The sequence below is a fragment of the Misgurnus anguillicaudatus genome, chromosome 23 (genome assembly GCF_027580225.2).
Source record: "Misgurnus anguillicaudatus chromosome 23, ASM2758022v2, whole genome shotgun sequence".
NCBI classification, from domain to species: Eukaryota; Metazoa; Chordata; class Actinopteri; order Cypriniformes; family Cobitidae; genus Misgurnus; species Misgurnus anguillicaudatus.
In genome coordinates, this window is record NC_073359.2 from 24,400,763 (window position 1) to 24,472,851 (window position 72,089).

The 72,089-nt window shown below is 36.5% G+C and overlaps 2 protein-coding genes across 11 annotated transcripts in view; both read right to left on the bottom strand.

Annotated features, from left to right (window-relative positions):
* Positions 1 to 25,735: 25,735 nt before the first annotated feature.
* On the bottom strand, positions 25,736 to 36,426 carry rnd3a (Rho family GTPase 3a). The gene is made up of 5 exons (XM_055218085.2): positions 36,099 to 36,426; positions 35,844 to 35,931; positions 28,196 to 28,305; positions 27,094 to 27,228; positions 25,736 to 26,169 (listed from the first exon to the last, which is right to left on the bottom strand). The coding sequence occupies exons 1-5, from the start codon at positions 36,246 to 36,248 to the stop codon at positions 25,921 to 25,923; spliced, it is 732 nt and encodes a 243-aa protein (XP_055074060.2). The 5' UTR covers positions 36,249 to 36,426; the 3' UTR covers positions 25,736 to 25,920.
* Positions 36,427 to 60,884: 24,458 nt separating this feature from the next.
* The window catches only part of r3hdm1 (R3H domain containing 1), a 34,468-nt gene continuing 23,263 nt past the window's right edge, over positions 60,885 to 72,089 (bottom strand). For 9 of the 10 annotated variants that reach the window (XM_055216634.2, XM_055216640.2, XM_055216638.2 and 6 more), the window contains 10 exons: positions 71,562 to 71,804; positions 71,364 to 71,481; positions 70,410 to 70,564; positions 70,185 to 70,336; positions 69,987 to 70,090; positions 65,420 to 65,568; positions 65,184 to 65,328; positions 64,984 to 65,102; positions 64,696 to 64,780; positions 60,885 to 62,287 (listed from right to left, as the gene is read on the bottom strand). In XM_055216634.2, the coding sequence (XP_055072609.2) occupies positions 61,932 to 62,287; positions 64,696 to 64,780; positions 64,984 to 65,102; positions 65,184 to 65,328; positions 65,420 to 65,568; positions 69,987 to 70,090; positions 70,185 to 70,336; positions 70,410 to 70,564; positions 71,364 to 71,481; positions 71,562 to 71,804 (1,626 nt within the window). In that variant the 3' untranslated portion in view covers positions 60,885 to 61,931. The remainder of the gene's footprint in view (positions 62,288 to 64,695; positions 64,781 to 64,983; positions 65,103 to 65,183; positions 65,329 to 65,419; positions 65,569 to 69,986; positions 70,091 to 70,184; positions 70,337 to 70,409; positions 70,565 to 71,363; positions 71,482 to 71,561; positions 71,805 to 72,089) is intronic. The other variant, XM_055216643.2, reaches the window with a different exon arrangement.

The following is a 72,089-nucleotide window of genomic DNA, read 5'->3' on the forward strand; positions in this document are numbered from 1 at the left end:
CCCAGTTCATGGTCCTTATGAAGGGTACCAAGTTTCATTTCAATTGATCAAAGAATGACCGAGATAATGACTCAGAACGAATTTTGGGTTGACATCGATAAATGTACGCAATTATTACTTTTGAACAAAGATAAATATCAAAATTCTGTTTGGTCATTTCTATGTGGCTCGGTCCAAAGATAATCTGAGCCAAATTGTGTAACAATTCAACAAACACTGCAAAAGTAGTAGCAAAAAAACGGAATACTATACTTTTCAAAATGGCCGCTACTGCATTTTTGAACTGGTGATGATGCTTGGCCACCAAATTGCAAGCCGTGCAGAACATGGAAAACAGACTGGTTGAGAATAATAGGTGAGAATAAACTCAAAACAAATATTAATAGAAAAACATAACACATGCATCAGATGGGATTCGAACCCTTAACCTCTGAGTTTTGATGCATGCGATTTAATAGACTGAGCTACACAGGCAGTGTAGCTAGCCAAGGTTTTCAGAGCTGCAAGCATTCAAATGGAGGAAGGAAGGTGCAGACATGACATTGCAGAGCAGAAATAACAAAATTACAATTTATATGAGAATCAGATAGTTTAAGTGAGAAGAGTTAAAGTTTAATTCAAGAAAAACATGTTTGTATAGGAATGCACAACATGTTACAATACAGTCATAATAATTTAATATGACGAAGAGACAATGTCACAGGGACAGTCAACTTTGGACAGGTATTTCTCGGGAATGGCAGAGAATATCAAAAATGTGTTTGGTCATTTCTGTGCGGATTGCTCCAAAGTTTATGTGAGCAGAGCCTGGCATAAAAAAGACTTAATTTCCAAAAGTAGTAGCGAAAAAACTACTGCACATATGCTATGAAATAAGATATGAACAGAATGTTGAAAACTGACAAATGAGATATCGTTGCAATCGACATAAACCAGTGAATAAAAATTCACAAAGAAAATAAATATCAGACAAAGTTTTCAGAAGTTATGGGCTGTTTTATATAGTTTATGAACCCTAGGTGGCGCTGTCTTCAGATTTTCCAGGTACCTTCAGGACATCATACCGGATGCTTCCTACCGATTTTTGTGCCGATACATTATATAGAATAATAGTTATCCCAATTTAAAACCAAATTCAAAATAGTGGACAGGCGGTTTGGTCATTTCCGGCATAATATATATCGACAGATTGGTCATGAGCCAAGGAATCCATAGACACTAAGATCATAATTTTCTATCAAACATTTCAAGAGTTATGGGCAAAAATAGCCATTTTTCATATCTCATGACCCATAGGTGGCGCTGTCCTCAAATTTGGCATGGTACCCCAGTTCATGGTCCTTATGAAGGGTACCAAGTTTCATTTCAATTGATCAAAGAATGACCGAGATAATGACTCAGAACGAATTTTGGGTCGACATCGATAAATGTATGCAATTATTACTTTTGAACAAAGATAAAAATCAAAATTCTGTTCGGTCATTTCTCTGCGGCCCGGTCCAAAGATTCTCTGTGCCAAATTGCGTAACAATGCAATGAACGCTGCAAAAGTAGTAGCGAAAAAGCAAAATACTGTACTTTTCAAAATGGCCGCTACTGTAATGGGTGGAGTCTTAATGTAAGGTGGTCATTGTAAAGAGCGTGAGGAGAGGAATCAGATGTAGTAGGTAGAGTTTTTGTTGATCAAATGATTCTACAGTTATAACCATTTGAATATTGAATTTTTGAAGTGTTGGTGGCGCTATAGAGTTAATGCTAGAGACCCCATAGTTGGTCACATGACTATTTAGGACCACCACTACAAGTGTGCCAAATTTGTTTCATTTTCCTATGTACGGTTCATAGGGCTGCCATAGACTCCCATTGGGGAAGAAGAAATATAATAATAATAATAATAATAATAATAATAAGAAAACCATCAAACGCAATAGTGGCCTGCCGCCCTGCGGGCTTGGCCCCTAATAAATCTGCCAAATGGGGTAAGCAAATTTTTCTTGAATTTTTCTTGAATTTGGTGTTTAAGAAAAATTTTCAAGATTTTTTTTGCTTGTTTTATGCACAAAATCATTTAAATGTGATATTTTCTTGATTAAAAGCATCTTAATTTAAGAATTTTTAGATATTTTTACTGAAAACAAGACAAAAAATAATTTATTGCAGTAAAAATACTTTATCTTAGTACCTGAAAGATAAATAATGGTACCACATGTAAATCTATATGTAGCTGGTACATATTAGGACTTTTTTAAAACGGGACTGCCCCAGTGACAGGTTTTTTGGCCATTTCTTTTGACAGTGTGATGCACTGCCAAAAAGTGACTTTCTTAGTATTTTTTTCTTAACAATACAAAAATACTAAGTAAGAAAGTCATTTTTTGCAGTGTGGCATAAGGTTGAAAAAAATCTAAGACAATTTTCACATTTTAGTGATCTATTCCTTTAATATCAAGCCATAGTTTTATGTTTAACAATGCAAAATTTAAATCTATCCAAGCCCCTGGGGTTGCACGTCCCCATGTTTTAAATTCCAAATTGAGTATCTAGGCCAGACATGTTGTTCTGGACCGGCCAGAAAAAGTCTAGACTTCATGGAAAAAGTGGACACAAACACACACACGGATGTTTACAACTTACACACTTGGACACCTCAGTAGTCATTAGAGATGCATGATAAGACACAGGGGTTAGACATTTGGCCGGAGAGGAGCACAGAAGATTCATCAAAACCACAGAAGGGAGAGAGAGAGAGAGAGAGAGAGAGAGAGAGAGAGAGAGCAGGTGGAGTAGAGAAGATCTCAGGCTTAAAACTTGACACTGTTTCTATATCAGGCACATGTGCCCTAGATTATTTGAAATATGTGTGTATGTGTGTGTGTCTCAGGTGTTACAAGGGTCAAAGAATCGCCTCCTTTGATGTGTCAAACTCCAAAGAGGAAAACCGAAGTCGAATGAATGATTCACAACATTTATACATTCGGCAGATGCTTTCATCCGAAGCGGCTTACGGTTCTATACATTTTTTTTTGTCAATATGTGTTGTCAATTTCACAACTTTCTCATTACTAGGAATTCACAGTTTGGTTCGCACACATTAACCTCAAGACGACATAACGTTATATCTCGAGGGCATTGTGGGTCAGTGCATGTATGTACACCTATATAACAAGAGCTTTTAGATGCAAGTGGTTTTTAAACGTTTCTCTGCTTATTGTGAAACGCCGAGCTAAAGCTTCCTGTAGAAACAAAGACAGACATTGTTCGTTTGTGGCTGATGTTTCCAGTCTGTTCTTATGGCCTCTGGACTCTGATTGTGTTTCTTTTAAAAGTGATAAAAGGATTCGAAATAACTTCCTTTGGCAGTCTTCTCTCAAGAAAGAAAGCTTATTTAGTTAACGTATACAGGGAATGTATGCAAGGATATCTTGTTTGCAGTCTACTAAGTGCACCAAACAAATCAAATATCTTAATATATACCCAATCTCAAGGCAAGTCGTGGTATAGTCACAAAATATTTGATTTATTTATTCGTGTTCAAGGACACGATTTTCCGTTTTTTTTCCAAGTCCGTAGCACGACTTTCTTTTATGTGTTATGTTATGTATTGTTTTTTCATTAAAATCGGAAGAAAAACATGTAGAAACCAATACATAAAATTACATTCTAAACCAAACCCTAAATCTAACCCTAATCTTATAAGTGCCAATAATTTAAAAATAGAAAAAAACAATGAGAAAACAAAGTCGTGTTACGGACACGAAAAACTATTTATAGAAATTCGTGCTGAGTGACACAAAAAAGACTGTCATGCTCAATGGCATGAAAAAAGCGGAAAATTGTGTCCATGAAGACAAATAAATAAATCAAATATTTTGTGACTATACCACAACTTGCCTTGAGATTGTGTTGTAATATATATGATACCATTAAACTTGCAGGAGAAAACAACTTTTACAGGTCTGATGAGATATGAAACACTTTTGTGTTTGTGATAAAAATGATTTCACAGTAAGTATTTTACAAAGTGGCAAATTTGTACAAATTTGTGCGGAAATGTTAATCATACAAAATGTACAATTATTAGAAAAAACAATAATGAAGGCCCACCCTTTAACAAAAAATTCACTGGGGCGAAAGAAGATTTTACGAAACGTACAAATGAGTTTGTACGAATTCATACACTGTAAAAAAAGATTTGTTGGTTCAACTTAAAAAGTAAGTTACCTGGTTGCCTTAAAATTTTGAATTTATACAACTTAAAAATACTAATTTTCAAAAAAACAAGTAAAAAGTTGGATCAACTTAAAATTTTTAGGTGTTACCAATCAGTGATGCGCGCGTTGATCCAAAATGAGCGGGTGCCTGCGGTCACTCGCGGTTACGAGTCATCCAAAAATATTTTTAATGATATTCGGGTCGCGGTCAGTCAGGCCTTTTGAAAAAAAGATAGCAAATTAACCTTTGTAATTTATATAGTACTAGTAATGCGGGCCAGGAAGCGGGTCGGGTACAATATTTTTTTTGCGGTCCCAGTTTCGGGCAGATTAGTAGAAAATGTTGGTCGGGTGCGGGTTGTGTTGACCCGCACATCACTGTTACAAATAAAAGTATTTTTTTCAGGTGTTACCAATTAAAGTAATTTTTACGTTTTTTTCACCTCAAGTATTTTTCACTTAAAAATATAAAAAAAGGTAATTTTTTAAGGTGTTACTAATTAAAGTCATTTTTAAAAAATTTCACCTCAAGTATTTTTCACTTAAAAATATAATTCGCCAAAAAAAAAAAAACATAATTTTTTAAGGTGTTACCAAAGTTGATCTAACTTCCCCTATTAGTGTAGATATACTGAAAAAAAATGCAGCACAAAGATAAACAAGTTTTGGCTTAATAAAAGCTGACATTACTTATCAAATAAAGCTGAAAATGTTCATCTTAATTTTTAAGTTTAATTTTAATTTTAAGTTAAAGTAACATAAAAATACATGTTGATTTGACAAAAATGCTGTAATTTTTCCAGTGAATATAATAATGTAACATAACTTTTAAAAACAAATTGAAATTGTTAATTAATTTGTTAAGTTAAAGTAACAAAAATATTGATTTTACAAAAATATGCATATTTTTACAGTGTACTTTTTAAAAAAATTGTTGTGTCAACTACTTTTTTTAAGTCGAATTAACTCAAAATTTTAAGGCAACCAGGTAACTTACTTTTTTGAGTTGACCCAACTCTTTTTCAATTCATAAATTACCACCAATGTAAAATAGATACGAAATACCATAAGATTCCTATGTTTTGCTATCCTATCTATCTTTGTTTACAAAATATGCTCCAGCTAACAGATCAATGCTGTACAGCATATGAGAAAAATTGAGAAAGAGAGAGTCCTCTGTTGAGCCAGCCGCAAAGAATGTCTTCGCATCGGGGCGGGAGCTCTACATCTGCAGAAATGAGGTCAGCAAAGCCTCTCGCTCGTTTCTAATTTTCTCAAAAATTACCCGGCCTGTTCCAAGATTCCCACAACCAACCGTTCCCAAACACATCTGGATCACAGAGTGCCAGATATTCGCTGCTAATCCATCTAGTTTTGCTTGGCTTCGAAGATCGGCCACGATGCTGCCAAATACCATAAAACAAACGGTAGGTTAAACCCAAAATCCCCAAAAACAGACACCGACATGCATAGACACCATGGCTGAGCTCCCAAACCAGCTGTGCAGCCTCTCTACATATATGTTTGGTAGCTGGTATCTAAAACAGCAGTAAACTGGCATGGACCCTCGTAAGTAACGCTCTGCATTGTGTGCAACCTTGTTTGTGACAGTCTGGACAAACCTAAGTCTCAGTTTAAATCTACCTAGAAAATGATCATATTTTACCCAACCGTAGGTTAAAACAACCAATCATGAATTAAACAAAATGGTTGGGTTATGCAACCATGAGCTGAAACAACGCATCTTTATTCTTTCTTTTTTATGTTGTGGAATAGATTGAGATTTTCTCTAATGACAAAAAAAGGAGATGTCAAAGATTCAAACTAAATTCTTGCCAGAAACGCTATCAGATCATTGATTCGTAGAAATCCGGAGCTGCCAGGAGCTGATAAGACCCTGTGACAGCTCAGATTTGAGCCCAGATGGCACTCCGGTTCACCCTCATCCAATAATGTCGAATTTACCGGTTGGACTCCATGCCCGAGACGTTGTCAAAGAGCCCCTGCCATTGTCAGCGCCAGCGGATATCGTGAGCTTGTCACAGAAAAAAAATCTGATTTCTCTTTGTTTATTTCAGGTGCGCTCATTAAAATCCCCCCAAAGGATCCCTCCCACCTCGTTTTCTATCTCTCCACTCCTCGGATTCTCCGTCCCTGTCTCTCGTCCCCAGGGCTTTCATAATCTTTCCTATCTAGGAGACCATTAAAACCATATTTAACCCTTTAACACGCAGCATATTCTGCTGTCTGGAGGGAAATATTCATGGGAAATTTGAAAATGATTAAGTTTTAAACAAATGTGAAGTAAAACAAGATGCTTATTAATGATATGGACCACTTGTTATGTGGAGTGTACAAAACTGGGGTGGTTTTATTATAAAGAAAATTGCGAATATCACAAATTTAGTGATCTGAAGACATCATATGTAACATGTTATATAACATAAAACCTCACACTGCAAAAATGACTTTATTACTTAGAATTTTGGTCTTGTTTTCAGTACAAATATCTAAAAATTCCAGACTGATCTCACGGAACGTCGTGTTATAGTAAAAAAATGTGATTAATTTATTTGTGTTCCTGGCACGAAATTCAGCTTTTTTACATGTCTTGAGCAAAAATGTCTGTTTCGTGTCAGTCGCATGAGTTTCTATAAATAGTTTTTCGTGGCCATGGCATGACTTTCTTTTTCAAGTGATTTTACACTGCAAAAAATGATTTTCAAGAAAGAAATCTTAGTATTTTTGTCTTGTTTTCTGTAAAAATATCAAAAAAATCTTAAATTAAGATGCTTTTTCTTGATGATCAAAACGATCCAAAAAAATAAGTCTAGTTTTTAGACCAAAATATTAAATTTAGGTGATTTTGTGCATAAAACAAGCAAAATAATCTGCCAATGGGGTAAGCAAATTTTTCTTGAATTTTTCTTGAATTTAGAGCTTAAGAAAAATGTTCAAGAAGATCGCTTGGGGTTAAAATCACTTTCTGTTACATTTTAAGACATCCTAACCCAAACCCCAACTCTAACCCCAACTCCAGGTGAGAGTAATTTAAAAATAGGAAAAAATGAGAAAACAATACATAAAATGACACGAAAAAGAAAGTCGTGCCACGGCCAAGAAAAACTATTTATAAAAATTTGTGCGACTGACAAGAAAAAGACATTCGTGCTAAAAGCTCATAAAAAAGCTGAATTTTGTGCCATGGACACGAATAAATTAATACAAATGTTCGTGACTATAACACGGCTTTCTGTGAGATCATGTTAAAAAATTCTTAAATCAAGATGTATTTTCTTTATAAGCAAAATGACCTAAAAATAAGTCTAGTTTTGGACAAAAAATATGCAATTTAAGTGAATTTGTTGCAAAAAAAAAAAATCTGCAAATGAGGTAAGAATTTTTTTCTTGAATTTTTCTTGAATTAAAGGTGTAGCGAAGGATTTTCTCAAATTTTAGAAAAGAACACCTTCTCCACTTTTTTAAAAAATGCAATTGGGCAACACTCCTGATTGACAACTAGGAGGACCAATAGTCTTGATGATCCACCCGGAAAAAGAAAATCCTCTGCAATACTTTTAAGTATTTAAGAAAAAGTTCAAGATTATTTTCTTACCCCATTGTGAGAATTTTTTAGCTTGTTTTAAGCACAAATTCACGTAAATTTAATGTTTTTGTCTAAAAACTAGACTTACTAGAGGCCATTTTGCTTATCACAAAAATACATCTTGATTTAAGAATTTTTGATATTTGTCCTGAAAACAAGACAAAAATTAGCAGTGAGTAATGAAAAAAAATCAATTATTAATTTTAAACATTTTCTAAAGGTTAACCCTTTGTGACCCTGTGTGTGTAAAATCAATTTTGGAGCATCAGTATTTGATTTTACATTGATTTCAATGACCTTACTTAGTCAATATTAACCAACTGATCTAACGAGTCTTTTTACTATTAATATGTGAAACACTGGTAAAACTTTTATAAAATAAATATTATATATTATTTTCATTACTACTTTTATTTTATTTTTTACTAAATATACACTAAATTTATGTGCTACAAAAGTTTTCATAGAATTAAATAATGAAATAAAAACTATTTATGTAGTATAAAAAAGTTATGTTTTTTCCTACAATTTTAAGTTATTTAGCATATATTAAACTATTTGTGGTCAATTTGACCCCAAACATTAAAAGTGTGAACATTTTAACATAAAAGGAGGGTTAAATATATATTTTCACACAATCTTCTTTACATTATATACGATAATTTTATATTTAAAAAAAGACTTTAGCTGGATTTTCACAGACAGGATCACATTTACTTAGTCACTATTAATCTGTAAAACTGATCTAATGAGTGTTTTTTACTATTTATAATATGTAGAAAAACTGTAAAAAAATTTCTCAAATAAAATAAGTGTTATACATTATTATCATTACTACTTTTATTTATTTTTTTACTACATATACACTACATTTATGTGCTATAAAACATACGTTTACATAGAAATTAATCTATTAAATAAACAATTTATTATATATATATAATATATATATATATATATATATATATATATATATATATATATATATATATATATATATATATATATATATATATATATATATATAAAGAAAAAGTTATGTTTTTATCCTACAATTTTTCTTTAAATTTGAAGTTATTTAGCATATATTAAACTATATGTGGTCAATTTGACCCCAAACATTAAAAGTGTTGCTAAAATTTGAACATAACAGGAGGGTTAAAGATATCAAGGTTATATTTTCACACAATCTTCTTTACATTATATACGATGATTTTATATAAAAAAAGACTTTGGGTTTTCACAGACAGGGTCACATTTACTGACTTCTTTTAGAGAAAGCCAACTTGACTTGCCCGCTTTTGTATTCTATTTCATTAAATGTGCCTCTTTCTGTGTATAGCGCAGTCAAACCGTACCAAACCATGATGGCAGCTATTCATAAACTTGACTAAAAGGGGTTTTCTTTAGAGAACAGTAGCTGACCCTGCCTGTGTCTGGGTGAGAGCCAAATGTCCTTTTCCTTTGTCTTTTAATGCAGTTTGGTTAATGTGTCCTGGGTTAATGAAATCTTTGCTTATACTCCATTAGTGTTCTTGAATCCCTATAGACTCTGACCATTCCGATAATTCGCTGAATCTACGATCACAAAGATACATCGTTTCGTTTAAAAAGTACACACATCTGTGGATATTTCCTGTGTTACATTACATTTATTATTCTCTACCAGTTGAGCTTCACTTGTAGCCTTGTGAGCTTTATAAAACAATGAACAATATAATATATTCCTGACTGTCTATTTTGCTTCCTGCACCAAATATCCAAACACAAGTTTGCCCCCCCTTCTCTCTCTCAAACAGTGTCTTCTTCTCAACCCTGGTTAACACACAAGATAATTACACCATTCGGCTCTTAATGAATGGATTAAATGTGAAATCACTCTTCGGGTACGTTCAGGGTCTTTCTCCGTGCCTCATGGGGTCACATGAGCACACCCAAACAGCCCTTCACGCTGACAGCGCTTTCTAAAGAGCCCATTATTGGACTGGACCCATTCATTAGAGGGGGAGAGACCGGCTCGTCTACAGCAGGAAGACAGGTGGGCCGACACAGAGGCGAAATGAAGCTGAATATGGTGAATATTGTTGGAGACAGCTGGCTGATGGACTGATAATGACCTGAGTGTGACTGTATTTTTTCTCTCTTATTCTCTCTCTTTCTCTCTCTCTCGGTCGTGGGCGATCACCTCTTGCTTGTTTTATTGAATGAAGGAAAATACTTTGTTTCTTAGATAACCTTGAGATTTATAACCATCTCTCTCTCTCTCTCTCTCTGCCAAGTACGTAGTTCCCATTATGATAACAGATCTTCCTTAATTTAGTTATTCATGAAAACAGACTAAATTAATTTTGCAATTACGTCAATAAATAGCAAGACACACTTAACACAGTAAGCTCGATCACCCAAAAGCTTAATGTTGCATGCATTTGCCAAGTTAGCATGACCTTAAGGGTGGATACTACAAACACACATTTGCATTCATGCAATTGGCAGACACTTGTATTCAAAGTGACATACAGTGCATTCATTGTATTTTATGGATGTGTTGTCCTTGTGGATCGAACCGATGACCTTTGCACTGCTAATGCAATGCTCTAGCAATATATCTTAATAAAGATAATCCATATACGTCTATGAAGTCAATAACAATGACTGCTGGTCTATATCCAAAAACTTACATTAACTGACCCCAGTACTGTCTCTAATGTATACCCACCGAGGGGCAACCTTCCGATCTCTCTAATGAAGCCAACACGGAAGTGACTTAAACTGCAATTCATCGACTGGCCGCTTGAGGCTGGCTTCAAAAGGGAGTCAATTCCCATAGACTGCCATGTTAAAAATGGCCAACTTTACAGTAGAAAATAATATGTTTACAGCCTGGTACAAAACGTGTTTTTGGCCTATATAGCTAATTTTGCCCTTCATGACAACTGTGAGGGGGGTGAATTTTTTTGTAACTCACCCGTTTAGATTATATTAAGCCTTTAACTTCTGCATAATTAAGGGCGTGGCCGCTTGAGTGTCGGTTGAACAGCCACTGCTGTCACTAGACTCGCGCTAGGCGGGCGTGGTTTCACCTCAGCTTCACCCATGTCCCGCCTCTTTACCCATTTTCGGTTTTCCGCGAGTAATTCGCGGGGACGCGCGGCCAAGATGGCGACGGCAGGCAACGCCTACTTTAAGCTTCAAAAGCGATCTTCACAAACCAATGGGTGACGTCACGGACACTACGTCCATATTTTTTCACGGTCTATGATACCCACACACAATGCAAGGCAAAAATGGATGAATGGATGAAAATGTCACTTGACCCTATCAGCAAGATCACAAACATTTATGCATTTGGCAGACGCTTTTATTCAAAGCTATACATTTAAATGTATGTGGGCTCCCTGGGGATCGAACCCATGGCATTTGCTAAATGCTAAATGTTTTCTCTTTCAAAAACACACACACATACTTAAAAGTCCATGAATTACACAGTTTCCCTGACCTTTAAGTTGGTGATGACTTGCACATGCACGCATTCATACAAACACACACACACAAATTTTCCCTTTAGTATTCAAAACTACAAAATCGAATGAATAGCTTCCCATTAAAAAATGACAAAACAAACAAACAAACACTGAAATGAAAATGATGTGGTTTAAGAGGGGAAACGCACTAGTAGGACAGGTGTGTTTCAACCTCCTACATTTAAATACACACACAGAGGCCAAAGAGCACAGATGGCAAAGAAAAGGTGTGTGCACGTGTGTGTGTGGCCAGAGCAAAAGGCAAAGAAAGCAACATATGTTCAGCTGACTTGACACAGTGCTGCCCAGTGTGACAGCATTTTCCATTGTGTGTGTTTGTTTGTTTTGTGTTTACTAATGATAAAACTATTCCTGTCTCTGTCCTCAGTAATCTAAAGTGTGTGTGTGTGTGCGTACCAGCATATAAATGTATATAGGTGTACTGATGTATAGACAGTTTCAGCAGTAACAACATAAACAAGCGGCTGTCATGATTCGCATGTAACTTCCGGCAAACTCTGCTAAGAATAAATAACAACAAAGTTCTTTAAACGTTATATTTATATATAACAAGCAAAAATTCGACGAGGCATTTGTTCAAGAGATCAGTTTAGCAACTAGTCAGACCGTTACAAGGCGAAACCGGAAGTAAAGTTCGGATCCAGACGTGTATCGCGTCAGTGCACGTGCGTTCGATGAAACCGTCTATACAGGGGTAATATTAAAATAAGTTTTTTATTGTAATGTTTTTTATTGTTTTTAATTTTATTGCAATGTTTAGTTTTTAGGGGTTTTTACTGTTTATTGTTATTCTTACTTTCATTTTACCTTTTTAATTGCGATTTTTATTTTTTACTTTAATTTTGACACTTATTGTAATTTCGACTTTTTATTGTAATTCTTACTTTAATTTTATTGTAATATTTAGGTTTTCTTTACTTTTTATTATTATTCTTACTTTAATTTTACATTTGTACTTTTTAATGCATTTTTTACTTTTTACTGTAATTTTGACTTTTTATTGTCATTTTGACATTTTAGTGTAATTCTTACTTTAATTTTTACTTTAATTGAAATATTTAGGTTTTCTTTACTTTTTATTGTAATTATTACTTAAATTTCTACTTTTCATTGTAATATTTAGGTTTTCTTTACTTTATATTGTAATTCTTACTTTAATTTTTACTTTAATTGTAATATTTAGGTTTTCTTTACTTTTTATTGTAATTATTACTTAAATTTCTACTTTTCATTGAAATATTTAGGTTTTCTTTACTTTTTTATTGTTATTCTTACTGTAATTTTTACATTTTACGCACTTTTTAATGCGTAGGGTGACCATGCGTACCATCGGGTCATAGAGGATTATTATTATTATTACAGCAAAAGCAACCATTACATTTTAAGGTAAGAATGAAACTACGATTGTATGTCTTATGTTTTTAACTGAATGGCGTATGCGGTCAACAACAACAACAAAACGACTTCTGGAAAACCTACCGAAATCCTGGTTAGGACGTGTCCGGGAAGAATGGCACGTATGGTCACCCTATTAATGTGTTTAATACTTTTTACTGTAATTTTGAATTTTATTGTCATTTTGACTTTTTTATTGTAATATTAAGGTTTTCTTTACTTTTTTGTAATTCTTACTTTAATTTTGACTTTTTATTGTAATATTTAGGTTTTCTTTACTTTTTATTGTTAGTCATACTGTAATTTTTAAATCTTTACTTTTTAATAGCAATTTATACTTTTACTATAATTTTGACTTTTTATTTAATTTTTCATTTTTAGTGTAATTCTTACTTTCATTTTGAATTTTTACTTTTAATTGTTTGGTTTTTTTACTTTTTATTGCATTTTTTACTTTTTACTGTAATTTTGACTCTTTATTGTAATTCTTACTTTAATTTTAAATGTTTACTTTTATTAAAATTTTTACTTTTTACTTAAATTTTTACATATTATTAAAAAAATATTTATTGCTTGTTGCACATACAATAAAAATCTTGAATCTTGAAAGCAATAAATCATATTTTATGGCAAATTAATTTCAAAGATGATTTCAAACATACAACTTAATCCTAAACTATTAAAGTGCACCTATTTCATTGCTTTAAAACAAAGTTATTTTGTGTATTTGGTATAATACAATGTGTTTACATGGTTTATTGTTCAAAACACACATTATTTTCCACATTCCGTAGTTTTGTAGCTCCAGATTTCTTCCTCAATGATTTTGTTCAAAACTCATCGACTTGAAAAGCTCTGTGTTCCTGATTGGCCAGCTAATCTGTACGTTGTGATTGGCGTGAATACCTCTCACGTCAGCTGGAAATGTGAAGCTCCTTACCATGTTTGAAAGATTCGCTCACAATGCAATGCTAACAGGAGTTAACTTACAGGCTGTGAGTCTAAAGCGGGAGGAATTATGATAATGTCGGTCTTGTCTACATCACCAATCCCAGGAAGTAAACTGTTGCCTACAATCCCATCCGTGTGTTTGTTGTAGTCCAAGAAAAGAGATTTATGTTGGAGATGATAACTCGCTTCATAGTTTACTTTGGGGTTTGGACCTTTTGCATATCATTAACATGTACTTATACACACTTACACACCAAAGGAAATGTAAAATTGTGAATTGGATAATTGGTGCTCTTTAACTGTTATTACTACTATTATAAACAGCAATTTTTACCACATATATTTAGGACATATATTTGATTTCATTTAGGACAACTCAAACAACTAGTTTAGTCTTGGACTAGATTTAACCCTATCCAGGAAACCGCCCCATTGAGAAAATAAATAAAATCTTTTTCACCACAACAATTTATCAATTGTATCCCTGCCAAATTAGTGAAAAGTGAAAGTGAAAAATTAACTATAAAGTCCAAAACATGAATAGACAATGGTTGTTTTTGAACTACCCCAAAGTGTAAATCCACACTGTTTAATTTCACTTCACCCAATGACGTTCAAATCCTTAAGATGAAAGTTAATATCAAAGAGAGCTTTGTGTTTCAGTCCTTTCAATGGGAAAGTAATTCAGCTAATTCGTCGCCGCACACAGGCGAATAAAAGAAAAATCTGATGAATAAAGTATGACTGATATGAGCTTTGAGACAGACCACTCGGCTTTGATGTTATTATAATTCTCTGTACTGATACATCTGCGCATGTCTAATAAACACCGACCATTGACAAATGTCAACTGCTGTTCGCCGTCTATCTTTGAGCATCTTTTGTGCGAACGTTTACTTGTAGGTAGCTTTGGCTTTGTGTTTCGAGGTTTTGCTTGATCACACAACTACACACACACACAAATACACGCATACACAGTAGCTATTGTGTGTTTCCTCTCTGTCTGTACTCGGCAGCTGTGCATGACTGAGTTTCTCAGCCTCAGAATGTACAGAACAAAGCTTTGCACATGACATCCATTCATCTTACATCTTTGTGTTTGTGTGTGCATAGCCACAGCATAGGAAGTGGTATATCCAACACCCCAAACTGAACATTTTTATTTGGGAAAATCATTTTATGCTTTGCAATCACACACAAACTACTGTATCTTGTTTTTTTGCGGATGAAAAAAATATGTTTGGCAATAGCTATACTTGAAAATTCAATAATAGTCACCTAAAAAAATGCATATATTTAGCAAACATCTTAACATTTTAAGAGATGTTAATTTTGACTTTTTATTGTAATATTTAGGGTTTCTTTACTTTTTATTGTTATTCTTACTGTAATTGTTACATTTTTAATTGCATTTTTTACCTTTCACTGTAATTTTTACTTTTTATTGTCATTTTGACAGTTTATTGTAATTCTTACTTTAATTTTAACTTTGTATTGTAATATTAAGGTTTTCTTTACTTTTTTATTGTATTTCTTACTTTAATTTTACATTTACATTTGTACTTTTTAATTGCAATTTCACACACAAACTACTGTATCTTGTTTTTTTTTTGTGGATGAAAAAAATATGTTTGGCAATAGCTATTCTTGAAAAATTCAATAGTCACCCAAAAAAATTCATATATTTAGCAAACATCTTAACATTTTAAAAGATGTTAATTTTGACTTTTTATTGTAATATTTAGGGTTTCTTTACTTTTTATTTTTATTCTTACTGTAATTGTTAAATTTGTACTTTTTAATTGCGTTTTTACTTTTTACTGTAATTTTGACTTTTTATTGTCATTTTGACAGTTTATTGTAATTTTTACTTTAATTTTTACTTGGTATTGTAATATTTATGTTTTCTTTACTTTTTTATTGTAATTCTTACTTTAATTTTACATTTACATTTGTACTTTTTAATGCGTTTAATACTTTTTACTGTAATTTTGACTTTTTATTGTCATTTTGACTTTTTATTGTCATTTTGACTTTTTATAGTAATATTTAGGTTTTCTTTACTTTTTATTGTTCAGTCCCTCCAGAAAAACGCGATTGTGCGATCGCAGGATTTATTGCATAATCAGCCAAAGTCTGCATATTTATGCGGGGCTACATTTTTTCCAAATACGACGCACTTTCGCCACATTAATTACAGATTTCCGCGCACAAAATATGCAGGGCTTGCATGATTTCATAATCCCCACATTTTCGTAGCAAAAAGTCACATATATATTAGCAGAAAGTTGAAAAATTTTGCATTTACTTCACACAAGCGCAGCCGTGTCCTCTGGTGCCATGGGAACGTTATGAAGTGACGTGATTATGTGACTTGAACATCATTGCAGCTTTTGCAAGTTTCTGCAGTTTTTGCAAGTTCCGCAACTTTCGCAAATTCCCGCAATTCCATCGCATAAATTGCATAAATATCCCGCATATTCCATCGCATTTTTTAAGAAAACGTGACGCAAAATCGAGGATTTTTGCCTGCAACAATCACAAAAAAACTGTGCGTTTTTCTGGAAGGACTGATTGTTATTCTTACTGTAATTTTAAACTTGTACTTTTTAATTGCAATTTCACACACAAACTACTGTATCTTGTTTTTTTTTGTGGATGAAAAAATATGTTTGGCAATAGCTATACTTGAAAAATTCAATAATAGTCACCTAAAAAATTCCTATATTTAGCAAACATCTTAACATTTTAAGAGAAGAGATGTAAATTTTGACTTTTTATTGTAATATTTAGGGTTTCTTTACTTTTTATTGTTATTCTTATACTGTAATTTTTAAATTTGTACTTTTTAATTGCATTTTTTACTTTTTACTGTAATTTTGACTTTTTATTGTCATTTTGACAGTTTATTTTAATTCTTACTTTAATTTTTACTTTTTATTGTAATATTTAGGTTTTCTTTACTTTTTTATTGTAATTCTTACTTTAATGTTACATTTACGTTTGTACTTTTTAATGCGTTTAATACTTTTTACTGTAATTTTGACTTTTTATTGTCATTTTGACTTTTTATTGTAATTTTTAGGTTTTCTTCACTTTTTATTGTTATTCTTACTGTAATTTTTAAATGTGTACTTTTAAATTGCATTTTTTACTTTTTACTGTAATTTTGACTTTTTATTGTCATTTTGAAAGTTTATTGTAATTCTTACTTTAATTTTTACTTTTTATTGTAATATTTAGGTTTTCTTTACTTTTTTTATTGTAATTCTTACTTTAATTTTACATTTGTACTTTTTAATGCGTTTAATACTTTTTACTGTAATTTTGACTTTTTATTGTCATTTTGACTTTTTATAGTAATATTTAGGTTTTCTTTACTTTTTATTGTTATTCTTACAGTAATTCTAAAATTTTTACTTTTTAATTGCAATTTCATACACAAACTACTGTATCTTATTTTTTTTTGTGGATGAAAAAATATGTTTGGCAATAGCTATACTTGAGAAATTCAATAATATTCACCTAAAAAAATTCATATATTCAGCAAACATCTTAACATTTTAAGAGAAGAGATGTTACTTTATAAATCTATAGAAATGCATTAAACATAGGTACAAAATGTTTTTATATTTGACCCAACGATGGTTTAAAACAATGCAGCATGGGTTAAATTACAACCCAATGTGTTGGGGGTTCATCTTATTTTGACCCAAGCCTGGGTTGAAAATAACCCATGTTTTCTAGTGTGTTTGACCCAACTATGGGTTAAAACAACCCATACTCGACTTAACTGTTTATACATAAACTACTTTATCTCCATGTCTCCAAATAGGCGATTTACTGTCAACAGCTTCTTTTGTTTGCTGTCAAAGTAGATCATGTCACTGCAACCTCGTAGACAAATCCCGCTATTGTATTGTAGGTGTGAATTGCTGTATGTGTGAAGCGAATACAAGCGTTTTAATCTGGATGTAACCCATTTCCCCCCAAGGCATTATGGTCAGGCGGGTCAGGGCGGACGGCGAAAGCACCATAAAACTCAATTACCCCTGCGGTTCACTGCTGATCTACACTTAGGGGCCATTAGGGCTGGGATTTCAATTAGGCCTTGTCTTATCTGTGCATTTGATTGTGTTTCCAGTGGAAAGAGATGATTTCATTTCCTTCGTCTTGGACAGGTGTGAAAGCTTTGTGTGTGTGTGTGTATGAATGCAACCTCCTCCATAGGGAAGCTTACGCACACACACAACTCAAAATAGCCCGCAAAGCTGTACAAACAACCTGGTATAGGTTGTGTCTTTTAAACCCAATATAACCCACTATATCCCATGCGCGCACATGCACACAACCTTTAACCTCTGTTCATCCCGGGCGGAAAGGCCCATGTAACAAAGAGTTTCGATCTCCAACGTATTGATTTTTCCAGGAATGCTAATGCGCTAAACGTTTCTGAGCTTCCGAATTCACCCAGAGGAAAATGGAGTTTGCCGAGACGTTTCGAGGGCTTTGTAAGGCCTGACATTTCATTTGTCACGTACGGTAACCTCGGTCGATTCATGCAAAAAGTAAGAACAATAACTTTGACTTTTGCAGATACGGCGTTAATACCTAGCAGGCGTTCATTTCAATACTGTATGTCAGCGAGCATTATGAGGTGTTCCAAAACAAAATCGGACCCAGACGCTGCGTCGTTTCTTGTTATCCGTCGCCTTTGTGTTTTCTGACACACTTACACTTTGGTTTGCATAACTGTTTACACATCTGTGTCTATTCAACCAAAAAGCAACCATCTAACAGAGATACCGAGTCTAAGCATCTACAAAAGATGTTTGTGGTTGCCAACACACTTAAAACACTACTAAAAACCCAGCTATGGCTAGCCTGAGTAGCTGGTTTTAGCTGGTTTAAGGTGGCAGTAGCTGGTTTAAGCTGGTCCTCCCAGCCTGCCCAGTTAAGTCCAGCCTAAAAATGACCAAAACCCAGATAGACCAGCTTGAGTAACTGGTTTTAGCTGGTTTAAGGTGGCAGTATGGTTTAAGCTGGTCCTCCCAGCCTGGCAAAGCTGGTCAAGCTGGTTGGTCAGCTGGTCTTCTAGCCTGCCCAGCTAAGTTCAGCCTAAAAGTTACCAAAACACAGCTAGACCAGCTTGAGTAGCTGGTTTAAGGTGGCAGTAGCTGGTTTAAGCTGGTCCTTCCAGCCTGGGAAAGCTGGTCATGCTGGTTGGTCAGCTGGTCTCCCAGCATGCCCAGCTAAGTCCAGCCTAAATATGACCAAAACACAGCTAGACCAGCTTGAGTAGCTGGTTTAAGGTGGCAGTAGCTGGTTTAAGCTGGTCCTTCCAGCCTGGGAAAGCTGGTCATGCTGGTTGGTCAGCTGGTCTCCCAGCATGCCCATCTAAGTCCAGCCTAAAAGTTACCAAAACACAGCTAGACCAGCTTGAGTAGCTGGTTTAAGGTGGCAGTAGCTGGTCCTTCCAGCCTGGCAAAGCTGGTCATGCTGGTTGGTCAGCTGGTCTTCCAGCTTGCCCAGCTAAGTCCAGCCTAAAAAGTTTCCAAACACAGCTAGACCAGCTTGAGTACCTGGTTTAAGGTGGCATTATGGTTTAAGCTAGTCCTCCCAGCCTGGCAAAGCTGGTCAAGCTGGTTGGTCAGCTGGTCTTCCAGCTTGCCCAGCTAAGTCCAGCCTAAAAAGTTTCCAAACACAGCTAGACCAGTTGAGGAGCTGGTTTAAGGTGGCAGTAGCTGGTTTAAGCTGGTCCTCCCTGCCTTCCAAAGCTGGTTGGTCAGCTGGTCTTCCAGCCTGCCCAGCTAAGTCCAGCCTAAAAATGACCAAAACCCAGCTAGACCAGCTTGAGTAACTGGTTTTAGCTGGAGCTGGTCCTCCCTGCCTTCCAAAGCTGGTCAAGCTGGTTGGTCAGCTGGGTTTCCAGCCTGTCCAGCTGGTCTTCCAGCTTGCCCAGCTAAGTCCAGCCTAAAAGTTACCAAAACCAGCTAGACCAGCCTGAGTAGCTGGTTTTAGCTGGTTTAAGGTGGCAGTACCTGGTTAAAGCTGGTCCTCCCTGCCTTTCAAAGCTGGTCAAGCTGGTTGGTCAGCTGGTTTTCCAGCCTGCCCAGCTGGTATTCCAGCTTGCCCAGCTGAGTCCAGCCTAAAAGTTACCAAAACCAGCTAGACCAGCCTGAGTAGCTGGTTTTAGCTGGTTTAAGGTGGCAGTAGCTGGTTTAAGCTGGTCCTCCCAGCCTGGCAAAGCTGGTTGGTCAGCTGGTCTTCCAGCCTGCCCAGCTAAGTCCAGCCTAAAAATGACCAAAACCCAGCTAGACCAGCTTGAGTAACTGGTTTTAGCTGGTTTAAGGTGGCAGTATGGTTTAAGCTGGTCTTCCCAGCCTGGCAAAGCTGGTCAAGCTGGTTGGTCAGCTAGCCTTTCAGCCTGCCCAGCTAAGTCCAGCCTAAAACGTTACCAAACACAGCTAGACCAGCTTGAGGAGCTGGTTTTAGGTGGTTTAAGGTGTCAGTAGCTGGTTTAAGCTGGTCCTCCCTGCCTTCCAAAGCTGGTCAAGCTGGTTGGTCAGCTGGTCTTCCAGCTTGCCCAGCTGAGTCCAGCCTAAAAGTTACCAAAACCAGCTAGACCAGCCTGAGTAGCTGGTTTTAGCTGGTTTAAATTGGTCCTCCCAGCATGGCAAAGCTGGTTGGTCAGCTGTTCTTCCAGCCTGCCCAGCTAAGTCCAGCCTAAAAATTACCAAAACCCAGCTAGACCAGCTTGAGTAACTGGTTTTAGCTGGTTTAAGGTGGCAGTATGGTTTGCTGAATGATAATACCATGTTTTTTTGGGGGGGGGTTCACTATGGTAAAACTACGTTTGGACTTATACTTGGACAATATATGTCATTTAGAAGTAAAACAGCTAAGACCTAAGCGGATTGGCTGGTCTTAGCTGGTTTAAGGTGGAAGTAGTTGGTTTAAGCTGGTCTACCCTACTGAAAAAAACCCACAGCATAGACCAGCATAATTTCCATGCTGGTCCACCCTTACGAAAATTAACTATGATTTTATTGTGGTAAAAGTGTAGTAAGTAACCATGTTTTTTTGTGTGTGTATTGATTACCGTCAGCAAAACGGTTTAACTATGCTTTTTGAAAACCATGGTTGTCAAAACCATGGTAATTTTGAGGTTTAATACAGTAACCATGGTTTTTTGGTTTTAACTGTAGTAAATCTATGATTAATTTTCGTAAGGGCATGCTGGTTTAGTGCTGGTTTAGCTGGTGGTCACCAGCGTACCAGCACCAAAACACAACATATGCTGGTCTTGCTGGTATGACCAGAATGGGATGCTGGTGCTGATGCTGGTATGCTGATCCCCAGCTAAACCAGCACCAAACCAACATGGACCAGCACGGGAATTATGCTGGTGGTCTCCAACAAACCATACAACATATGCTGATATTGCTGGTATGCTGTTTTTTCCAGCAAGGTAACCTCCAGAAAATCCCTAAACTAGCTAAAACCAGACTGGGAGACTAGATAAAACCAGCCAGCCAGCTTAGGTTGGTTTTAGCGGTTGTCACAAGGTGTAAATACCAAGTATCTAAATGTAGTAATCATTCAATACTATTACATGAGTTTACCATCAGATCCTCTTTATGGACCATCATGGTTTCATCACAGTACATTTGGTCACACATGTTCCCACCAACAAACAATTTCATTAAATTCAATTTACATCCACACTTACAGTCACCACACAGGCCGGTCTTTTCATCCGTCATGCTTGTGTGCATAGATGCCATGTTTCTTCATGTGATATACGACCCATAGCGCATAAAGAAATCTCTATCAATGCGTGTTCCAGTCAAACGGCGCTATCATAAATCACATTTACGCCGCCGTCTCGACGAAACACAAAGCACTGACAATTCATAGCGATTATCAGGGCCGCAGCGCGCGCTTGTAATTGCCGGGATTTATCTCTGTCATTGCCGTCTGCCATAAATGGAATTACTGCTCGATAAACTCTCGACTGTATGAAAGAACGACGTTTACACAAAGACGAGAGCCGGATGAAAATGAAACTCGACCTTGACTGGGGCTCGTCAAACATACCTACTGGTTGTTTCGTGAAAAATAAGACATGTTTTGACTCTGCACCTGATGTTTAGAATTTTTTAATAGCGCAAAAGAGCTCTACAGCACCGTGGAGACTAAATTGTAATGCAAGAAATGTCACGAGGCTGCATGCTAGAACGATTTTACCAAGTGTGATTTATCATAATAAACAACGCTTCCGACTAATTAACTTGATTATTAGGCATAAGTGTGGTTTATTATGATAAATACAACTTAAGAAATAGTGTTTATTAGCCTACTTGCAAATGTTCATGATAACAGCTAAATGACAAATTAAAGGGACAGTACCCCCAAAAATAATTTATACCCTCAAGTTGCTACAAACTGGTATGAATTTCTAAGCTCTGCTACAGGAACATATTTAAGCAATGTTTGTAACCAAACAATTTTGGAGCACCATTGACTTACATAGTATTTTACCTAATATGGATGTCAATGGTGCTTTTGCTTCCTGCTTGATTGCAAATATCTTCCTTTGTGTTCAGCAAAACAAATACATTTATACCGGTTTGAGTGAGTAACTATCCTTATAATACAGAAGTGCATTTATTGGTCGATCGGAATGAGGCTCAATTTAGAATCTACTTTACAACATGAATTATTAATTTTAAGACACTCCCTTGAATTAATGTAAAATGCCATCCGCACAACACAAAAGCCCCCAAAACAGGCACATTCCACTCATTTTAAAGGTTAAGAGGCACATACAGCCACTATAACACTCCTAGCGAAAGACCTGTGGGGTCTGAGGAGATTCCGGAAAGGGCCGGGGTGAAGGTCATCCTGAGGTCGTTTCCTCCGGGGAGAGGAAATGATCTGAACGGGCATGAATGAAGTTGAAGAACGCAGGAAGAGTTTCGACGCCCGGGGCAAAGTCACACGCATTGAATGAAATAAGAAATGAGTCATTAGGAATTCAATTATCACTGACGTCTCTATGAAAACAAATTATACACTGAGAGCATTTCAAGAATTTATTTAAAGTTATATAGAAATAAATATTTTAGTGTTGAATTGAATATGCTGTAGCTGAAATTTAAAGGTGCCATATAAAAAAACTGTATTTACCTAGGCATAAATGAATAATAAGAGCTCTGTATATGGTAATGATATATCGTGAGCCTCAAACGCGTTTGATTCCTCATTTTTATGTAAACCTCGTGCACACACAGAAGACAAACAGACCAATCTCAACATAACACTGACCTTAATGTCACAGTCGACATGTCAACATTAAATGACACATTAAATAATTTAACAAAGTTGTTAAAATGCTAAAAACAAAGTTGTGACTGCTGAGTTAGCGCTACATGCTAATTAATGCTATATGCTAGCGTTTAGGCTAAAGTTCTACTATTGATGTTACAGTTACCTTTTGCAGGTCCATACTGAACAAATAACACAAACTTGCCCCTCAGAATCGTCCATTAACAATCTCCAAATAATTATTTGTTCCTTAAAATCAGTATTTTTTGATACAGGCTAAAATATATAAGGTCTGTTTACTAATGTGAGCTACTGGCATGAGCCTCAGAGCAGAGCAGAGCTCAATAATATTATTCATGACCCTTCCAAATAGGGCAAAAATAGACCATTTCATTGAAAGGACAAATCCTAAAGTTGTAAATGGACATGTAAAAACGTTTCTGGATAATTTTTAATTTAAATTAATGCTATATGCTAGCGTTTAGGCTGAAGTTCTACTATTGACGTTACAGTTACGTTTTGCAGCTCCATACTAAAAAAAACCCCCACAAACTTAAAAATCAGAAATGTCCATTGACAATGACAATCTCCAAATAATTATTTGTTCCTCAAAATCTGATACAGGCTCAAACATATAAGGTCAGTTTATTAATGCGAGCTACTGGCATGAGCCTCAGAGCAGAGCAGAGCAGAGCTCAATATTATTATTCATGACCCTTCCAAATAGGGCAAAAATAGAACATTTTATTGAAAGGACAAATCCTAAAGTTGTAAATGGACATGTAAAAACGTTTCTGGATAATTTTTAATTTTAATAATGCTATATGCTAACGTTTAGGCTGAAGTTCTACTATTGACTTACAGTTACGTTTTGCAGGTCCATACTGAAAAAACACAAACTTTCCAGTCAGAAATGTCCATGAACAATCTCCAAACAATTATTTGTTCCTCAAATTCAGTATTTTTCATATATTCATGACCCTTCCAAATAAGGACAAATCCTAGAGTTGTAAATGGACATGTAAATATGTTTCTGGATAATTTTTGCACTTAATAAAGTCACATACCTTTTATGTAAATATTAAAGAACAATTTAGCATATTATTTCAATGCATTCTCTGGCACCTTCAAAACTGATGAAGACAAGCAAACAAAAATCATTTCATATCAAAAAGATTCATTTTCATTTATTTTCCGATTTATTTTTGAGGGAAAAATATAGAATTCAATAAATATCATGTCAACATCAACAAAAACAGACATAAACGGACCTCAACACACGGTTAAAAACAGACATCCTAGGGAACATTATTTATCAGCACCAACACGTTTCTCAACATTTACACACACAAAAATTGTTTAATACTGCCTATGTTGAAACAGATTTTAAGAAATTTATCTCTGACCCGTTAAAAAAAAAAAACAACAACACAAAATGTAAAAAACAATTTTTCGTTCGTTTCGCCAAAGTTGGAAATTAAAAGTGCAACTACGAACATGCAGCGAATGAAAGTCTGCAGCTAGCTTCATACATCTGAAAATCTGTTCGGTTCAGTTTATTTCAATGCTACGGATATTCTCCCACAGCTCTGATTCGTAACACGTTTTGTGCATCGTACATTTTTTTAGTCATGTTTGCGTTTTGGAGCGGAAAATGAACTGCATTGTCGAGTAAAGATGGTAAAAAAAACTTTATGTTCCTACATCTTCCCCCGAAGTCGAAGTCTTTTGTGCTGGACTGAGCAAACAAAACCAAAGTTTAAGTTTCAGCATTTTATCCATTACACTCAAAAAAACTTAACAAAAAAAGGTACAAAACGTTTCGAAAATTTGTTTGCACAATTATTTGTTAGTTTCGACTGACAGCTATTGCAATCTGCTGTACTGTTAGTTTCTAATTTGCTGTACTGCGTCGGTAGTGATGGGTTATAAAAGTCATCTAATTGACTTCTCACAAGTATGCATGACTAGTCTATTAAAATTCGAATTCTTTATAGCTTCGATTAGCTGCTTTAACTTACTGCCGTGCTTCAGCTGTTGGACTGAAGATCTGATCGAATCTCAAAAGGTCACATTTGTGTTCTTACAGAACCGTGGAAGAAATTTTATTGATCCACCAAAGCCTTCTACAATACTCATCCATCAAACATCCACGTCTTTTCCAGTTCTTTGGTTTCTTTATTTTCTGAAATCCTAATGAACTGTTTTTATGAGGAGTTATGCCAGGTCCAAATATACCAGCGGTGTATCCATGGAGACAGTTTTAGCTGAGCTTAGCATAAGGAAACGAAAACCACGCACACACAAACTCCAGAGGGAACGAAACCGACCAAAACTGGACCGTAAGAGGAAGCGATCCGTAACCACAGTGATACCCTCTCGTTTCAAATCCTCATTCCAAACAGAGGCGACAGTCGAAATGTCATTATTTTAAAAAACAACATTTCCTTCACCACCACACGAAACCCCCCAAAAATACGCATCTTCTCTAAGAGCGTTTTAAAAATAGCAGTGCGCCGAAGCTCAGCGGAAATCTGGATTCAATGGTTATGTGATTCAACTTCCTCAAGTCCTTCCTGCAGGCCAAGTCCGGTGAGCTTCCAGGAGGAAACCTCCAGAGGAAGCAGCTTCACTTCCAGGAGCCGGAAGAGCTCCCATTGGCCGAGAGGGCGGTGACATCCTCCTGCTGATCGAATACGTTAGGGAGGGGTGGGTGGGGCCATACCGTTATTCCGGAACTCCGTAATTCGAGAGAACTTCAGGGAATTCGGCGCTCCTTCTCGCCCTCTCCGCTTCTGCTTTGTGTTTGGAAGCAGGTAACCTTCCATAGTCCGCCCTCCTTACTGATTCCCACAATGCATCTGTCCCCCCCACCGAGCTCATTTTACATGACCGTGCAGCTCTTCGCTTTGTCCTTGCGCAGGTCTGTCGCCACGGCGGCCAGGTCCGGTCGCACGGGCATGTGCGAGATGCGTTTGGTGGAGCGTGCCGATTTGTTGCGTTTGATGTTTTTGTTGTTCTTGTTTACGCACGCCAATGTCGCCATGTGGAAAATGTCCCGCACGCTGTTCTCCGACTGCACCGCCGAGCATTCGATGTAAGGCGCTGATATCTGCTTGGCCATGGCTGAACCCTGATTAAAAGAGAGAGAGAAAACTTAATAATAAAAAATAAAAAAAAGTACTGTTTGTTGTTATTGTAGGTTTTTTGTTTTATGTATAACACTTCGACAAAATTGTTAGTAGACACGATCGTACCAGTAAAGTAAATATCAGTCCTTCCAGAAAAATAGTTTTTTTGTGATTGTTGCGGGCAAAAATCCTCGATTTAAAAAAATGCGATGGAATATGCGGGATATTTATGCAATTTATGTGATGGAATTGCGGGAATTTGCGAAAATTGCGGAACTTGCAAAAACTGCAATGATGTTCACGTCACATAATCACGTCACTTCATAACGTTCCCATGGCAATAGAGGACACGGCTGCGCTTTTGGGAAGTAAATGCAACATTTTTCAACTTTCTGCTAATATATATGTGACTTTTTGCTACGAAAACGCGGAGATTATGAAATCATGCAAGCCCCGCGTATTTTGTGCACGGAAATATGTAATTAATGCGGCGAAAGTGCGTCGGATTTGGAAAAAATGCAGCCCCGCATAAATATGCAGACTTTGGCTGATTATGCAATATATCGCGTGATCGCGTTTTTCTGGAGGGACTGAAATATAAATTAAAACGTACACAGTAACACCGAGCTGAAAAAAGTTAATAAAAATCGGATGAATCACGGACTAAGCTGCTATTTAAATATATTAATAAATAAATAAATATTTGGTTTTAGTTTCACGTCTAATTAACTGCACAGATGTTTTATGCATAAAATTTCTACATTTGTAATCCAAAGCATCTTAATAGCGCTAATAAATGTAATTAAAAAAAGTAAACTGATGACTGATAATGAGGCAAATTAGATAAACCAATTAAAAAAATTTAAAGTTTACGTGACTCATCCAATGAAATGTCTAAATTCGTTAATCCGATAAAATCCACCCACCTGATCGTATGACACGGGCGTCTGCCTGTGATTGGACAGTTCGACTAAAGTCGTCAGGTCCGTCCTAAGGTCCGACTTGCATCCGACGAGCAGCATTTTTGTGTTGGGACAAAATTCCTGGATCTCCCCTTTCCACTGCGAGACAAAGAGACCAAACAGAAGAATAAACTGACTGGCTTTAGTTTAGACAAGAACAGCTTCCTGTTTACATTCTCGCCGTATCTCGTTCCATCTCATCTTTTTTTATCCAACATGCATGACAATATAAACATTTCATCCTACAGGTGTGCCTCCATACTGTACTTCCAGTACTGCGTTTATCTTCACGTTACAGGTGATCTGCATTCCTTTCTTTCCCAAACAAAGCCGCTTCTGTGATTCCTGGGATTTAATGTCTACGTGCACAGATTAATGCCGTGATCTGCAATATCCGGGCGGGCGCGACACAGTCGTACGATTGTTCGCACGGGAACACGGACACCCTATAATCTCTCGTTCCCATGATCTTAAGTGCTCACCTCTGAGTCCCGGGGGATCTCGGAAGCACTGGGATTTTTAGGAACAGGGATACGGTTTCAGATTCTCAGCCCTGTAACCTGAAGATAAACCACAGGCCTAACTTCTACTCACATGCTCTAGTTATGCATAATAATACTACTAATAGGGGCTAACTAACCCAGTGGGCTGTTCCAGACACCTGACCCCGAATTGAAACCTAGATGATATTCAACCCTCCCAAACAAAGGACGACTTCACTGGGACTCGACAAGAAATGGAGAGATCACAAAGAGACTGAATGAGTATCTCTGAATCATGTAAAAGGCATTTAAAAGGCCAATTAGTCTGCCGGGAAGCAGCGGTTCGGTCTCAAAGCCAAGAAACTCCCACAATTCAATACCAATCCCGACCAACCCAATTTATATACTGAAGGTGATATTCCTTTCCTAAATATATATATTATAGTACTAAATCCGAGCATCAATTCAGTAGACGACTCCGGGCCGGAGCTGCTGACTTCGGCGTGGATCCGGCCCGGAGTCGTCTGCTGTCTGGGTTTTTGTGAAAACAATACAGTATGGGATTGGGTTATTACGGTACTTACTTTTTTTAAGACACTGTCCAGAGTCTCTGGTCGACTGATGTCGAAGCATATGATGACGGCGTCCGAATCGGGGTACGAAAGAGGTCTGACGTTGTCATAATAAGGGGAGCCTGTGAGACAGAAATGGAGGACAGAGTTTGAAAAAGTGCCGCCCATATATCACTTAACCTCATTTGAGTTTCTTTCAGAGAGCTTTCATGAATTCTTAAACCGATGAAGCTCTTCTGCCGACACACGAACCATCAAACTTTTACATATTCATACTCTGTCAAGATTTAAAAATGAAAAACCTCAGTTAACATAAATGTATGCATGTGAAAGATGCTTTTATCCGATGCGACTTGCAGTGCATTTTATTCCAGAATCAAACCCTTGACCTTTGTGTCGCTAATGCTAATGCTAATAATTGAGCAGCAGAAGCCTGTGAATTACAGCAAGTATGACACAGCGTTTGAAACGGGATTTGCAAGTATGTTGCTACGGTAGATGGTTGGTAAGGTGTTGGTTAATGGCCCGAGACAGAAGACAATACAACCGGATGACACAAAATTTCACATTTATTCATGTAGAATTTCCAACTCGCTATCCTGACCCTGAACATAAGCAATTATAATGGTGTTATATGACGAATCCTCAGGAATCATCCCCTCCCTTTCTGAACCTCTGGAGAATTTCAGAGTCCTCTGTGAAGACGGAAAAAGTCATGATTTACAACGACAGGATGAATCGTTTCACCCGCTGTTAACTCGAGCAGACAAGGAACGTGCAAACCACACAGGATAAACAAGTTTATAACGTACCAGATTCCAAGACAGGGTTGGTGTTTATGAGGGGGAAGAAAAAAAAGAGAGAGCGAGCAAGAGAGAATAGGAAAAAAGTTGTACATACGGTCATGTCAAAGTAAGTCAACTGATAAATAAAAATATATAAAATAATTAAATAAAAAAGTAATTAAATAAAAAATTAGATAAATAAATGTAAATAAATAAATAAAATTTTAGCTCAAAATACCATATGGATAATTTATTATAACACGTCAAAATTGCCACTTTGTAGGTGTGAGAATTATGTGCCATTTTTGGGTGTGTCCTTTAATATGCAAATGAGCTGAACTCTGTACTAAATTACGGTATTATCCCCTTCTGACATCACCAGCCAAATTTCAATGACCTATTTTTTCACATGCTTGCGGAGAATGGTTTACCTCAACCAAGTTACTGGGTTGATCTTTTTCACATTTGTAGGTTGATAAAAGCCCTGGGGACCCAATTATAGCACTTAAACTTGGGAAAAGTTTGTTATTGTGATATTGTGGATTTCTTCCTTGCTGAAAAAACAATAGAAACCGCCACATAAATTCCATTGGTTTCCATTAAAATACCATTAGGAACCATAAGCTTTGACTATTAAAACCACTACAAAAGTGTGTAGTGTGTTTTGGGACATGTTCCAGTAGGATTTAACGGTCCCACCAACTGAACCCAACAGAGACCCACAGAGACCATCTTTTTTGTTGTTGTTTTTATTACAACCAAAAAATTCCCATTAGAACCATTAAATCCAATAAAATTTCTGTGATGGTTTCTATTGTTTTTTTAGTAGTACGGTTGTCATTGCTTGTTTTTCTGTATTATGCTTTGGTTATATTATAACTAAACACTAAAGTAATTTTCAAAAATCTAAGATTATTTTATTTGTCTCTTTGAAGGGATAGTTAACCCAAAAATGAAAATTCTGTCATCAGCTTGTTACAAACCTGTATTGAGTTTTTATTTTAATGAACACAAAAACAGATATTTTGGTAAATGATGGTAATCACACAACTGCCATAACCATTAACTTCCATAGTAGAAAAACAAATATTATGGAAGTATTGTGATAAATGATAAAGAATATATTATGATTAATGATGGTATGCACAAAGTTGACAGGATCTATTGAATTCTATCGTATTTGTTTTTCCTACTATGGAAGCCAATGGTCACCATTAACTGTGTGCTTACCATCATTTATCAAAATAACTTCTTGTGTTCATCAGAAAAAATAAATTCAAACAGGTTTGTAACAACATGAGGACAAGAAAATGATGACAGAATTTTCATTTTTGGGTGAACTATCCCTTTAAGGAATTTTTTCTTGGACATAGAGGGACAAATATAATTATTTTGAGTCTTGTTATTGAAATTGAGAAAAAACATCAAGAGATAGAGTGAGGGGGTGAGCGAGAGAGAGCGAGAGAGAGAGAGAAACACACAATGATAATTCACAATGCCAGATGTTAAGTGGAAAAATGTTGAGTTGGAAACTCCAGGCATTTCCAGTACGTACACAGTATTCCCGTCACAGAAACAGTACAGACCGAAACAATTTTTTTGTAGAAAAACCCACACAACTGCAAACAAACATTGTAAATGTCCTTAACTATTTAACGCAACTTCACCTGCACACAAAACACACAAACACACTCACAAAACCCAAACCCTGCTGTGTGTGTGGATGGGATTTAAGTAATAGCTAACTGCACTGACACACTTGTAGCAATCACAACACATTCTTTAGTTCACACAGTGTGTGTTTGTGTGTGGAAGGGGGTGGGTTACTGACACACAACAGCTGATGGATTCACTCGCCGTTAAAATTCCTTTCCTAAACATGTGGCCGCGTAAAACACGAGCACACACATGCACAGACATACAGGCGAATTTTTGGCCATTGGTGTTGTTGACTCAAATCTAAAAATATGGAGATCAGACACTGGCACTTAAACATCCCTAAAGTACGTTTAATGAATATAATGACGCACACAATTACGAACTTACTGAGAAAAAAAAAATCAATGGTGAGAAGCAATTTCTTCAAAGTTCCTCCCAAATTTCATTTCCTCTCCAACTAACAAGGTATGAAACATTACAGTTACATTTATTTCACCGTCCCGCCGCACAATAGCTCCTTTGTGAAGTATCAGAGCGAACCTTTCCACGCAGGAATGCACGGCATGCGGGCCCAAATCGCTGAGCCTAGAAATTTGATCCGGGCAAGAATACTCGAGTGCCGCTGTAGAGAGCCTCTCCCGGCAGGAGCCCTTTCAACGAATCCCGGGAAGATTTTGTTTTCGGGGGTCAACTGATAATGGGGTCTCTCATGCTGATAATAGCCAAGGGTCGGATTAGGACGTTTAGATAACAAAGTCTTAGGTCAGGACTTTAAAGAGACTACTAATAGCTTCCTGCCACTTTTTAACAAATCATTTTTAACGTACAGCAAAGATTTAAAGTCAAACGTTTTACAGAAAGTGGAAAATAAATACAATTAAATATAAATAATTATAACTTAAATGTTTTTTTAGACAAAGTAAGATTTTTGTTTATTTTAGTTTTAAAGGTGCAGTGTGTAATTTTTAATATGATCTCTTGACAGAAATGCAAAAAAAAAAAAAACTATATTTTCAGGGGTGTATAAATACCTTATTATAATGAACCGTTATGTTTTTATTACCTTAGAATGAGACGTTTTATCTACCGACATGGTAGATAGGCACCATTCTGTGCCGGCATGTTTCTACAGAAGCCCTTAACGGACAAATTTTTTACTAAGTTGTCTCCGTGATGACTTGTTTTTCCGATGGCGGCTACCGTAGCTTCTCTAAACGTTTTAAAAGCAAGGGGTGAGCTGTGGACTGAGCCGTTGGTTGCAATTCGCAACCTCACCACTAGACGTCGCTAAAATTTACACACTGCACCTTTAAAGCTGTTTGCGCAATCAGCAATTATGCATTGATTCGCGATTGTACTTTTTAAAAACCACTAAAATTCCCATCATAAACCCTGATCGATTTACAACTAAATAGTTAAATAAAATAATTACTAAACAATTTAAATAAATACTAAATAATTTCGTTTTACTACCAAAATGGTGACACTTTACAATAAGGTTCATTAGTTAACATTCGTTAATGTATTAACGAACATTAACACAGATTAATAAATACTGCAACAAATGTATTGCTCATGGTTTGTTTATGTTCGTTAATAGAAATAAAGCTTTTAATTGTTTGCTCATGTTAGTTCACAGTGCATTAACTAACGTGAACAAGATTTTAATAAAGTATTAGTAATTGTTGAAATTAACAATTAAATGCGTATAAGTGCAGTTCATTATTAGTTCATGTTAACTAATGTAGTTTACTAATGTTAACTAATGAACCTTATTGTAAAGTGTTACCACAAAAATTAAATGCATCACAATTACGTTATGCGCAATTGGATTTTCGTACAGAAGCTTCGATCCTGGCTTCTTAACTTCAATCTCAATCGCATCTAACTTGGTTTAGCAAACAAATGACGTTCCACAAGGTCACCCTGGAACGGCTAATCAAAGATGCCCATTTAAAGCCAGTCAATCGAAACCACATCTACTTGACGACCACATCTAGAGACCGAATATCCATCAATGCGGGTCAAACAATGTGACAAAAAACTGAATTTTCCATTTGATTATCCAAAACTATGCACAAAGGAGCTAAATTCAGCCCTGGGCGATATTGATTGATCATGTTTGACTGGTGGATAGGAAGCCTTCGAGACCCCGGCTTCACATCTGCAGGGGGTTTCTGGTCAATAAGTGTCTGAAGAGGGGCACTGGGGGAAGGGTTCGAATCCATGGAGAACTGACTATTAAGAGAAATGCACACATACACATGACCATCGAGAAGATCAGAGAGCATGTGGTCGGAAGATGTGTCAGCCTCTTGTGTTTCATGTAACGTACGATACACACACGTACACGCTTAGGTTTCGGATATGGGGGCTTTAGTAACCCCTAGGGTCGGCATACGGTACAAGACCCTAATGAAACATTCATGAAGAGAGCATTGGCGTCGCCATTTCGATGCACGCCAAAGTTCTTCCTCGCACACAAATAGGCGTACGATACGGTCACGATACAAACGTTACGAACAAATAAAAAGATTTCAGAATAAACTGTGGATGGTTAATACACTACAATAGGTTCAATGGTGGATCGGTGACTGATATTGACAGCTGAATGGCTGAATGTCCTCATCAGTCAACAGCTGATTGGTAAACAATGATAGCTGATTGGCTGACGGGGGTCGGCAACTGTTATGAACAAAAACTCAAGGAAAACAAAGAACTAACTATCTATTCTGATAGCGACTCGTATACAAATCATCTACATTTCAAGGACACTTATAGGAGGGATTAGACGACACAAAATTTAATCAAGTGTGTGTGCATGTCTCTCTCCCTTATGTGCTCAGGTGTGTTCGGATCATGTTAAAACCTAGATCCAGGCATTTGACAGAAAACACCACAAGGGATTTGGATATATTTGAATCTTGCACCATAATAAAGAAAAGTCTGGAAGCCCACGTCATGACACAATCGACTAACTACACGTCTAAACAACACCTATACCAGGCGTGCCGCCCTGCCCGCAAGACAACCACAGCAGACAGATCCTATCAGACCCCAAATTCTTAATCTGTACCACAAACCAAACAGAACCACCACATCATTTTATTCCTTACGTTTTATTATCGTAAAAGTGGAGCAACTTTGTGCATTGATGAGCCTTTATGAAACCATTGTACTACAAACACCATGGTTGAACTACGGTTACTGTACACTCTAAAAAATATTGGGTTGTTTTTAACCCCAGACTGGGTAACTATAGGACAGAACACATTTCTGGGTTAAAGTGACCCAAATAATGGGTTGTTTTAACCCAACTGCTGGGTTGTTTTAAAGTGGTTGATTAAAGGCGGAGTCCATGATGTTTGAAAGCCACTGTTGATATTTGAAATCACCTAAACAAACACGCCCCTACCCCAATAGAATCTGGACCTTCTGTTGATAGACCCGCCCTACACATACGCAACCCGGCATTTGATTTGATTTGATTGGCTATAAGTGTGTTTTGGTAGTCGGCCCGTCTCCTTCTCCAAACCGTTTTTCAAACATCGTGGACTCCGCCTTTAACAATAACCCAGCAGTTGGGTTAAAACAACCCATTATTTGGGTCATTTTAACCCAGAAATGTGTTCTGTCCTATAGTTACCCAGCCCTGGGTTAAATATTTTTAAGAGTGTAGCAAAACCATGGTAAATTTGCGGTAACCGAGGAAATTGATAAAATGACTCTTGATTCAGAAAACGGCTCCAGGTCGAGCACATGGTGAAGCCGGGAGTCATGCTGATTAAGCCATTTAAGAAGTCCATTGAGGTCACCAGCATGCCATGGTGGTGACCACAACATATGCTTGTCACCAGCTATGCTTGTCTTCCCAGCAGGGTAGATCTAGCACTAGATTTAGGACTGAACTGACTAGCTAGTGCTGGTTTGGGATTGGTCTAAGTGGTGGATAGCAAAATAGCTTGGTGGACATGGTTGACCAATGCCAGGCACGTGCTGCTCAAGAACGACGTATGTAATCTCAAGATTCAGGACCACACACAGCTCCAAACTACCCAGCGTTCCAGATCCAAATGCATTTACCGTCGATAACAACAACTAATCTCTAAAAAGGCACAATCTTGGTCTGTCTGGCTACATGCAGCATTACTAGGCCTGTGATTACCTCCAGACGGCAGGTCTGATCCGAGCTTTGGAAACAGGCCGGTACCCTGCATTCAACAACAGCCCACTCTCATTTGCCTCTGTGTGGTCACGGCTGTTTGGTTTTGCTAAACGTGTGAATTACAGCGAAAAACCCCAGCGTTAAACGTTTCGGATTCGTTTGTTTATCCAAAACATAATTTACGCCATCCTGACATTCCTTAAAGGCGAGTTATCCGCGGATCATGTTGCACAGACGGGTGGAGAGTGTATTAACATGGGTGTGTGTGTGTGTGTGTGATTGAACATTTGGCAGGCTGTTGAAGTGACTCAACTACTAAAATCGCTCAAGCGCTCAGAAGAGCTTTTAAACAAACCCAGATTTCCCCCCTCGGGCGTTAACGTAAGATTTAAGGGATCATTGTCATGCAAAACAAGGCGGTGCGCTGGAATGATGAAACGTTTTGCGGTGTTGTGAGGGGAAAACAACATGGATGGATGCTTGTGCTCTTGCAAATCGGCTTGAAAAGACATTTTATTTGCATACTTTGAAAAGCTACCGCTGCTGTAGCTCGGGTTGTGTTAGCAACGCAAAGGTTGTGGGTTCGATCCCAAGAACATGCATACTAATAAAATATAATGCACTCACTGTAAGTAAATATCAAAACAAAGTTTTGGTAACTTAATAGCAACATGTACACTGATCTACACTATGTAATACACTGTATACATGTACATGTAGTATGGTAGAAGTATGCAGTATGCATATTTTGTATATCAGTAACACTCTAGCATACTAAACACATCTAATATATCAGATATACATCTTTATTAATCTATAATCTGTCTGTACTGCACTAGTTTGCATTGGATACTTTAGTGTGTATACTGTGTGCATTACGCATAGCATTGCATGCATTCTCGCATGCTATTTTCACGTTGAAATACTGTGTCGTGTCTAGTATGCACTCAACAATCTTTTAAATATCTAAATATACAATATGTTTCTATTACATAACGCAACACAAGGACATGTCCAAACATGTAAAAGGTTTAATGTATCCGAGACTCACCTGAGGTATCCCACAGGCTGAGCTCTATTCGCTGTTTGTCAATCTCAAAACTTGCTGTGTAATTCTCAAACACAGTGGGCACATAATTCTGTGTGAAAAAAATCACGAAAATGTCAAACAAAGCCAAGTTAGTCTTTTAAAAGCGTTTATAGTGTATATCGAGTAGCTCCATTGTTAATATATCTAACTAAATACATTCCTTAAAGCGCATTGGCACGCGCGTCTAGTACGTTATATTACACGCATCGTTCTTACCTCAGGAAAACAGTCCTTGGCAAAAACGTGGAGCAGAGCTGTTTTCCCACATTGACTGTCTCCCACGACCACGATTTTGCATTTGACGCTCTGACTCGAATCCATACCGGGCTGTAGGGACAGTTTCTGGATAGATCTGCGCTCCTTCATTGATGGTCTTTACGCGAAGGTCGACGGAGGCGCACGATGGAGAAGACGCGCGGAACGCGCACGTTTAATATAATCACTCTTGAATAGGTGTGAATTCCTGACCTCGACTCTGTCCGGCAACGTTAAACTTCTGCTGCTTCAATCCCAGCCCTCTCACTTTTTAGGTATGTACCTCGGTTTATATATGCGCATCGCGGACCAATGGCAGTCCTTGAAGACATCTGGAGATCCGCCCCTTTTCAACAGCACTGAGAGAGATAGAGAGACCTCTACAGGCCTTTATTAAAAACGACTACCTTATGAGGTTAGTACACATAGTAGTGGCCAAAAGTGATGTCTTAAACATTATTTTTAAAGATTTATTGAAAGTTATTCTTGGAGTGTAACCGGAAACTTAGCTATGGGAAGAATTTAAGGAGGCTTGGCAAGAAATGACACACAATAAAAGTTGTCAATGTAGCCTACGCTTAGATATTCTATTCTTTTTTTGTATAATAAAATAAAACTCATATTCCCTAATATGCTAAGTTTTCTTTCTTGTTTTCTCTAGTAGTGGTTTGTATGTATATCTAGTTATAAATTTTCTCCTCTAATCATATTTTTACCATTGCTGTTGAGTAAACAAAGGTAAACCACACTAGCATACAATACATTCAGGCAACGATCCACTATATACGATGAAGGCAGATTTAAAAAGGTGGTGGGGCAAGTTGTCACATACTTTATATGTTGTCATTTTAAATTCATTAATTTTCATTGGTTGCAGTCAAAACAATATATGTTACTTTTTGCTCTTGCTTTTTTCAGTTTCATAACTGTTTTCATAATGCATTTGAATATCTGCAACGTAAAAAAATGTTGTTTATTCGTATTTCCTATCTCACATATAGATTAGTGCTACTCAATGGAAATTTCTCATTGTGACAATTTACCCCACACTGTGTAACAACATGCCCCTCAATAAAGTCATATATCTAGTGTATACTTTAAGGCTCTCTGGCTAGTTGATATGTGCAGATTTTATCTGTAGAGGAGAAATGTTATTTCAGTAAATGATGAATAGAGACTGAGCACAGGAGCAGGTGTGTGTTCAGATGAGTAATACACACTAAAGTCTAATAATCAGATCAGGATGGCTGGAGGGAGATTACACAGGTGTGAAGGTACTGATGCAAAAACTGACCTTATGGAGGAAATCGAGGAAGATTATACTAATCTGTCACACACTTATTATACATTTAATCCATCAACAAGTCATCAGGGAACAAAGTGTGTGTGTGTGTGTGTGTGTGTGTGTGTGTGTGTGTGTGTGTGTGTGTGTGTGTGTGTGTGTGTGTGTGTGTGTGTGTTTCTTTCTTTCTTTTCTTCTATGTTTTTCTTTCCCTCCTTTTTCGCTCGATGTCTGCCCATTTTGAATATCTCTGTCTTTCTTTTGCTGTCTCTATCTCTGTCTTTTCTTTGTAATTACATTTTCTTTCTTTCTTTCTTTCTTTCCTTCTTTCTTTCCTTCTTTCTTTCCTTCTTTCCTTCTTTCTTTCCTTCTTTCCTTCTTTCCTTCTTTCTTTCCTTCTTTCCTTCTTTCTTTCCTTCTTTCTTTCTTTCTTTCTTTCTTTCTTTCTTTCTTTCTTTCTTTCTTTCCCTCTTTTCCTGTTCGATGTCTGCCCATTTTGTCTATCTCTGTCTTTCTTTAGCTGTCAGACAGACATAGACAGAGATGGACAAAATGGGCAGACATCGAGCGAAAAAGGAGGAAAAGAAACACATAGGCAGAAGCAATAAAGAGAAAGAGAAAGAGAAAAAGAAAGAGAAAGAGAATGGGAAAGAGAAAGAGAAAGAGAAAGAGAAAAAGAAAGAGAAAGAAAGACAAAAATAGACAAAATGGGCAGACATCAAGGGAGAAAGAAGGGGAAAGAAAGACATAGATAGAAGATAGAAAGAAAGGAAGAAAGAAAGAAAGAAAGAAAGAAAGAAAGAAAGAAAGAAAGAAAGAAAGAAAGAAGGAAAGAAAGCGGAAAATGAGGAAAAGAAAAACATAGATAGAAGAGAAAGAGAAAGAGACAAAATGGGAAAATGGGCAGACATCAAGGGAGAAAGAAGGGGAAAGAAAGACATAGATAGAAGAAAGGAAGAAAGAAAGAAAGAAAGAAAGAAAGAAAGAAAGAAAGAAAGAAAGAAAGAAAGAAAGAAAGAAAGAAAGAAAGAAAGAAAGAAAGAAAGAAAGAAAATGTAATTACAAAGAAAAGACAGAGATAGAGACCGCAAAAGAAAGACAGAGATATTCAAAATGGGCAGACATCGAGCGAAAAAGGAGGGAAAGAAAAACATAGATAGAAGGAAAGAAAGAAAGAAAGGACAGAGAAAGAGAAAGAAAGACAGAAATAGACAAAATGGGCAGACATCAAGCGAGAAAAGAGGGAAAGAAAGACATGGATAAAAGAAAGAAAGAAATAAAGAAAGAAAAAACAGAGAAAGAAAGACAGAGATAGACAAAATGGGCAGACATCGAGCGAAAAAGGAGGAAAAGAAAAACACAGATAGAAGAAAGAGAAAGAGAAAGAAAGACAGAAATAGACAAAATGGGCAGACATCGAAGGAGAAAGAAGGGGAAAGAAAGACATAGATAGAAGAAGGAAAGAAAGAAAAAAAGAAAGGAAGGAAGGACAGAGACAGCGAAAGAAAGACAGAGACAAAATGGGCAGACATCAAGCGAGAAAGAAGGGGAAAGAAAGACATAGATAGAAGAAGGAAAGAAAGAAAGAAAGAAAGAAAGAAAGAAAGAAAGAAAGGAAGGAAGGAAGGACAGAGACAGAGACAGAGAAAGAAAGACAGAAATAGACAAAATGGGCAGACATCGAGCGAGAAAGAGGGCGAAAGAAAGACATAGATAGAAAAAAGAAAGAAAGGCCAGCGACAGCGAAAGAAAGACAGAGATAGACAAAATGGGCAGACATCAAGCGAGAAAAGAGGGAAAGAAAGGCATGGATAAAAGAAAGAAAGAAATAAATAAAGAAAAAACAGAGAAAGAAAGACAGAGATAGACAAAATGGGCAGACATCGAGCGAAAAAGGAGGAGAAGAAAAACATAGATAGAAGAAAGAGAAAGAGAAAGAGAAAGAGAAAGAGAAAGAGAAAGAGAAAGAGAAAGAAAGAAAGACACAAATAGACAAAATGGGCAGACATCGAGCGAAAAAGGAGGAAAAGAAAAACATAGATAGGAAGAAAGAAAGAAAGAAAGAAAGGACAGAGAAAGAGAAAGAAAAAGTAAGACAGAAATAGACAAAATGGGCAGACATCAAGCGAGAAAGAAGGGGAAAGAAAGACATAGATAGAAGAAGGAAAGAAAGAAAGAAAGAAAGAAAGAAAGAAAGAAAGAAAGAAAGAAAGAAAGAAAGAAAGAAAGAAAGAAAGAAAGAAAGAAAGAAAGAAAGAAAGAAAGATAGATAGATAGATAGATAGATAGATAGATAGATAGATAGATAGATAGATAGATAGATAGATAGATAGATAGATAGATAGATAGATAGATAGATAGATAGAAAGGAAAGAAAGATTTGTTATGAGTGCAGGTGTGTGTCTCTGCTAATAGACATCAGAAGCTCAACACTGTGACATCACCCTGAAGCTGTTTGAGAGATTATGACTGCATGGAGCTCATTATATTGACACATTCTTTCAAGTTTGTTCTGCAAAATGAGAACTAATGCAGTATTGACACTCTATATTGCATATAATTACAAATCTACCTTCCTCCATGTCATGTCCTTGTATCCAACGGTTACCGCATTAAATCCATTTTCTGTATGAGTCTATGGCACTGTCACATAGCTGCAATAATCTCAATATCACTCTGTCAGGTGAAATGATATCGGCCGAGCTGCCCCCACACATCCCATCTGAATTATATGTGATCAAAAACTTGACTTGTATTGTAATTTTAGGTCATTTTCTGCAGGCAAGAGTCAAAGTTGAAAAGTCTGGATATAAACTTAATACTGGCAGAAACGTGTACCAACATCTTAATGTCCCTTACACAACCTGATCCACAACAGTGAGGTTATAATAGAGTTAAGCGTTTACTGTGGGGTTTACTACAGTAAGATTAACCAACCCATCTCATGTGTTGCTTGTTTCTGTGCCACATTTATTGACTCGTGTTAAGTGATAATGGCCGATTATCCTGCGATACGGCGGTGGCAAAGTGGCTCTTTTCTCCTTAGATTGCTCGTCAATAGTCCAAAAGGCTCACTGACATTTTTCTCAAACTAAAGCTTCGATTTTCAGAGATTGGAGGTGATTGAGTTCGTAAAACAACATCTCAACAACGTCACAACAATGTAACAACATTTACAAGAAGTGTGAATAATTTAAAACCTATGTCATGAAAAATCGAAAACTACAGATTAGCGTTTAATTCCATTAAGACGCAATGAGAAAGAACTTGGTACAATAACAACAACAAAAGAGAAGAGGATTGTGGGAAAGCTGTCGACATTTGACATTTCCATGATCCCTCAAGCAAAAGCCACAGATCTCACACACACACCTGTAAGACTTGAATCTAATAGCTAAAGGGCTGATCTGACCTAAAGGTGTTGGCTTCCAGTGGAAGTGACAGCTTATATATCACATCTGTGTTTTGTAGGTGGGTAGCAGCTACAAAATGCACAGCTTTTGGTTCACCTAACAATGGCGATTTATTGGGATTACAAAAACAGGATCTCATGCATTTTCTTGCATTGTACCTCAATGCACAATGCAGTACAGGATTCCTTTAGCTGAATGGGCAAAGCATTGGGTTAGTAGTCAAAAAAGTGTCTAAAACCAGCTTAAACTGGGCTGGGAGACCAGTTAAAACCAGCCTACTTTTTCAGCAGGGTTGTGGTAAAACTCCCATAATTCCCTATGCGCCAAAAGTGAAAGGGAAAATCTTGTGCTTAATCTTTTCCTCAGATCTTTGAGGCACAGAGGATGTCAGCGTTATGACAATTAAAGCCAAATCTCATTAGCAGTCCATTTAGATCACATTGACTTCATCAAACGCTTGTCGGCCCATGATTTCCTAAATTGTGGTTTGTACGAATCTGGGAGCGTTGAACCTCAAGGTATTCCACAACGATGCCGAAGAGGACGTCTGTGGTGAATGTCATAAAACTGCAGACTTTCAGACCGCTCCAACAGCTGCGAAGCAGATTTGCGATACCACACACCCAGATGAATTTGCCTAGATACTTTTTGCCCAAGTACTTTTACATCGGCTACGCTAAAGAAACAGTTCATCGTTTACTCAACCTTATGTTTTCATCTCTGAAACACAAAAGAAGTTGTTTAGCAGTCTCAAGATATACAACATTTTTAAAAATTTACATTACAATATTTTTATTATTTATTCGAGTTATTCGGAAACTATACAATTTTTTTTACAGAAAAGGCTAAAAGTTAAGTTTGAAAATCATCTTAAGGTATACTATAAATACGAATGCTGATGTTCCCAACATGCAAAATAAGCACTTAATACTGTATAGTACCGTCACCATTTTTATTTTTTCATTTGTTGTCACATTTAGTAACTTGTAAACAATTTTGCTAGTTGCGACACAGATTTGTGATACCACATACCCAAATAAATTTACCTAAATACTTTTTATATTGGCTACGTTTAAGAAGGTTTGTTGTTTAGTCACCCTTATGTTTTTCGCAAATTTCACCTCTGAAACACTAAAGAAGAAGTTTACCTGTGTCATTCTCAAGATACAAATTACAAAAATTTATTATTCGAAAACCATAAAAAAATTTTACAGAAAGACAAGACTTCCTTTTTACTGAGAAAGTTTAGTTTGAAAATCACCTCATGCTATACTAGTTATATGAATGCTGACCTTCTTAACATACACTATAATTAATATAGTAGCGGCGCCATTTTTAATTTGACTTTTGTTGTCACATCTCATAACTTTGCAAACAGTTGCGACACAGAAAATTTTGCCAGTTGCGACAGAGATTTGCTATACCACACACCCAGATAAATAATATAGTAGTGGCGCCATTTTTAATTTTTCTTTCGTTGTCATATCTCGTAACTTGCAAACCGTTGCGACAAAGACAATTTTGCCAGTTGCAACACAGATTTTCGATACCACACACCAAGATAAATAATATAGTAGCGGCGCCATTTTTAACTTTACTTTTGTTGTGACATCTCGTAACTTTGCAAACAGTTGCGACACAGACAAATTTGGCCAGTTGCGACACAGATTTGCGATACCACACACCCAGATAAATAATATAGTAGCGGCGCCATTTTTAATTTTACTTTCGTTGTCATATCTCGTAACTTGCAAACCGTTGCGACAAAGACAATTTTGCCAGTTGCAACAGAGATTTTTGATACCACACACCAAGATAATTAATATAGTAGCGGCGCCATTTTTAACTTTACTTTTGTTGTCACATCTTGTAACTTTGTAAACAGTTGCGACACAGACAATTTTGCCAGTTGCGACAGAGATTTGCTATACCACTCACCCAGATAAATAATATAGCGGCGCCATTTTTAATTTTACTTTCGTTGTCACATCTTGTAACTTGCAAACCGTTGCGACAAAGACAATTTTGGCAGTTGCAACACAGATTTTCGATACCACACACCCAGATAAATAATATAGTAGCGGCGCCATTTTTAATTTTACTTTTGTTGTCACATCTCGTAACTTTGCAAACAGTTGCGACACAGAAAATTTTGCCAGTTGCGACAGAGATTTGCTATACCACACACCCAGATAAATAAAACAGTAGCGGCGCCATTTTTAATTTTACTTTCGTTGTCACATCTCGTAACTTGCAAACAGTTGCGACACAGACAATTTTGCCAGTTGCGACACAGATTTGCGATACCACACACCAAGATAAATAATAAAGTAGCGGCGCCATTTTTAATTTTACTTTCGTTGTCACATCTCATAACTTGCAAACAGTTGCGACACAGACAATTTTGCCAGTTGCGACACAGATTTGCGATACCACACACCAAGATAAATAATATAGTAGCGGCGCCATTTTTAACTTTACTTTTGTTGTCACATCTCGTAACTTTGCAAACAGTTGCGACACAGACAATTTTGCCAGTTGCGACAGAGATTTGCTATACCACACACCCAGATAAATAATATTGTAGCGGCGCCATTTTTAATTTTACTTTCGTTGTCATATCTCGTAACTTGCAAACCGTTGCGACAAAGACAATTTTGCCAGTTGCAACACAGATTTTCGATACCACACCCCAAGATAATTAATATAGTAGCGGTGCCATTTTTAACTTTACTTTTGTTGTCATATCTCGTAACTTGCAAACCGTTGCGAAAAAGACAATTTTGCCAGTTGCAACAGAGATTTTCGATACCACACCCCAAGATAATTAATATAGTAGCGGTGCCATTTTTTACTTTACTTTTGTTGTCACATCTCGTAACTTTGCAAACAGTTGCGACACAGACAATTTTGCCAGTTGCAAAACAGATTTTCGATACCACACCCCAAGATAATTAATATAGTAGCGGTGCCATTTTTTACTTTACTTTTGTTGTCACATCTCGTAACTTGCAAACAGTTGCGACACAGACAATTTTGCTAGTTGCGACATAGATTTCCGACACCACACACCAAGATAAATAAAATAGTAGCGGCGCCATTTTTAATTTTACTTTTGTTGTCACATCTCGTAACTTTGCAAACAGTTGCGACACAGAAAATTTTGGCAGTTGCGACAGAGATTTGCTATACCACACACCCAGATAAATAATATAGTAGTGGCGCCATTTTTAATTTTTCTTTCGTTGTCATATCTCGTAACTTGCAAACCGTTGCGACAAAGACAATTTTGCCAGTTGCAACACAGATTTTCGATACCACACACCAAGATAAATAATATAGTAGTGGAGCCATTTTTTATTTTTCTTTCGTTGTCATATCTCGTAACTTGCAAACCGTTGCGACAAAGACAATTTTGCCAGTTGCGACACAGATTTTCGATACCACACACCCAGATAAATAATATAGTAGCGGCGCCATTATTAATTTTACTTTCGTTGTCATATCTCGTAACTTGCAAACCGTTGCGACAAAGACAATTTTGCCAGTTGCAACACAGATTTTCGATACCACACACCAAGATAAATAATATAGTAGCGGCGCCATTTTTAATTTTACTTTTGTTGTCACATCTCGTAACTTTGCAAACAGTTGCAACACAGAAAATTTTGCCAGTTGCGACAGAGATTTTCGATACCACACACCAAGATAAATAATATAGTAGCGGCGCCATTTTTAATTGTACTTTTGTTGTCACATCTCGTAACTTTGCAAACAGTTGCGACACAGACAATTTTGCCAGTTGCGACAGAGATTTGCTATACCACACACCAAGATAAATAATATAGTAGCGGCGCCATTTTTAATTTTACTTTCGTTGTCACATCTCATAACTTGCAAACAGTTGCGACACAATTGCGACACAGACAATTTTGCCTGTTGTGACACAGATTTGCGATACCACACACCCAGATAAATAATATAGTAGCGGCGCCATTTTTAATTGTACTTTTGTTGTCACATCTCGTAACTTGCAAACAGTTGCGACACAGACAATTTTGCCAGTTGCGACAGAGATTTTCGATACCACACACCAAGATAAATAATATAGTAGCGGCGCCATTTTTAATTTTAATTTGAAAGTAAGATTTAACAATTTTCTCTGTAAATGCTGCCATTATATCAGTGTTGGTGTCCCCAGCATGCACAATACAGTATACTATATAAAAACTATAGCACTATGCATTATATACATACAGTATATACTTTCTTTGTCACTTTAAGTAACTTGTTTTGTGTTGTCTAAAGTGCTCCCTAGTACGAAGTGTCCCGATTCTTTATGACCCTATTTTTAAGCACTATTCGTGCACTATGCGTTTGTCTTTGTGTCTACCCGTCTTTTGTTTCTCCGTCCTTCTGTGTAGCTATAGAAGCAAGCGATTTTCTCCAGAGCAACAGCGTGCCAGTCTACAATGACGACGATGGCGGTCTGAGCGTGTGTGTGTGTGTGTGTTTAAGGGTCTCAGTTGCGGTTAACGTGCTGGGAGATCACATTGGCATGCGGCCTTTGATCCTTTGAGAGTCCTCCGAGTGTCCTCTGGTTTTAGGCAAGGTTTGCGTTGTATAATTAAGTTATGGCTCACAATTGATAAAGGTCAATAGGGTCACAATTTTGGGTTCTTCCACACACACGTGACACGACACATGGAAGATGGATGTAACTAGGAGACATTATATATGATAAAGCGCAAAAGGTCATGGGTTTGATCCTGGGGAGCACACATACTGATAAAATGTAATTTTAAACTTTAAAGTCACTTTGGATAAAAGCATCTACCAAATGCATAATCGTAACTTTGTTAGTTCCCTATGCAGGGTGCTTGCTACAGTAGATAGCTACCCTCTCTAAGTCGCTGTTTAAACCCATGTTGGGATACAGATGCAGACGCCGCATGCTGTCGGTCTGGTTTAATAAGGCACTAGAGCAGGAATTCCTTTGAACTTCTCTTTATGATGGAAGCTCCCGGTTTCATTATTTCATTAACATTTCCTGCCTCCGTCTCCGCAAGCCAAAGCATTCATTCAAACCGTCTGCCTTCCTTTTCACGCCCCGAGCTGTTGCACTGTAAGAGAGAAAGCCAAGCTTCTGATTACGATCACATGCGATGTGGTTTATCCTAAAATATTTGAAGTATTTCGAGACTTTGCACAAAGCAAGGTCACAAGAGGCGACCAATGATGTTAAGTGGACACAAAAAAAAACTGCAATTCTGTTCCTCTGTATTTCACCTCAAAAGATCCTCTTGCCGGCAAAACAAACCTGATTATGGACTCAAACAGGAGTTTGGCATGCACGCTGAGTACAGACCCATTTTAGACACATAGCGGGACTCAGATGACTGAATAGAGTATACATTTTAGCGGTTTTGGCATGTTTTCGCACAATGCCAAACTGTGTTGGCTTCACGACGCAAGAAAATGAAAACATCTACGTCTTTGTTTTCGGTCGAGATGAAATTTGAACATTCAGAGTTTCCAAAACTTTTTACAACTTTGGTTGCCGGAGTGGTCAATTTGAATTCGTATTCAATATAAAAGGCAACACTGCAGATTTTGGACGCTTTCCAAACATTTGGTCATTTGGCTCTTGCAACATCCAGTCTGGACTGTCGACAGGCGGGGGACTGGGAAAATTCTCCCAAGGCTTGGGCCGGGGCCAGTTACACCCCGAGGGCCTCCGATGGTGGAAGAGAGACCCACCCAAAAAAGATTATTGTGAGGAAAAAACAAAGAAAGAAGAGCTTCATGTTTCATGCATGTGCAATCTCTCCAGAGCCGATCTGTACAGTACTATGCATTCAGCCCATATGGCAAAAAATACATTTCTTTGGCCAAATATATGGTAAATATATTTTGTAGAAAGTATAGCTTAATGAAATATATTTTTGAATTTATAAAATATATTTCGTTTTTAACCTTTATATATAATTTTTGTTTTAAATGTATTGCAGGGGCAAAAATATATTTCTAATTTTACATCCCATATGACAAAAAAAGTATGAAGTTTGTATAAAGTATAAGTATAAAATAATTTATAAGAATATATTTTATTTTCAGTTGAAAATATATTTAATTTGAATCTTTTCAAACATTTTGTGTTTACAAGTTTGTAACATACAACGTTTTTCTTCCAATGTGGCGTGAAAATAAATGCTTTAAATATATATTTATTTTTTAAATGTTTTCAAAATATACAAAAATGGCCAAAAATATATTGGTAAAAACATTTTTGTGTTTCAGTAAAACATTTTTTTTTGCCTTTTTTGTTTATTTTGAAATTTAACCTGGGCTCTTATTGGCTGCTTTTTCTTCAATATTTAGTGTAAGTCATCTATTTCAAAAATAATATTTTAAAATAAAATGTAAGTTTTCTATTAACAAAATAAATCTGTTTGGCACAGGTATATTTTTGTCTACAAAAGTAATTTTAAGCATTTAACCATACACCTTCAGCTTAAATATTTATACAAAAAGGCGCTACACATACTGATACAAATTTATAGCTTAAATAAATATATATATTATATATATATAATAATTTATATATAAATTGAATTATATATATATATATATATATATATATATATATATATATATATATATATAATACACAACAATCAATTTTGCATTTAAGAGACATGTAATAGACATCCAAACATATATATTTTTTTTTTTACAAAAAGGCACTACACATACTGATAAAAATGTGTAGCTTAAATAAATAAATAAATAAATAAATAAATAAATAAATAAATAAATAAATAAAAAAAATATATATATACATATTTACAAAAAGGCGCTACACATACTGATAAAATGTATAGTTTAAATAAATAAATAAATAAATATAAATATATTTTTTATACAAAAGGCGCTACATACTGATAAAAATGTATAGCTTAAATAAATATAAAATAAATAAAAATATATAAAATACACAGCAAGCAATTTTGCATTCAAAAGACATGTAATAGACATCCAAACACATCCCAGATGTCTAGGCTAAAACAAGGCAAAATTTGAGCTGTCAGTGAAAATAAATAAATGAAATTAAATAAATAAATAGATGAAACCAAACATCTGTAATCACTGTTGACTGTTTACATGATGGAAAACCACACATCTCATGTTATTCTGGCAACCAAATTCAAGTTTATTTTGGCTAGAAGTGGGTTACTCGTTGCCAGACTATATTGGATCTAGTTAACCTAGATGGTTAAATGATTTTGCTTTGCTGGGTACTGTATTGTAAGTCTTTGGATAAAAAGTAGCTTAATGGTTAAATCATTGTATAGCAGTGCAAAGGATCCCAGGAACACACACACACACACAGATAAAATGTAAAAAGTTTACAAAAGTTTATGGATCTTCTCAGCTACAGAGAAAAGTTCTTAGAACGTTCCTAAAAGTTCCCAAAGTACAAAATAATGTTATGCCAACATATAAAATGTCCAGTTTTTAATGTTATAAGAACGTTTCTCGGTTGTGTGAATGTGTAACATTCTATCATTTTCAAATGTTATAATAATGTCATGTTTTTAATGATCTCTCAATGTTTAAAACACCTATTTTGTATATTTAAAAATTGTTTTGCTTGTTACAATGTATTAGATTATTTTTAAACAGTTATAAAACATTATCATCGGTTTCATCAGACGCACGTGCGCTGACGCGATACACGTGTGGATCCGAACTTTACTTCCGGTTTAGTTTTTTTAATGGTCTAACTAGGTGCTAAACTGATCTCTTGAACAAATGCCTCGTCGAAAATAACAAATGTTTTGGTTTCCTAGATAATATATGTGTTGTTTTTTTGGTTGTTATAAAAATAAAATACGTTTAAAGAACTTTGTTGTTATTTATTATTAGCGGAGTTTACCGGAAGTTACGTGCGGACCATGACAGCCGCTTGTTTATGTTGTTACTGCTGAAACCATCTATAACGTGTTTTCTACAACAATATTTCTAATGAACATTCAGAAATAATGTTTTATAACAGTTTTAAAATAACAGAATGTAATGTTTCGCTATCATTTCCATAGAAAGAAAATAAATTCTTAAAATATACAAAATAGGTGTTTTACATTGGGAGATCATTAAAACATGACATTGTCATAACGTTTGAAAAAGATAGAATGTAACATTCCCCTAACATTCACACAATCGAGAAATGTTTTTATAACATTAAAAATCTGGAACTTTTTTATGTTAGCGTAACGTTATTTCACACTCTGAAAACTTTTAATAAACGTTCTTAAAACATAAAAAATTTGACACTTTTAATGTTAGCATTACGTTATTTCGTACATGGAAAACTTTGAGAAACGTTCTTAAAACATAAAAAACTAGACACTTTTTATGTTAGCATTACGTTATTTTGTTCTGTGGGAACATTTAAGAAACGTTCTTAAAACATAAAAACTGGAAACATTTTATGTTAGCATTACGTTATTTTGTACTTTGGAAACCCTTAAAAAATATTCATAGAACTTTTCTCTGTTAGTTGGGTCTTAACTTAAAATAGACAGCGTTTCCATTCATTTTTCCTTAAGTAGCAATCTCTCTGGCGCTGAATATCTTCATTATAATATAATTAGCAGGTCTCTAAGCGTTTATCGAATGTGCTGTTATAAAATGTGTTCAAGTGTGGGCGAGTAATGTTATTATGTTTTTTTCTACAGCTCTGAGATGCAACGTAAGAACTTACAAAACTTGCCTCGAGAGAGAGGAAAAAAGACTAAATTGATGCTTTTATGCAAATATTCACTTCTTAGTGCTTTTAAACTTCAGTAAAGAGTATCTTTTTAATAACACAGTCCCATTTCTAAATGGAAGAGCTTGCAATATGATTTAGCTTACTTTAAAAATGCTACTTTTGCTTTTTAAAAGCATTTCTGTAGGCCAGTTGGTAGAGCATTGCTCTAGCAACACAAATATTGTGGGTTTGATTCCCAGGGAACACACATACACTGTCAGAAATAATTGTTGAAAAATGGTCCCTAGCTGTCACTGGGACAGTACCCTTTAAAAAGTTCCAAATAATTACCATTTAAGGCAGGGGTGGGCATTCCTGATCCTGGAGGGCCACTGTCCTGCGAAGTTTAGCTTCAACTCTAATCAAACACACCTGAAAGTCATTTCCAAGTCATTCTGCAGTCTTTGAATAGATTTTTCAGGTGTGTTTGATTAGGGTTGAAGCTAAACTTTGCAGGACAGTGGCCCTCCAGGACCAGGAATGCCCACCCCTGATTTAGGAGGTAACAATATGTACCTTTGAGGTACATATTGAGGAACTTTTTGAAAGAGTACCACCCCAGCGAAAGCTAGGGAGCATTTTTGTTTTCAGTAAAAATATCCAAAAATTCTTAAATTAAGACGCTTTTTCTTGATGAGCAAAACGACCCAAGAAAATAAGTCTATTTTTAGACAAAAAATATAAAATTTAGGTGATTTTGTGAATAATACAAGCAAAGAAAATCTGCCAATGGAGTAAGCACATTTTTCTTAAATTTTTCTTGAATTTAGTGTTTAAGAAAAATGTTCAAGAATTTTTTGCTTACCCCATTTGGCAGATTTTTTAACCCATGTTTAGGCTAATTATGGAAATGTTATACGTTAACGGTTCGGTTTGTCTATATTTTACCCAACCATGAGTTAAAACAATCTAGTATATAGCTGTATTCAATATGTTACCATGAGTGTGTGTTTGTGCTTAAGATGCCCCGCATACGAGTCAATAACGTCTTAATGTGCTTTCTCTTTAAAATCCCAAAATCCAAGGTTAATCCAACGTCAGATTCTGACCAAAATCCAACATTAATCCAACGTCACATTCCGACCAAAATCCAACGTTAATCCAACGTCACATTCCGACCAAAATCCAACGTTAATCCAACGTCAGATTCTGACCAAAATCCAACGTCAGATTCAGACCAAAATCCAACGTTAATCCAATGTCAGATTCTGACCAAAATCCAATGTTAATCCAACGTCAGATTCTGACCAAAATCCAACGTCAGATTCTGACCAAAATCCAACGTTAATCCAGCGTCAGATTCTGACCAACATCCAACGTCAGATTCTGACCAAAATCCAATGTTAATCCAACGTCAGATTCTGACCAAAATCCAACGTTAATCCAACGTCAGATTCTGACCAAAATCCAATGTTAATCTAATGTCAGATTCTGACCAAAATCCAACGTCAGATTCTGACCAAAATCCAATGTTAATCCAACGTCAGATTCTGACCAAAATCCAACGTTAATCCAACGTCACATTCCGACCAAAATCCAACGTTAATCCAACGTCAGATTCTAACCAAAATCCAACGTCAGATTCAGACCAAAATCCAACGTTAATCCAACGTCAGATTCTGACCAAAATCCAACGTTAATCCAACGTCAGATTCTGACCAAAATCCAATGTTAATCTAATGTCAGATTCTGACCAAAATCCAACGTCAGATTCTGACCAAAATCCAACGTTAATCCAACGTCAGATTCTGACCAAAATCCAACGTTAATCCAACGTCAGATTCTGACCAAAATCCAACGTTAATCCAACGTCAGATTCTGACCAAAATCCAACGTCAGATTCAGACCAAAATCCAACGTTAATCCAATGTCAGATTCTGACCAAAATCCAATGTTAATCCAACGTCAGATTCTGACCAAAATCCAACGTCAGATTCTGACCAAAATCCAACGTTAATCCAGCGTCAGATTCTGACCAACATCCAACGTCAGATTCTGACCAAAATCCAATGTTAATCCAACGTCAGATTCTGACCAAAATCCAACGTTAATCCAACGTCAGATTCTGACCAAAATCCAACGTTAATCCAACGTCAGATTCTGACCAAAATCCAATGTTAATCCAACGTCAGATTCTGACCGAAATCCAATGTTAATCCAACGTCAGATTCTGACCGAAATCCAAAGTTAATCCAACGTCAGATTCTGACCAAAATCCAATGTTAATCCAACGTCAGATTCTGACCAAAATCCAACGTCAGATTCTGACCAAAATCCAACGTTAATCCAGCGTCAGATTCTGACCAACATCCAACGTCAGATTCTGACCAAAATCCAATGTTAATCCAACGTCAGATTCTGACCAAAATCCAACGTTAATCCAACGTCAGATTCTGACCAAAATCCAACGTTAATCCAACGTCAGATTCTGACCAAAATCCAATGTTAATCCAACGTCAGATTCTGACCAAAATCCAATGTTAATCCAACGTCAGATTCTGACCGAAATCCAAAGTTAATCCAACGTCAGATTCTGACCAAAATCCAACGTGAATCCAACGTCAGATTCTGACCAAAATCCAATGTTAATCTAATGTCAGATTCTGACGAAAATCCAACGTCAGATTCTGACCAAAATCCAATGTTATACCCACCCAATTGATGCCTACTGCGCTTGGTATTCCTTGTAAAAGTTCTGCTTTTGTATTTCCATAAGGTTTTGGCATGTTAGCATCATTACATTTTAACTATTAGCCCGCAGCTATAGACATTAACATAAGTGGATAATCCGGTCTGTCCAGGGTTGCTGCGCAGACGCTTCAGTGTTGTTTTTATAATCCGATATCTTAAAAGAGGTGCTTCATAATCTCAGATGTGTCAGAAGCATTTAAAAACGTAATATAAAATGTAAGGTTTGTATTGTCGCGAGAGGCTTCAGTGGATTTGTATGCGCTTTGACATATGGACTTCTAAATACGTTAAGGCAGGGAAAGAAATCGTTCCTAACGTCTTTACCGCTTGGTAGCCTCAGGAAACAGCTTCATTTGTCCTTCTTTAACCGTGGGACTGCCGAGTAGAAAGGTTGAAGGAAAATAAAGGCGATGAAATGCATTTTCCAAACTGTGCGCCATCACTCAGACCAATAAACACGAGCATCTGGGGGATTGAATCCATCACAACAGGACATGAAGGCGGGAAAGAGATGTCTGCATGTTAATTGACAAGCATGTTGAGGGAATGAAACCTGATCTATCTATCATTTAATTTATAAAACCCATTGAAAAACCATCACAGGCGGAGAAATACAGAGAGAGAAAGAGACTGGAGGTGAAGTAACTGCAGATAAATTGCAACCTACAGCGCCCCGTAGTGTGCTCTAAGATCTATGTCCAGACCTTGCTTTAGATTGCAGAGGCTTGCACATTAACCTCAACGGAGGACCTGAGTGTGAGCAGGACCTATGTAATAACTCTTCTCATGATGCATAGAAGGGCTCTTCTTCACTGTTTCTCATTACAAACATCTGTCAGTATGAAAACCTCCCGTGTCCTTCAACCTGGTATGTTTTATAATAAATAACAGGGTCATAAATCTGAGTATTTATGAATATAAGATGCTGTCATTTTATTTTACACAAAAAAATAAAACAAACGATGTTGCAATGACACAAGCTGTTTACTTTGACCTGGCACAAATATCGATCAATAAAATCTTTACGACTCTCGCTACAGTTAAATCTGACCCACAAAAATCAATGTAAATAAATAAACCTGCAGAAACTAAGACTTACAGAACCAAACAAGATGCAACAAATCACATTTGATTCTTTCTAAGGAGAGTAAAAAGAAATGTGACACAAAAGATCTGAACGTTTTCAAGAAGTAGAAAGTGAAAGAAATGGAGAAATTAGGAGAACCTTGGACAGACAAAAGCAATTAAGATTGGGGGATGGCCGTAGTTGTTCAACATGGGCTCTGAAAGAAAAGAGAAAGAGAGTGAGAGAGATAAATTGGTACGGACCTTGAAAAAGATAAAAGACCCTTAGAGTATAGAAGAGGCCCCATACAGCAGGACTCTTAACACTGGGGCTATTTCTGTTGTTTGATATTGCCCTTCTATGATTGCCCCCTCCCCCTAAACATTGTATAGGTGGGACGGCTTCCAACACGTCGCTATGGCAACGTGGAGTGGTCCACTGATGGGTGTGTAATAGCATTTCAGAGACGAACAGACGGATTAATCTAAGATTCACTGTTACAAAGTTATAATGACTGTATGTGGTGGATGGATGGGTGATGGAAGGATGGATAGATCTGTGTGCTGAAATGCACATGTGCAGAGAGCTGTGGAGGATTCTAGAGGCAGGGTGGACACTGACATGTGACCCTGTGGAACCAGGGTCAAAGGTCAATAAAGTCACAGAGGGTCGATGTACTCATAAGTATCAGGCCAAGCCAAAGCATACAGCTCTGATTGAAATAAAAGGTTTACACACATCCATCCATCCTTTCTGTCTGTCTCTCTGTCTGTCTATCCTCCTGTCTGTCTGTCTATCCTGTCTGTCTGTCTGTCTGTCTGTCTATCCTGTCTGTCTTTCTGTTTATCTTGTCTGTCTGTCTGTCTGTCTGTCTGTCTGTCTGTCTGTCTGTCTATCTTTCATGTCTGTCTGCCTGTCTTACTGTCTATCTATCCTGTCTGTCTTTCTGTTTATCCTATCTGTCTGTCTATCCTGTATTTTTCGTTTGTCTGTCTGTCTGTCTATCCTGTCTGTCTGTCTGTCTGTCTGTCTGTCTGTCTGTCTGTCTGTCTGTCTGTCTGTCTGTCTGTCTATCTATCCTGTCTGTCTATTTATCCTATCTGCTTATCCATCTATCATGTCTGTCTGTCTATCTGTTTATCCTTTCTGTCTGTCTGTCTAAAATCATGTCTATCTGTCTGTCTGTTTGTTTGTTTATCCTGTCTGTCTGTCGATTTATTTTGTCTGTCTGTCTGTCTATCCTGTCTGTCTGTCTGTCCATTTATTTTGTCTCTCTGTCTATCCTGTCTGTCTGTTCATCTATCCTGTCTGTCCATCTATCCTGTCTGTCTGTCTATCCTGGCTGTCTATTTATCCTATTTGCCTGTCTATTTATCCCCTCTGTCTGTCCATCTATCCTGTCTGTCTGTCTATCTGTTTATCCTTTCTGTCTGTCTGTCTGTCTGTCTGTCTGTCTGTCTGTCTGTCTGTCTGTCTGTCTGTCTGTCTATCTTGTCTGTCTGTCTGTCCATCTATCTTGTCTGTCCATCTACCCTGTCTGTCTGTCTGTCTGTCTGTCATGTCTGTCTGTCCATGTATTTTGTCTGTCTCTCTGTCTATCCTGTCTGTCTGTCTGTCCATTTATTTTGTCTGTCTGTCTGTCTGTCCATCTACCCTGTCTGTCTGTCCTTCTGTTTATCCTGTTTGTCTGTCTGTCTGTCTGTCTGTCTGTCTGTCTGTCCATCTATCTTGTCTGTCTGTCTATCCTGTCTGTTCATCTATCCTGTATGTCCATCTACCCTGTCTGTCTGTCTGTCTATCCTGTCTGTCTGTTTATCATGTCTGTCTCTCTGTTTATCCTGTCTGTCAATCTATCCTGTCTGTCTTTCTATCCTGTATTTTTTGTTTGTCTGTCTGTCTGTCTGTCTATCTATCCTGTCTGTCTGTCTGTCTGTCTGTCTATCAGTCTATTTATCCTATCTGTCTATCCTGTCTGTCTGTCTGTCTATCCTTTATTTTTTGTTTGTTTGTCTGTCTGTCTATCTATCCTGTCTGTCTGTCTATTTATCCTGTCTGTCTGTCTGTCTTCCTGTCCATCTACCCTGTCTGTCGGTCTATCCTGTCTGTCTGTTTATCATGTTTGTCTCTCTGTTTATCCTGTATGTCTTTCTATCCTGTATTTTTTGTTTGTCTGTCTGTCTATCTATCCTGTCTGTCTGTCTGTCTGTCTGTCTATCCTTTATTTTTTGTTTGTTTGTCTTTTTGTCTATCTATCCTCTCTGTCTGTCTATTTATCCTGTCTGTCTATCCTGTCTGTCTGTCTATCCTGTATTTTTTGTTTGTCTGTCTGCCTATCTATCCTGTCTGTCTGTCTATTTATCCTGTCTGTCTATCCTGTCTGTCTATCTATCCTGTCTGTCTATTTATCCTGTCTGTCTGCCTGTCTGTCTGTTTATCATGTCTGTCTGTCTGTCTGTCTGTCTTTCTGTCCATCTACCCTGTCTGTCTGTTTGTCTATCTATCTATTTTGTCTGTCCTGTCTTTTCTGTCTGTCTGTCTGTCTGTCTGCCTGTCTGCCTGATTATCAATAGTTTGTGATGAAATTTCAAATGTAATTCTTTAGTTAAGTGTCTAACATCAGCAATGGCAATGAATGAATTATGTCGCCCGCTGTGAGTATCGTGTAGAAACCCGTCGTGCCATCCGTCTGACCGACAGGACCGATCAAGGACAGCTGGTCCATCATCACACCCCTCCACCCGCTCACTCTCCTCCAGAATGCATTACAATCATGTCAAAACCGAACTGACAGCACTTCACCCTTAAATATAAAGCCTGAGAGCATCTTTCTGAGCTAAAATAATTATTCTATGCTCCTATGTGTGATCAAAAATGCTTTTCTGGTCTCATCATCATCATATACAAACATCCCTGCTGACAGCTGCTATAATAGCGAGACACGTTTGCTGTGTAATTTTTGCAGGAAATTCTCTCTCTCTCTCTCTCTCTCTCTCTCTCTCTCTCTCTCTCTCTCTCTCTCTCTCGGCTGGCAGGGAGTCGCTGCCCCATGTTTTGTCCTGACAAATTCTCCATCTGGCATCAATTATATGACAGAACACCAGTAAATTAAAAGGCTTAAAACATTTAGCTTCCTTATAAACACCCACGTTTTACATTACAATGCAATTCGGTTTTAACTTTAACATAATTTGCAAATGAAATGTGTGGCAAATTTGAGAGACATATCAGTTGTGACAGTTATTAATGGCATACTATTAAAACCTTATTAACTTTGAGTGATGGAGTCATTTTGAAATGACAGCTACTGTCTTAATTACATGGAAATGAGACAAATACAGACAATAAATAACACGCTGAAATGAACAAAAATCCTGCTCTGCAATGTGAGTTTCACTTATGTGAATATATTAGATATCTAAAATCAAATAATACACATTACAGTAATATTATAGATATATCACATTTTACACAAAATTGGAAATATTTATTTCTGATGGCATAAATGTGCAACTAATCTGATGACATGATGTTAGAGTTTTAAATATTTCTGAAATATTTACCATTGCATAATGCATATTGCCTTTCAAAGTAAAATAATACATAAACTATAAAGTAAAATAGACAGATTATAGAACATGCAGACCTTATAATACAGATATGCAAACAATAGTTTTGCTCATTTATATCTATATTTAATAAATTTATTATAATTTACATTTATCCAAAGTGACTTACAAATGAAATAGCATTTAACAGAGCGTTTAATATTAATTATTAAATAACAATCATTTTATTCTATTGTCTTTTGTTTAAGTTACAAAATAACTGTTTTGATAAATGCCTAATATTTTAATTTAAAAAATACAAAATTGCTGAGGTTTGCCACACACTTATAAAATGACCCTAACATAGCAATGTACTGATTTAAATAAATCGAGAACTTGGAAAATTATGAAAAACGAATATTACGAAATAGACAGAATATAGTGTGCACTGCCCAGTATGCAGTAGTACTATGGCGCCATCTGGTGTTTCTTTGAGGGGTTGTACTATTTTGCAATTTTTGTAATTTTGTGTCAGAAAAAAAATACCGTAGCATACTTACTACATAGTAAACTGTAGTAAAATATCTAAATACTACAGTATTTTTGAACCTTAATGTGTTGTATACTTCAGTACTAGTACAGTGTATTAATACTAATACAACAGAATACTAAAAAATATATTTTTTTAAATGTATAGTAATAAATATAATATACTACAGTATAACAAAATGTACTACAAATACTAAAGTATAAACCGGTGTTTTTTTCATGTGGGATAGGTTGTGAAAACAAACAACAGTACACCACCAGCTATTCAGGGTTTCTGCTTTATAGTGTCGTTTTAATTGTTTAAATCCGTGTTAGTTGCCCTTTGACCAAATAGACTGCCCTTATAAAAATCAATCATGGTTTTATTATAATAAAAGTATTGTGTTTTGGGGCACACCACGATTCGTTTTGCTACAAATGTCAAAGGTAAACTATCGTTCCTGCAAAGACAGAATAGTACATTTGTTGGTTGGATTATAGCACTTAATTAAAAAAAACCGTGGAGATTTGTATTTTATGATTAGGATTCATGATCTTCGCTGTTACTTGCGAGCCTCGTGTCATAAAGGCAGTTTCTCAAGCGGAAGGCTGCTAGCCTCCGGAGGTCGCACATGCAGGCTGCATACGTCATCAGGCCTGGTTTTTTTTCAGTTAATTGAGCATTACATTCGCGAGTCATATATGCATATTACAGCAATTAACGATTAACTAAGAATAATAGTCAACTTTATAATTATTAATATTGTGAAATAATACAGTATTTGTGACTTATACAGACGCGTCCTCCGGACGCTACAGCCTTCCGATTGAGAAACGGCCTGTCGCGCATGCGTCATGAAGAAGCATGAAGTATCCCTTTATATTTAAATTTTAGTATACTGTTATAGTAATTTTTTACAAAATACTATAGTGTGCTGCATTAACTGTAATGATGAATTGATAAACTGTACTGAAGTAATTGAATACATGCTATGGTAAAGTTCAAACCACTCTAATATCTGAGAATTTTACTGGTTTACTATAGTAAGTACTAAAATATACCACAGTATTTTTCCACGCAGAATTATGCTTTTTTTAAAACTATTTAATGCTACAAACATAGACTGTAAAAAGTGTCAATACAACTTTTTAATAGTCTAAGGATAAAAAGCGCGTTGGCGCCATCTGGTGTTTTTTGCAGATATGATCCGCTATCTTGTGGGTCCAAACGCAGTCTATTCAACCCTGTGGTCCAAAACCGACTCTCATATCTTTTCCCTTTTTGCAGTCAAAATCTCTTATAACAGATTTCCATATATATACATAAACACATCAGACATGGATCCATCAGACCTTATAATAGTTTTGCTTGTTCCTTAAACATTTTTTACAAATTTGAATTGGTCTGTTGGCAGGCAATCCCTACTGAAAATACCAGCTAAGACCAGCATAGATGGTAAGCTGGTTTTAGCTGGTGTACCAAGCTGGTCTTGGTCACTGTTTAAACTGAAAGACCAGCTGTGCCAAGCTGGGAGGACCATCTTAAACCATCTACTGCTACCCTAAACCAGCTTATACTGGTCCTAGCTGGATTTTTCAGTAGGGTTTATTATAACCAAATAATATTATTTTGATAGGTGGCTCTTTATTTACGAAATGCAGAGTTGCTCAGATGTTGATAGTATTCTGTAGTATTTACTGTAATGTAATATTAGGCTAAAGGACACTCCTTTTTTTAAAAAACATTCTTATTTTAGAGCTCCTTTAGAGTTAAACATTTGATTTTTACCGTTTTGAAATCCATTCAGTCGATTCTCCAGGTCTGGAGCTACCACTTTTAGCATAGCTTAGCATAATCCATTGAATCTGATTAGACCATTAGCATCGCGCTAAAAAAAATAACCAAAGAGTTTTGATATTTTTCCTATTTAAAACTTGACTCTTCTGTAGTTACATCGTGTACTAAAACTGACGGAAAATTAAAAGTTGTGATTTTCTAGGCAGATATGGCCAGGAACTATACTCTCATTCTGGCGTAATAATCAAGGACTTTGCTGCCGTAACATGGCTGCAGCAGGCGTAGTGATATTACGCACTGCCTGAAAATAGTACCCTGCTATTGAAAGTTACCAAGGGGACTATATTTAACCATATCTGCCTAGAAAATCACAACTTTTAATTTTCTGTCAGTCTTAGAACACGATGTAACTACAGAAGAGTCTAGTTTTAAATAGGAAAAATATTCAAACTCTTTGGTTATCTTTTACGGTGATGCTAATGGTCTAATCAGATTCAATGGATTACGCTAAGCTATGCTAAAAGTGCTAGCGCCAGACCCGGAGATCGGCTGAATGGATTCCAAAACGGTAAGAATCAAATGTTTAACTCTAGGGGAGCTGGAAAAGGAGCATATTTTCAAAAAAAGTGGAGTGTCCCTTTAATATTTACGCTGGTACGGTTTAGCAGTACAACACCTTTCTAACAGTTTATAAATAAATAAGTATAAATCACTACTTTAATGTGGGCAAATCACACTTTAAACACTTCTTTAAATCATCCAGTCAGTAGATAAATTGGTACGACCAAAACCTTGAATTTTTCTCTTCTCAGAAATGATTTTTACTGTAGCTCAGTTTTGGGGTTATTATTTTAACTGTAGGACTTACCAGGTTAAGTGTACATCAAACCTAAGGGAAGTCAGATTTTAAATTTCATTTCATTTAAAGGCGGAGTGCACGATTTCTGAAAAACGCTTTGGAAAAGGGAGTCGAGCCGACTAGCAAAACACATTTGAAGCCAATCAGCAGAAAGGGGCGTGGCTACTAAACGACATTGTTGCCTGGGTTGCGTATGTGTGGGGCGGGTCTATCAAAAGAAGGTCCAGATTTCATTGGGGTAGGGACGTGTTTGTTTAGGTGATTTCAAATGTCAACATTGGCTTTCAAAGATCATGCACCCCGCCTTTAAACCCTTAGCATTCCTGAAAAAGGCTAAAAAAGCCTAAAAAAGACACAGTAATTGTACCTGCTGTGTTGATTGTATCTTAAAGTTGTAGTTTACCTAAAAATGGTCCCCATAGTGATTTTTTCCCACTATGAAAAGTCAATGTGCCCCATTTTTGGAGGACTACTCCTTTACATCATTCAAAACACAACGGGTAAAAATGAAACCACTATATATGACACTATATGACAAATAACAGCCATGTGTTGGATAACTAGGCAATTCTTTTGTTAAATTAAAGCCATTTTAATAATATCATAAATTAATGTTTTTTTTTTAAAAATGATTCAGAAAACTTCTGCACAAAAGAAAATGTATATGTAGGCCTAACCTTGTTCGTAAATACATAGCTTTCATAAAACAAACAAAAAAATTGTTTGACATCCATAAATTTCGAAGGGAAAAAAAGTTGTGTAAACATTTATTGGTTTCAAACCGAGAAGAAAAAACTGCACCAGCAAACATTATACAGCCTTTGTAGTCCACACATCTCGCGACGAAAATAAAAGATGAGATCAAGCGAGAGAAAGAGAGAGAGAGAGAGAAAGAAGACGTGTGACAGTGCAAACTTTAATTCCAGTGACTTTTAATGAGATAAGAATTTTAAAAACCCATAACGGACCAGATGTCCATCGTCCCAAAGACAGGAAATGAGAGAAAGCGATAAAACCTTCCATTTGGCGAATGCGCCACTTCCATCAACGTTTAAATTAAGTTAAAATCTCCAGTCCACATATTTTGGCGAGTCAAACAAAAAAAAGACATAAATGAGCAAAGAACAAATCACTTGCTTATTTGGATGTGGTCACTGTATAAATTACGATATTTTCGGACGTTGTTTTTCGTTGCTGTCGTCCCTGCTGGAAGGCACAGGTCGAAGGTGTTGCTCCCTTGTAACAGATGACGTCTTTACAAAGTCTTTTATAGGGAATTTGTTCGTTCAATCCATTTCTTTAAAAAACAACCAATGATTTATTTTTAAACAGCGATGTGACAAAGCAGAGGACGTTTTGTTGCCGTGTGACCTTGAAACTACTATTCACATTTTGATCGTAAATAAAAAAAATTATAATAATAATAATAACAACCAAACATGCTCCATTTCTAGTCTTGCGTTCCTGATCTATTTTCGAAAAAATAAACAAAACAAGCCAACCGTGTTTAATTTGCCTTCCTTTTTGGTTTCGTTTAAATAACAATTCGTGAACAATTCAACTACAACATTCCCAGAATATTTTTTTCGTTTTTTCCTTTTTTAACAAACTAGCGTGAAAATCCCATTCGAAAGTAACAAACCCGTTTGGATTAAGCCGTAGTGGTGCAAAAACAAACAAACAAACAAACAAACGAGACGAATCAAGAAGGTGTGGCTGCAATGGCAGGAAGTGAGACTGAGGCAATGATGGTGATTGGTGGTGGTGGTGGTGGAGAGAAAGGAAAGGGGTGTGGCCTCATTGCGAGCTGGATCTGGCGAGGGTGTGTTGTTCGTTGTGTCCCTTGCTAGTTCGCAGTTTGAATTTGGTGAAGGAGCTGTTGAGTTTATGAAGCGCGCTCTGCGCGGCGTACTTCGAAGGAAACGTGGCCAGGATGGTGTACGTGGACGCCAGGTCGAGAGGGGGCGGTTTGGTATGGTCAGAGTTTGTGGCGTCCGCCCCCTCGCTGCGGCTCTCTGATTGGTTGGGAGATGAAGTTTCTGGCAGCCATTTTATGAAAGCGCCAACTTTGCTCAGTTCTGCGAGTATAGAGTCCGCTTCCAGTCGACTGATGCCAGCCGGAAGATCCGTCACCTCCAGAACACGACCGGTTTCTGGGGACACAGAAGATAAAAGAAATTTCAGCTAAAGTCATTTTTGTGATTTACTGTTTGCTACATAAAATCATTCTAGAAGATTGTGTGAAAATATAACCTTGATATCTTTAAAATCAATGAGTGAAATCAAACTTTGATGCTTTAAATCTCTTTCTGACTTAACTTTATTTTGGAGGACAAAAATGCGCTCAGAAAAGTTAGCATAATCTGCGATGAATCTGTTAATTTTAAGTATTAGCATTAGCAATTAGCTTTTTGACATCATGCAGAAATAAACTAACATTGTTCAACATACGTACCTTTCAGAGCTCAAAACGGTTTCCCTATGTTATTTTTGTAACAAAGCAGATCTGGGGCACCATTGACTTCCATTGTAGGATGAAATAATACTATGAAAGTGAATGGTGCCCCAGATCTGTTTGGATATTAAAGGGATAGTTCACCCAAAAATGAAAACAATGTCATTAATGACTCGCCCTCATGTCGTTCCAAACTCGTAAGACCTTCGATCATCTTTGGAAACACATTTAGTCCGAAAGCTTGTTGACCCTCCATTGAAAATCTACGTACGGTATACTGTCCATGTCCAGAAAGGTAATAAAAACATAATCAAAGTAGTCCATGTGACATCAGTGAGTCAGTTAAAATGTGTTGAAGCATCGAAAACACACTTTGGTCCAAAACAACAAAAATTACGACTTTATTCAGCACTGTCTTCTCTCCCGCGTCTGTTGTGAAGCGCATGCGCAAGACCAAAGTCACGCGACTGCAGCGACGCGGCTGACGCGTTTTCCTCATGCTTGCAAAGTTTTCTTTTTCAAACTTATGCTGCGTTCACACCAGCCGCCATAGAGGCGTCAAGCATGAGTGATTTCAATGTTAAGTCAATGTGAAGACGCGTTGACGTTTATCTAGAGGTCTCGTGGCGCGAATGAGGCATTTAGAGAGGAGTGGTAGATGCGATTCCGCCTCATTCGCGTCTAGTTTGCGCGGATTGGGCGAGTTGAGCGTTGCCGCAGGAAACGCACAAGTTGAACATTTTTTACTTTGGTGGAAAAACAAACCGCGCTAACCAATCAGGAGCTTGCTCTAGTAGTGTCGTGATTAAAGGAAATTTTGATGCCTCAAACACAGCTGGTGTGAACCCACAGTTACAGCGTGCGTCTCCCTCGGACTGTAAACGAAGCCCCGGCGCACAAAAACAAACAAAAAAACAGCTGGGGCGCACCAGATAACACGTCATCCGCGTCACTGCAGTCACGTGACTTTAGTCTCGCGCATGCGCTTCACAACAGACGCAGACAATGCTGAATAAAGTCGTAATTTTTGTAATTTTTTGAACCAAAGTGTTTTTTCGATGCTGGACGGTATACCGTAAGTAGATTTTCAATGAAGGGTCAACAAGGGACTAAATATAAAACATCTTAAACTGTTTTCCGAAGATGAACGGAGGTCTTATGCTGCGTTTACACCAGCCGCGGTAGAGGCGGCAAGCGCGGGTGATTTACATGTTAAGTCAATTCAAAGACGCGATTACACGTGAATTATTATCCTGCGGCGCGGTACATTCCGTGCGAATTGAGCGTTGCCGCGGGAAACGCGCGAGTTGAAAAATCTGAACTTCGGCGGATTTCCGGTCCGTGTTAACCAATCAGGACCTTGCTGTAGTAGTGACGTGATTACAGGAAGCAAGCAGAGTGGTGGAGTCTCAGAAGCCCCTCCCATGACGCGAATTTCCGTGTGAATTTCACACGCAAATGAAGCGAGTGAACTCAAATGTTCAAGCGTCCAACTACGTGCGAATAGCGCGTTTTTACCGCCTCTACCGCGGCTGGTGTAAACGCAACATTACACTGCAAAAAAAAAATTTCAAGAAAAAAAAATTCTTAGTATTTTTTTCTTTTCGGTAAAAATATAAATTGTCAAATTAAGATGCTTTTTCTTGATGAGCAAAACAACCCAAGAAAACAAGTCCAGGTCTGAGAAAAAAAACATTAAATTTAAGCGATTGTGTGCATAAAACAAGCAAACAAAAATCTGCCAATGGGGCAAGCAAATTTTTCTTGAATTTAGTGTTTAAGAAAAATGTTCAAGATTTTTTGCTTACCCCATTGGCAGATTTTTTTTGCTTGTTTTATGCACAAAATCACTTAAATATGATATTTTTGGTCTAAACACTAGACTTATTTTCTTGGGCCGTTTTGCTCATCAAGAAAAAGCATCCCAATTTAAGAATTTTTTGATATTTTTACTGAAAACAAGAGGGTGAGTCAATAATGACACTACTTCCATTTTTGGGTGAACCATCCCTCCAATATTTTTCAAAATATTTTCAGTTTCACAATTTTTTTGGTAAACTATCCCTTTAAGAACAACAGCAGCACAAGTTAGCTTTCATTTCATACCCGTTTCTCCTGCGCTCACGTCAATAGACAGTGATTTCTTTGCGGGTCTTCGACTACGGCCGCCGTACCGGCCACCCACATGACCCTGAGACGCAAACACAGAGCTGATGAGTGTGTTTGTGTCGGTCAAAGAGAACAAATGCGAATAAATCTTCAACATGCAATGGTGATGAGGATGCAGATGGCATGGTAATGGACGTGTGTCCCTCAAATACATTAATGTTCATGCAGCTGGATGTTGGCAATAACAGACAGTGTGTGAGAGCAGTGTCGGTGCGTGTGTTCAACCTGATGGTGATAAAGATTGTGATGATGGTTGACCACATGAGAGCCGTGCATTAGTGGGGGTCTGATGGGAGGGTTATACTGGAGGGGCTGCCCAATCAGAGGAGGATACCTGCCATCACCTGCGAATGCACATAAGCGATTATAATCAATATAGATTTGTTTTCACAACATATGTACAGACATGTCTCTGATCGGCTTACCTTGGCCTGGAGCGAAAGGGCGAGAAAACTGAGGCATGAGAAAAGGGGCGTGGCCTGGACGAGGACCCTTCAGGTTAGCCAGATGGGTGGGAGCAGGAGACTGAGCTGGTGATGGGGAGGGGCTAATCAGATGCTGTGGATTATTCTAGAGAAAGAGAGAGAGATTTTTAGTCATTGGTGTGAATGGTTCGTAATTTATCTTTATTATAGATGTCTGCTGCTGTAGTTGTTTGTACCTGCGTGTTGTCCTGCGGTGGCAGGTCGCTGTGTTTATAGTATCTGTTGGGTTTCCAATGAGATGGAGAAGGAGCTCTTGGATGCTGGCAGGGAGGAACATTCAATTGCATCATCACCATTCCACCAGTAGGGGGCGGCGGGGGAACACCTGACAAAACACAGTCAAATATAAATGTTTATATTAGAAAATTATAGCCAAATATAAATATATTTATAAAATTAAATATAAAAAATAAGCTGTATGAATGAATCATGAAAACACGTTATGGTTATTTATATTTTTAAAAATTGCTTTGTGTGAAAATTAGGCCTTTGTTGTAGGCGCCTGACAATAAAGCACATTTAATTGTAAATAAATATTTTTAGTGAGTTTTTCACATGTTTAAACAATAATTACAGTAAAGTAAATTGTTATACAACAATAAAAAATAATAATAATGCAAATTTCAGCTAAAAATAGCAATATCTTTAATATTGACTAAAGTGAGGTCATGTCAAAGATTGAAATCAATGTGAAATCAACCTTCGGACTTTATTAAATCTCTTTCTAACTTTTTTTGGATGACAAAAATGCCCTCATAAAAGTTGGCAAAATCTGCAATTATTCGGTTAGAAAAGAGACAAAATGTTTTAATTGTAAATATTTTTGGGGGATTAGCATTAGTACTTAGCAATTAGCTTTTCAGTAAAAAAGTAACATCATGCAGAAATAAACTAATATTGTTTAACATACATACGTTTCAGAGCTCAAAGCGTTTTCCCTATGCTATTTTTGTAACAAAGCAGATCTGGGGCACTATTTACTTCCATAGTAGGATAAAAAAATCAATAAATAAATCAATAAAACAATAGTATGAAAGTAAATAGTGCCCAAATCTGTTGGGTTAAAATATTTTTTTTAAAATATTTTTATTTGTGTAAAAAATATTTGTTATATTAATACTTAAATTCGACAATATAATATAAAAAATATTAGTAAGATAAAAATAAATAATGAAATAAATGTAAAATAATAATTAAACCCAGGTAGTGGGGGGAGCTTGCAATTAATACATTTGGGATGAATCTGCAATTTTTTCGGTTAGAAAAGATACAAAATGTTTTAATTTTAAATATTTTTGGGGGTTTTGCATTAGCACATAGCAATTAGCTTTTCGGTAAAAAAGTAACATCATACGGAAATAAACTAACATTGTTTAACATACGTACCATTCAGAGCTCAAAATGTTTTCCCTATGCTATTTTTGTAACAAAGCAGATCTGGGGCACCATTGCCTTCCATAATAGGACAAAACAATAAATCAATAAAACAATACTATGAAAGTGAATAGTGCCCAAATCTGTTTGGTTAAAATAATAAAAAAATATTTTTATTTGTGTAGAAAAATATCTATAATATAAATACTTAAATTCGACAATAAAATATAAAATATTAGTAAGATAAAAATAAATCATTAAATAAATCTAAAATAATAATTAAACCCAGGTAGTGTTGGTGGGAGCTTGCAATTAATTACTTTAGTACGAATAGAGCACAATAATAAAGCACATTTAAGCAAAATTATTGTACTAACACGACAGTTTTGTAACTTTATTTACGAGCAAATTTTGGAGGACAAGAATGCCCTCATAAAAGTTAGCAAAATCTGTAATGACTTAATATGAAAAGAGACTACATTTTTAATTTTAAGTATTTTTTTTGAGGATTAGCATTAGTACTTAGCAATTAGTTTTTCGGTAAAAAAGCAACATCATGCGGAAATGAACAAACATTGTTTAACATACGTACCTTTCAGAGCTCAAAACGTTTTCCTTATGCTATTTTTGTAACAAAGCGGATCTGGGGCACCATTGAGTTCCATAATAAGATAAAATAATACTATGCAAGCTAATGGTGCCCCAGATTGGTTTGGTTTAAATATTTTTCAAAATATTTTTATTTGTGTACAAATAAATATTTATATTATAATTATTTATATTCAACAATAAAAAATATTAACAGCAAGATAAAAATAAATAATTAAATACATTTTAAATAATAATTAAACCCAGGTAGTGGAGCTTGCAATTAATCAATTTGGGATAAATCTGTCCTCATAGTTTGAATAGAGCACAATATTACAGCACATTTAAGCATAATTATTGTACTACGACAACACTTTTGTCACTTTAAAAGCAATAAATAATTAAATAAATTATTTTTAACTTTGGAATTAAAATACACCAAAAAAAAAAACTTTGTCAAGAGATTTTGTTGGATACACCTCTTTGTGTGCAGGGATCAGAGCGTAATAAAACAAGGAATATCCTCATATATTTTAGTTATATATTTCATCCAAATCAGTGCATTTATACAAACACTCATTAATTTTCAGACATACTGTATTGTTTTCTATCATTATTGCGTATCGACTATGGCTAAAGTTTTAAATCTAATTAATCATTAGGCATTCTAATACACCAGTACAGCAGACATATATTTACGACATTCATTAGAAACCCACCTCACTTATGAATTATTCACCAACTTCGGAAAAACGCAATAACTAGCTACATAACACACACACTCGCACCCAAACCAGCCCAATTAAACGAGTTTATTAAACAGTGAAAGGTCAAAGAGTGAGCGAAGGTCTCGCATCTTTTTCGTCACAAACCCCCTCTTTCTTTAGCAATATAATCATCACCTCCTCTACACGCACATCGGCGGAGCGTTCATTATCGCTGAGGTTTATTTAAATAAATATTGATTCTTCCCACTTCCTCTGAAACGTGTGATGAACTCGCGAGCGCCTGCGAGGCACGGACAGAAATGAGAAGTGTAAACAACATTTAATTAAATGACTAAATAAAACATTTCGAAAATGAGAAATAAACTCTGCTCAAAGCTCATTAAATGCTCTCGACGTGTTACCCGAAAGATGTGACGAGACTTAATTTCTGCTGTGAAAAACTGCCACTGGGAAACGACAGATCTATATTAATCATGAGACGTTAACGCTGAAGTGTAAAAAAAGAGTGTCTTTTTATTATTTTCTAAATAAATTACTGAAAATAAATCAGCTAATGCAAAACAAAAACAACATATTTACTAAAAAGTCATGAGAATTTATCACGAGACGTTAACGTTGAAGTGTAAAATAAGAACGTGTATTTTTAATATTTTCTAAATAAATGAATGAAAATAAATAAATGTAATGTAAAACAATAACAACATATTCACTAAAAAGTCATGAGAATTTAACCACAAAACATTAACGTTAAAGTGTAAAAAAAGAATGTGTATTTTTATTATTTTCTAAATTAACAAATGAAAATAAATAATGCAATGCAAAACAATAACAATATAATTATGTAAAGTCATGAGAAATTAACCACGAGACGTTAACCTAACAAATGAAAATAAATAATGCAAAACAATAACAATAAATGTACGTAAAGTCATGAGAAATTAACCACGAGGCCTTAATGTTTAAAAAAGAATGTGTATTTTTATTATTTTCTAACCTAACAAATGAAAATAAATAATGCAAAACAATAACAATAAATTTACGTAAAGTCATGAGAATTTAACTGCGAGATGTTTAGTTTAAAGTGTAAAAAAAGAATGTGTATCTTTATTTATTTTCATTTGTTTAATTAGAAAATAATAATGCAAAACAATAACGATAAATTTACGTAAAGTCATGAGAATTTAACTGCGAGATGTTAACGTTAAAGTGTAAAAAAAGAATGTGTATTTTTATTATTTTCTAAATAAACAAATGAAAATAACTAATGTAATGCAAAACAATAACAGTAAGTTTATGTAAAGTCAGGAGAATTTACCAACGAGACGTTTAAAAAAAAGTGTATTTTTTTTTAAAATAAACAAATGAAAATAAATAATGTAATGTAAAACAATAACAATAAATTTACGTAAAGTCATGAGAATTTAACTGCGAGATGTTAACGTTAAAGTTTAAAAAAAGAATGTGTATTTTTATTATTTTCTAAATAAACAAAAATAAATAATATAATGCAAAACAATAACGATAAGTTTACGTAAAGTCATGAGAATTTAACTGCGAGATGTTAACGTTAAAGTGTAAAAAAAGAATGTGTATTTTTATTATTTTCTAAATAAACAAATGAAAATAAATAATGTAATGCAAAACAATAACAGTAAGTTTATGTAAAGTCATGAGAATTTACCGACAAGACGTTTAAAAAAGTGTATTTTTATTATTTTCTAAATAAACAAATGAAAATAAATAATGTAATGCAAAACAATAATAATACATTTACATAAAAGTCATAAGAATTTAAGCAGAAAAGTTGTTTAAATTACTACTATAAACAACTACTTTTTTGGACAAAATGTATTAATTTATTTTACACAATTATCATCGTCATTTAACGGAAAAATACGATCAGGTTATTCTTCGAAGAATCATTCAATTATCCTTAAGTTGACATGTAAGGCCACACAGTTGCCCTAAACTCTTGTCGCTAGAAACGTCATAAAGGCTCTAATAGAAAGCTAACAGATTAGAGGTTTGTGATTGGTCGAGATGGTTGATTTACCTGTGCACTGCTGGCCTGTGATTGGCTGAGAGCCACAGGGGGAGGGTGCTCTCGGAAACGACATCTGATCTGAACCAGGCGGGGGAAGAAAGCCGACCGTAGAACTGTACACACACACACACAGAGCATGTACTACTTTAAACTGATTGGTCGATATCAACTACATACTTCAGATTGCATTGGTTGTATGAGCATTACCTGACGGTAGAGTGGTGGGTTGGCGGCAGCATGCTGTAATACACTTGCATGCTGGTGGAGGGCGCTGGCGTCTGATTGGTCTGTCCCTGCATTACAATCTGTTGCTGATAGGCTGCCTGCGAAACGTTTTGAGATCCCTGTTGAACAGACACCTGACACGTACAGTCTCTTGTTAATTTCTAAGCTGCACAGCATGATTTGTTTTACGCAATGATGATGACTCACCTGATATGGAGGCATGGCGGGGTACTGCACCATCACACTCTGAATCTGATTGGCCATCCCACCTTGGGTGCTAACCAGCGATTGGTTCTGAGCCTGTTGGACTCCCATCATGCCTTGGTAGCTGGGGGGTTGACCGGGCATGACCGTCTGGAAACCTGAGACGACATTCAGGCAATATAACAGCAAATGATGACAAACGATGCACAAACAACATCTGGAACATTAAACATTAAGCAGGACACAATGCAATAAACAACTGCAACGTGCAATGACTAAATGACGACAACTTGTGGAAAGACACAAGCTGAATTTTAATTCGTAATATGTGCGCACTTTTAGGTTAGACACTTTAAGGATTTGGAAAATGGCAGACAACCGGAGTGATTCATGTATCATCAGATCTAGCACAGAAAGAGATGAAGTGACCTTTCGTTCGCTACATCAGTGTGTTTGCCCGAGTACACGGCTATTTTTACTTGCTCTTGCAAGGCCAAAGCGAATAGACAAAAAGCTTGCCGTACAAGACTCGCACATTAAAGTGCCTGCGAAATTGGGTCTTTCAATGTCACTTTGGATGAGGTGTGTGAGTTTCTCTCTCTGAACACACACACATGCACAAAAAAACAAACCAATTTCTCTCAGATTTCTCTATTAGAAGTCAAAAACTGATATTTAATGATACCAAAAACTCATCGACGTTGACCTGTGAGGTACCATGATGCTAGATGATGTTGCTATATGGTGTTCTGCAAGGTCATACGTTGCTAGTATGTTTGATGCTTACTTGCTGGTCCTGATTCGGGTTAGGGCGACAGCTGATAACCGAGGGTTGGAAAAAGAGACCGGTTCACTGTGAGAATTCCTGACAATCTCATACAGCGACACGGCCCCGCTTCCCAACACTCCATTCGGAAAACTTACAAAGAATTTGGATACAAACATATCGGTGTGTACCTGTCTGTTGTGGTGGCAGAGCTTGACTCTGGGGGGCGCTGTAGTGTACCGGTGTCACTGCTCTGTAGTGTTGGTTCGAGTGCGAATATTGTCCGGGAGCGCAAAAACACGCTGATACCTGCACACACAAATTGACAACTTAGTACAACTAAAATGCATCTGTCTGTGGCAAAAATAAAAGCTTTTATGTGTGCGTACCTGTTGCACGGGTTGCTGCATGTATCCATGTGGTTGCAGGACAGATTGATTGACAGGTGTGGGCGGAGGATAGGCGTGGTGGTTCATGGGCTGCCCAGCCGACTGAAGCATGTAGCCGGTGGGCGGGGGGTTCTGAAGCACAAGGGATTGTGGGTAAAGGCCCGTGTGGGGATCCTGAGCTTCGCTTGAAGTCTGTCGAACTAGATTCATCTGGCCGAACTGAGCGCTTAAACCGTCCTGTTGCTGTCATAACACACATAAATTGAAACTAGTTATTGAAATTCGATTTTTCTCAAAATTGACCACCTTCAAAATGTTATGTAAGCCCAAGAGTCCATATTAATTTGATTTAGGGCTGATTTATTTTCCCCCCGCAATTATTATTATTTTTTTTGCAATAATTTTTTTGCAATCGGTTATTTTCCACAATCGATTATTTTCTCGCAATTGATTGTTTTTCACAGTTGATTATTTTTGCAATCGGTTATTTTTTTTCCAAAAGATTATTTTCACAATCTATAATTTTTT

Coding starts and splice junctions, on each gene's coding strand:
- rnd3a (XM_055218085.2), bottom strand. CDS start 36,248: ATGAAGGAGCGCAGATCTATCCAGAAACTGTCCCTACAGCCCGGTATG. Junction 28,306..35,843: donor CAGCCTGTGGGATACCTCAG/GTGAGTCTCGGA, acceptor TCTGTCTCACAG/GCTCCCCTTATTATGACAAC. Junction 26,170..27,093: donor CGCCCGTGTCATACGATCAG/GTGGGTGGATTT, acceptor TCTTTTAATCAG/GGTTCAGCCATGGCCAAGCA.